Source organism: Silurus meridionalis, chromosome 7, assembly GCF_014805685.1.
Source record: "Silurus meridionalis isolate SWU-2019-XX chromosome 7, ASM1480568v1, whole genome shotgun sequence".
In the NCBI taxonomy this organism is placed as follows: domain Eukaryota; kingdom Metazoa; phylum Chordata; class Actinopteri; order Siluriformes; family Siluridae; genus Silurus; species Silurus meridionalis.
The window spans coordinates 4,783,473-4,848,154 of record NC_060890.1 but is presented as its reverse complement, the minus strand read 5'-3'; the positions used below and the strand labels follow the sequence as shown (position 1 = coordinate 4,848,154).

Sequence of the window (64,682 nt, the reverse complement as noted above, 5' to 3'; positions counted from 1 at the left end):
CTTAGATGGATTTCTATTGATCACATTTCCATTGATCAATTTTCCTTTTTTTTCTCCCCTTCAAAATAGCTTTTTTTACCTTATTCATTTACATTAACATTTATGGCATTTGGCATATCCAGAGCGACTTACAAATGATCTCATTCAAACTGAGCAGCTATGTGATTAAGGGGCCAGGGGTCCATTAGTGTGAGCTTGGTGTGGCTGCGATTTTCAACTCACAGTCTTTTGAATCTAAAGCCTAATGCCTTAACCACTAAGCAACCACACATATACATATATATGTTTATTTATCATATTAATGGGCAATAAACACTTGTTCTGATATTAAACATGTTTTAATGAATATTTAAAACAGGTAGTGTCAAATGAGAGGAGCCATTTTCAATATTGTGAAGGGAATATATGACTAAATACATAGTAATACATCAGTAATTAATAATGAACCTATTTTTACTACAGACTTGATCTCCATCACCTATTCAAAGCAAGACTCAGAGTCATGCAGCACTGACCTGCAGCACAGGACCTCAGTGGTTAAACTTCTGTGCTAGTCAGTGAAATGCTGTTAGTTCAGCAACCCTGAGTGCCAGAATGCTCCTCTACAAGGCCTTTCTGCTTAGTGCTTGGATTGGATTCAGATAAGCGTTCACCAAATAAATAAAAGTTTCTGTGCAAGACATTTGAAGGTCTGTAACATTTTCTATTGTGTTGCAGCTCAGTAACTAGGGGCAGAGTTTAAGAAAGCTATATGACTCTAGATTAAGTTTTAGAAATCGTAGTTTTATACAAGAAATTGCTTGTTTCTTCTTAAAAAGTTGTGCTTTTCCTTTCAAACTTTGCCTCACACACACAAAAAAAAAATCCAGGCACCTGGTCATGTTTAACATCCAAGCATAGCTTATTTCTGATTAATGTATCAGATGTGGCCCTCTGCCATCTTTTAATCATAATCTTCAGTGTAACTGTAAAGTATTATTTTGACCGTGTATGTAGACAGATCTGAATATGCTTCGTTCTGATATGGTCTGTTGTTTGGATTTACGGAAACACTTCCAGATGGCCTGCGCAGGAAGACTACACAATAGAATGCGGGAGGGAAAGAAATGACCAGGCGTAGGAGGCAGGAGGCGATAAAATGTTCTCCTTAACCTGGGAAGTTTCAGATTCGGGTACAGTGGGTCCACATTTTTCTGCAGGTCCGAGATATGGCCTTGGTTATTTTTGACAAATTCTGTCATCAGAAAGACTCAGTAGGAGTGTTTAGGATGTTATATGGCATTAGTGATGTTTTTGTACCAAGGATCAGATAAACTATAGTGTACCTTGGGAGGAAAACAGGGCAGGAAAAAGGGTACGATAGAGAAAAAATGAGACTATATTAAGAACTGGCTTTCTGGCAGATCAGGGATGTGAAGTGATCTTTCCAGAGAAACTGCTGGAAAGCAATACACAGAGGAGAAGCAGTGTACACATGAGCAAACACTGTAGTAAATCCCAATCTGTCATATGAATTCAGAGCTAGTTATTGAGGCAGTTATTGAGGGAAAGCAATTAGTATAGTTATAGGAAATGTATTAGCCATTTTGTATTGTATAAATGTAGAACCTTATTAAAGATTCCCACAATGTTCATGGATTAAAAGAAAAACTAAGTCAATAAGAAGAAAATCCCTTATATAAATACTCTTTCTACCTAAAAAATTATTTTCCCCAGTTATAAGCTTTTGCATCTGTGTTATCCTGCAGTACCGCTATAATTTATAATTAAGATCATATATCATTTTAGGGAAAATTAATGATATACCGGTAATGATTTTCCGATCCCAGATTTTCAGAAAGCCAACAACGTTTAACAAATACAGTATTTACATATATATATATTTATGTTTATATATATATATATATATATATATATATATATATATATATATATATATATATATATATATATATATATATATATATATATATATATATATATATATATATATATATATATATATATATATATATATATATATATATATATATATATATATATATATATATATATACACACACATGTAAAAATATCTATTAGCATATTAGGTCTGCAATGTGGCAGTGGCAGATGTATTCAAGAGTTTATTGCCATATTTACAGGAAACAGTCTGTTACACCATACAAAAGTCAAGTCAAGTCAAGTTTATTTCAATAGCGCTTTTCACAACAGACTTGTTTAAAAGCAGCTTTACAGAAATCAACAGTCAAGGTGAATGGTGTGTAAGGCAAGGAAAAACTCCCTTAGATGTTATGAGGAAGAAACCTTGAGAGGAACCAGACTCAAAAAGGGGAACCCATCCTCATTTAGGTGATATTAAAAGTGTGATCATAAAATAATACAAGAGTTGTAGAAAACTGTAAAATGTTTACAATAAAAAAAATCTGAAAATCATTAAACCTTTATTTTTTTTTACATTTTATATATATATATATATATATATATATATATATATATATATATATATATATATATATATATATATATATATAAATATAAAATATGTAAAAAATGGGCGTGTGTGTGTATATATCTTGAAGCATAGCACAGAACACAAAATTGACATATTCATTTTTCCACACAAATTTTTGTCTCATTCATAGTTGTTATATTTACATATTTACAAGTCTACAATGAACATGACACTTTTATATGTATTTAATAACCTGTAAAAAAAAAAAAAACGTTCACATGTGTGTGGTTGGGTCACTCCCTGTTTCTCCGTCCCGTCACTCCTCCCTTGCCCTCCATCTCGGATATAAATTTGGCTCCAGATCTAAAACATGTAGCGCTTCAACCAAAGGAACAAGGAGGGGATTTAATTGCAAGGACAAGTGATAATATCCTCCCTTCATTCCAAGCAGATTTTAAGAGCATTATGAGGAGCGGTGAGTGGTTTTTAGACCAGAAAAAGGTTTCAGGTCTACATTTTTCATCATTGGACCTAACTGCTATTATTTGTGATATAATAATTGATTATTATATATTTAAATTATTATATTCATTATGACACACATACTTGATCATGACTCGTCTTTTGGCTAGCAGTTTTCCATGTGAGGCGTGCCTGTTCAGGTTCAAATGTGTTTGTGTGTATGTAAAAGGTGTGTCTGAAATAAATTTGGTGTTTTATAACGTTTTCTAACTGTCTGCCTTTCAGTTTATTGTGTCATGGAGATGAGTGTGATGCTGTTGCTCTTAATGCCTCTGATAGCAGCTATGGCGCTCCGGGACGAGCACAGGTGTGTGATTTTTATTTGTGTAACGCTTGTAACATTAGGAATTCATATCTAGATGTGGTTGAGTTGACTGTGTTTTGCGGTGTTTGAGGTGACTGTAGATGGAAAATCTCTGTGGTTAAGTCATTATACTTTGAATAGGAAGATCACAAGCTCCAATCCAAGCACAACCAAGCTGCTAATGCTGGGCCCTTAAGCAAGGCCCTTACCCTCACCTGCTCAGTTGAATATAGATGTCTGCCAAATGCCGTAAATGTAAAACTTATGGCATAAGGAACAAACCCTAAAAAAGAGCCTGAACCTTATATTTTGATTTAAATGCGTTACTGTAATCAGCCAAATAGTACTAGAAATTGAATTGAGCCAACGATAGTATTTTGAATCCCACCAGTGTGAACAGAGCTTATTCTCTTTGTGCCTTGGGGATTTTCTCCAGGTACTCTGGTTTTCTCCACCAGTCCAAAGACATTGTGTTTGATATTGATTCAAATATTTGGACTGATTCAAATATGTGCCCCCAAGTTCACTGGCATATTTCCCAGCATCCCTTTCTAAACCCACCTTGGATAAGCACTGGTTGCTGAAAAGATGTAGAGTATATTACCCTGATCTGATTTCACCTTTTTTCTCTCTTTTTCAAATTAGCTTACTTATCTTCCTCTCATCGATGTCTCTCTGCCCTTTATGTTGGTTTATCTCAGAACACAGTGTTTAGGAAAGGTTGTGAGTCGGCTTCTTGCTGTATGATGATGTTCCTCCTAAATTAAGAGGGCTTTCTCTATAAATTGGCTTTTTTACCGCAGCATTAGTTTAAAGGTCACAGAGAAATGCTACATTGACACTGATGTTAATTTTTTCCAGGCCACATCCAGATACTGTTTCCCTGGAACACAGAATAAGGTTGCCAACTGAACGGCAGGCATCAAAAACAATACCACTTCGCAAGTCGACGTCGGATATGCTCTTGCAAAGCCTTCTCATGCAAGCCAGGAAGTATGTTGTACTTTCAAATATTTGCCAAATAATGCACATAGCAAGTACTATACTGATAAAGAGAAAATGTAGGGTTAAACAAACGATGTGCATTTTTGAGCGAAGCACTGCAAGAACTCGTTCAACCCTGTAAATGTTAAGTTGTAATAGGGGTCTAAAGGTACATCAGATTTAATTGGTCGGTACATACCTCGGTTTTTAAGTCACGGTTCAGTTTAATTGGTACAGTTGGGGGAAGAAATGCAAAACATAAAATGATTTTGTTTTTATTAACATAATTTATTATTACCATTTGTGAACATCATTTAAAATTGTTCAAACTATTTTAAACAAAATGCCTGCTTGGATAAATAATATATAAAATAATATTTATTAATATTTTATAATAATAAAATATATATAAATAAAATGAAATTAGTCAAAATAATGCAATACACTTTTATTATATTGATTAAATTGAGTAATTGATTAAAATGGCACAAATTTATTTGATCAAATTAAATATAATTAATGGAAAAATGTTATTAAATAGTTTACATTTGTTAGATTGGGTAATACAGATATGTATATAAGTGTATGTGTGTGTGTGTTTCACATTTAATATTTAATTTTTTAAAGATATGTGAAAGATACTTTCTACATTGTTCTACTTTCCTTTCATCCTTCATTCATTCACTCTCTTGATATGTGGATTTGTCAGGATTTTCTGCTTTTAAGTGAAATTCTTGAAACTAGACATAAAATGTATGTTTTTGAGTTTACAAATAATAATAAAAAACAAACAAAAAAACCCCAAAAAAAACAGTGAAAATGAGCTCAAAGTATTAGGTGGCGACCCCTTAATATGTTTGTGAGGGAACTCAGATTGTAACTATGTTACATAAAAAGGATCACATTTAGTACAAATGTGCACCGAATCGAAAGCCCTGTACTGAAAAAGTTTGATATGAATATGTGTGCTTTTAATCCTCTAAGCAGAAAACTTGAATTGACTGCATTGTTCTTCTGGACAAAATGTCAAGGTTTGTTATGTTTGTTTAACTTGCAGCGCTCAGGCTAGTTTGAGGAGAAGGCGTGCACCATCCAAAGGTTGCCAGTTTGGCACGTGTCAGATGCACAACCTGGCCAGCACGCTGTATAGAATGGGCCAGACCAACAACAAAGACCAGTCCAAAGGAGCAGGAGACCCCAATGGATACGGTCGCTAAGTGACCGTAGCGGCAAAGATTTCTCAGGGTTGCATTCAAGACCGTGAAAATAAGCTAACACATAACAATGTATAGGAATTCTAACAAACACACAATCTACAAGGGATATACAATGTTGGACTTCTTATTGGAAGGCCATGGGTTTAAATCCAAGAACCACCAAAGCAAAAAAAAAAGTGGACTGCTGTAAAAAATGGCAAAGAAAAATCCCTCTGAATTGCAGATATCACCATAGTTGAACATGCACATCCAGATAGCATAAAACATGGAGTGAAAATAAAGCCTGTGCTCTTTGTATATTCTCATGAGCGATGTAGGCTGTCCTCTAGCCGTGAGCCACAGAATTGTAAAAATGCCTCAAATTCAAAGGAATACATTTATGTCATTTGGTAGAAGCCCTTATACAACTGAGCAGATGATAGATAAGGGCCTTTGCTCACCTGGCAGCCTGCCATTATTGGGATTTGAACTAACAACCGCCCTTCAAAATAATTACATCTATGATTTTATTTTTAAAGTTCATGCAATAGAGAAGCTTACTCCTACAAAATTGCTATATAAGACAAGCAAAGACATTAAACCTGTTATTTCAAGTGTGTTTGTAAATGCCTTCCTTCACAGACAAGCCCCGGCACATTTCTGGGTCAAAGTTCCTCCACCACACCCATGTGCACCGCAGGTGTGTTCATTCCAAACTTTATTCAAAACACACCAAAGGAAATGACCAATATGTTAATATATTAGCATTAGACTAGCATTACTCCTACATGTGCCTGCAAGAAGATAAAATGCTGATTCAATTGATCGGTACGTTTTTTTCTGTAAAGGCTAGTGGACTGAACTTTTCCTAAAGGATGATATCAGTATTATAACCAAAAAACGTGTAATGTACACTCGTTGCCAATTCACAAATTGACTTGTGTGTGTATGTTGGTATATGCTGCTGTAATTGTACATCTGTATATGTATATATTTTGTATGTAGATGTACTGTATATCTATATTTGTATTATACCTATCAGGTATTTTATTATAAAGTGTAAAAGAAACCTGTCTAAAATATATATATATATAATATATATATATATATATATATATATATATATATATATATATATATATATATATATATATATATATATATATATATATATATATATATATATATATATATATATATATATATATATATATATATATATATATAAAGGCACTCTCTATAGACTTTTGTAAGTTAGTGTGTGTCTACATCATGCAAAGAAAGAGATTATTGATGCTCATAAATCTAAGAAGGGTTATAAGGCCATCACCAAACAATGGAAGAGTCTAGGTAGGTTACTAAATAAGGTTAGGTAATCATAAACAGTGTGACTATTCCTAGAGAAAGGCAGGACTTTTGGTAGGTTGGTGTTCTGGATCACTCAGGTGTGGTGTGTGTTGATGCTCAGGAATCTAAGGGTTATATGGCCAATTTAACATTCCTGATTAACAATATGAGAGTCTTCAAGACAGTTTCCAGACTTTCCAGGATGTTGGTTCGATCCCTGGTCAGGGAACCAACCCCAGCCACTTTCAGTGCCGGTTCCAAGCCCGGATAAATGGGGAGGGTTGCATGGGGAGGGTTGCGTTAGGAAGGACATCCAGCGTAAAAACGTGCCAAATCAAACGTGCGGAGGATCCGCTGTGGCGACCCCTAATGGGAGAAGCTGAAAGAAAGTTTATTATTGATATCTATTAGTTAGCAGTTATTAGTATTAACTTGTGCAATATTTCCTTATTCTCACAATCCTGTTTGCACTGTTTTGCACTCTGCTGTTTGCACTAAGATTCAAGTTCCACTGTATTTCATTGTACTTATTGTCATATTGTTATATTTAAGTTTAATTACTTTTGTATATTTTTTGTTTATTCTTACATTTACTTATTGCTGCTGGTCTCTGACAGCTAACAAGTTTCGTTGTATCACTACAATAACAATAAAGTATCTAAAGTCTCTTAAGTCTAAAGTCTAAAGTCTATTGTTGCTCATGAATCTGCGAAGGGTTATAAGGCCATCGCCACACAATAACAAATTCATGTCTGTTTGACATGACAAATGGAGATTCCCACCATATTCATTCCATTATATCAGACAGAAAGAAAAACTCAAACAGCATGTGACCTATCTATCTATCTATCTATCTATCTATCTATCTATCTATCTATCTATCTATCTATCTATCTATCTATCTATCTATCTATCTATCACAAATATCATCTGATATTATTTATAATATGATGGTAGGAGTGGTAAGCAGACTGAAGCTTGTAAGCTCATGCAACAACTAGAGGAACACACACACACACACACACACACACACACACACACACACACACACACACACACACACACACACACACACACACTATGCTGTAGGAAGTGGTGGTTTGGGACACAGCCGTGCGCAGTTAAAGTGCGCTTTTGACAGATTCCTCTGTCTTTTGTCTGCTTTGGCCACACCCAGAAACCGGAGTTTTAACCCGAGGAAGTGTCAGGTAAAGGTTTCCTGAGCTACAGAACTTCCTGACTTCCGACTAGGAAATGTAGGGCGACATGAGAAAGTTTTAAGATCTGGCGAACCCGAACCGTTTGGACATGATCGGGAAGGAGGCGGACGCAGGAGACGCGGTGACCAAATCGGAGAAAGACCTGGTAGGTGGGTGGACAGAAGACACCAAGAACGTAAGCATGCGGAAATGGCTTGGGAATATAATGTAGCTAGGTGTTGCTTAGAAGATGTAACAACATGGTGCAACATGCAGCTGTTGCGTCTTGGACGCGCACAGGGCTGGAGATCCCACCCCAGGTTTAGTAAGGGAAAATGCACTAAACCTGGTTTCTTCTGAATAATAAAGTCTGTAATGTGTAATTTCAGAGCTGGTTTCCGTCTGTGATCAAGAAGAGAGTGTGCACCACGTTTGTGGAGGATTCCTTCAGGTGAGCTGGTCCTGTTTTCTCCAACTCACTGACACTCATCCCCTATTCGTCTTCTGCAAACTGTCCTCCCTCTACACCAATACGCATTTTACTTTTATTTCCCATTTTTATTCATATGCAGTGCAGTCTTAAAGACCTTATATTGGCTAAGTTTTTGATTTATATACCCGATTTCTAAGTTTTCTTCTTTCACAATGAAACATGCAAAGAAAGAAAATATTGACGCTCAGGAATCGGAAAAAGGGTTATAAGGCCATCAACCAACAATTTTAAAAACGTTACTAAAGAAAATTAGGTAATCATCATGTCTGATTATCTCAAAAGAAAAGCAGGACTTCATGAACATATCATACAGAAAGCAATTATTGACGCACAGGAATCTGAGAAGGGTTATAAGGCCATTAACATACAATTAAACATCCATGATTTACAAATAGAGAGCCTTCAGAAAAGTTACCAATCTTCCCATGATTCGACGTCCCACCACATTCACTCCATGATCACACTATCCATCGGTCAGAGAGAATAATTAGCAGCCAGGGTTGACTAAAGAAATGCAAAAGGTTAGGTAATCATCATTAAGTCTGAGTATGTCTATAGAAAAGCATGACTTTTGGTAGGTTTGTGTTCTGGAGGACACATGTGTGGGTCTATTCCATCTAAGAAGGGTTATAAGGCCATTACCAAACCAGACAATAGAGAGTAAATAACAATTGTGTGGTCATCACCAGTTTCTCTCAACATACATAAAACCTCAGACAATTAAACACATGAGATTTCATGATTTAGTCATTTGTTCCTACAAAAATCTTACATTATGGAAATATTTTAGACCTTCTACTACTACTTTCTCATTAAGAGAGGTATTAGCAGCCAATAAAGAAAAACTTTTGGTGTTCTTTTGTACTCAGGTGTGGGACTACGTCAGTGGTCCCCAACCTTTTTTGCGCCATGGACCGGATTAACGTCAGACTATATTTTAACGGACCATTTTAATGTCGGACAATATTTTCACGGACTGGCCTTTAAGGTGTGGCGGAAAAATACAACAAAATAAAATGATTCGACCGGCAAAAAAATTATTTTCTAAATATAATAATAAACGTGAATCCACTGTGTTGTTTTTTTGTTCATTTTGCTTGCTTGGGGGTTTGAATTTAGCGGTAATGTATTATGTGTTAGAGGTCGGAGCAGCCCCTTTAAAAGGGTAGTGGATGGAGGTAAGACATGTGACCGAGGCATCTTGACATGCATCAAGAGTGAGTCATAGACAGATTTGGCAGAGAGAATCCGGTCATTTTCCAAAATAAAACATCATTCAGAATCAGATAATAAATGAAACAGAAATAATGTTAATTTATGTATTCTTTCTGTGTGGCCCGGTACCAATTGACCCCGGGGGTTGGGGACCACTGCACTACATGATGCAAAGAAAAGCGATTATTGGTGCTCTTGAATCTGAAAAGGGTTATAAAGCATACCATAGCAATTTAAAATTCATTACTGTTTACAAATGGATATTTACCAACCTTCTCTGCACATAATGTCCCACTATTTTCGCTCCATGATTGGACCATTTATTAGGGAAAGAAAAACTCAAAGGCTACAGCATGTGACCTACACATTATTTGTTTAGATGTGAAGTTTGAAAAACTATGGCTTGCATGTTTGGTGAAAACACAGCGGTTGGTTTTCACCAAACATGCAAGCCATAGTTTTTCAAACCGCACTGACTCAAGATAACCTCCTGAACTACTACAGAACTTCTCTAACAAGGAGACAATTGTGTTGACTTTCAGTAGTGCATTGCTTCACTTTTTCTCCCTCCACTTCCTGTCCTGATAAACCGACCGATATGTTTTAAAATGAAATCCTCTTTTAGTTCTACGTTTTTAGTTTTTCTTTTTGTTAGGGACTAACATCAACTTCTAGCAACATACACATAACACGAGATGACAATAAAACACACAAGAGATTTCATAATGTAGTCTTGACAATAATGAATTCTACATTATATAAATACATATGCGTGATACAGATATAAGGCAAACTGTCCAGCAGTCTAAGTGAAATGCAAAAAATTGATCCTGAGCACACCAGCAAATCGACATCTGAGTCAAATTTCCAGACCTCAAACCCCCAATGAGAGAACTGCACATAAACAAATGCCTTCAAACCCCAATGAACTGAAGCAATGTTGTCAAGATGTGTGGGAAAAAATTTGCTTACAAAAACTAGTACAGAACTTTTTTTTGGTTGTATGGTGTAGGGTGGCTAAATATGGAAATAAAGTGTTTAAACAAAAAAAAGATATAAGTCTAAATTTATGATAGAGTCCTTTCACAATCCGGTTCACATAAATACTAGTGAAGCTGCTCAACAATTTTTAAGTTGTAGCCACTTATCCATTTTATCTCATGAGCTTTGCTTTATTACCTCAGTGCTGTCATCAATTAAAGACACTTAAATGGATTGATTAGATGTCATGGATTTGATATCATATAGCACTTATATTTTGCTGTGTATATTCGATAGAGGGGACCATTTATATTTTGCTTGTGAGAAATACTTTATGGGTTTGGATGCAATAGAAGAGTATAATTATATTTATGGCGCATTTTAGGATTTTGGTCTCCTAACCCTTTTGTTACCTTGCGTACCCTTTTTGTCAATTTGCATTCCCCTTCTGTCACATCGCGTACATTTTCTGTCACCTCGCCTACCCATTTTGTTAACTCTAATACTTTTTATGTCACCTTGCATACCCCTTCAGTCACCTTGCATACCCCTTCAGTCACCTTGCATACCCCTTCAGTCACCTTGCTTACCCCTTCTGTCACCTCGTGTACCTCTTGCCACCTGGCGTAAACTTTGTCGTAAACTTTGTCACCTTGCATATCCCTTTTGACACCTTGCTTACCCCTTCTATCAACTTGCAAATCCCCTTCTGTCACCTCGTGTACCCCTTCTGTCACCTTGTGTACCCCTGCTGTCAACTAGTGTGTCCCTGCTGTCACTTCATATCCCTTCTGTCAACTGCCGTACCCCTTCTGCCACCTTGTGTACCCCTGCTGTCACCTCGCATTTTTATGCTGTCACTTCATGTACCCCGTCTATCAATTGCCAACCCCTTTCTGTCACCTTGTATACCACTTCTGTTGCAAAACATACCCATTCCCTCACCTGCCTTACCTTTCTGTCACTTGGTGTACCCTTTCTGTCAACTCTCATAGCTTTTCTGTCACCTCATGTACCCCTTCTGTCACCTTATATATCCCTTCTGTCACCTCTTTTGCCCCTTCTGTCACCTGGCATACCCTTTCTGTCAACTCTCATACCTCTTCTGTCTTCTGGCTTACCCCTTCTATCAACTAGCGTACCATTTCTGACACCTTGCATAACCCTTCTGTCACCTTGTGTATCATTTTGCATACCCCCTCTGACACCTCATGTACCACTTCTGTTAACTTGGAAATCTCCCTTTGTCACCTTGCCTACCCCTTCTTTAGCCTAGCATATCCCTTTTGTCACCTCATGTACCTCTTCTGTCACCTCGCATACCCTTTCTGTCACCTTGCACACCCTTTCTGTCACCCCACTTACCTCTTGTCACCTTGTGCACCCCTTTTGTCACCTTGCATACCCCTTCTGTTACCTGGCGTACTCCTCCTGTCACCTATCATTTAGTAATCTAGCATGGAGTTCGAATTGGGGCACAGCACTAAAGGTGATTTATGATAAATAGGGAATATATATAACTAAGCAAATAGGATGTATCTGGGCTAAGCCTTAGGTGCTTTAGACAAGTTTTTTAATATTTTTTTAAATTTTAATACAATTTTCAGACATTGTTGAAAGGGTTTTAATTTTTTCCTAATAGATTATTACATGTATTGGAATGGCCATTGGTGACCAGCCAAGAAATACGGCGTGTCTGAATGTAATGTCGAGATGGCAAGCTTAAAGACAAAGACAAGCTTACAAAAGTTACAAAAGTCCCAAAAATGGCTGATTCCATGAAATTGATCGGCAAATGTGCCAGTATGTAGCCCGTGGAAAGCCTGCTTTGCGATTGGATACTCTAGCCATGGGTATTGGCATGTTTTTTTACAATGAGATGGACAGCCTAATTGTTATTAAATCCAGATAAATTGCAGTTTATATATGACATGCCATATTAAAAGTGTTTTCAAATTAAAGCATTTTTCTTCTTCATAAGCCTTTCTCCAAAAGGTGCACTTTGATATTATATTCATATATTATATTCAGGACAATACGTTATGTGGAATATTTTAGTCAGCTTCCCCAGGTTTGAGCTCAGACTACTGTCTTCATGGGCTTCTTCTGGGTCTTCTGCTTTGTTTTGACCTACCAGAAAACAAGGCAGGGATGTGTATTGGCTAAGATGCATTGCCCTTAGGTATGAATGAGGATGTGAGTGTGTGTACATGGTACCCTGTGATGGACAAGGTGTTCTAAACTTCTGGTATAACCAGATCACCAGGGATTGTTCCACAGATAAGCTCTAGATCCACTATGACCCTCACTGACCCTCACAAACTGATCCATTTCAAATTTGGTCAAAAATGGTTTCATCAAATGGCTTTGACTTTAACCAACTGTTAATTTTTTTACTGTATTTTATTAATGGCAAATATTTGCACAGTACAACAACCGACAGCTGAAAAAACAAACCTTCAGAAAACTGGGCTGCCTAATCCTGCCTGCAATAAGCATACATCTCTTTAAACAGTCCCAGTGATTTTGTCTGGTCTTGTTGGCTGGAAGAATGAGTAATTCCTGGCTTTTTCTCCTGGGGTTCTGTCCTGATGGCACACTTTTAAAGTTCCAAAATAAAAACTATGCTATGTTCTCACTTTCTACAAGAACCACATGACAACTTTTTCTGTCTATTTATCTGTTTGTTCCTCTGTAGGCATCATCAGTTTGTTCAAAAAGAGTGCAAATCTAATAAAATGTTTTAAAACTTGAATAATTTGAAATAATGATAGAAGAGACACACAATTTATTAATAAAATAATAGAACTGAATCAAGCTTGAGGTGGTCTGTCTTCCACAAGTGTGAATGAGTGTGTGATTGTGTGTAAGCATGGCATACTGCAATAATGATTAATGTTTTGGAAGGTCCATGAGACAAGTTCTTGTTTGTTTAAGTTCAGTAGATGAAATAAGATGAAGAATTAAAAAAAGATAAATTATTTAATTCTTTTTTTTTTTTTTTTACATAAAGTGACATAATAACCAACAAAATTTAAGGTAAAAAAAAGAAAAAAAATATTATTGGGTTGCATAAGTGTACACACATTCTTGAACTTGTTAAAACAACTTTGGCATGTAATACAGAATCCACTGTACTGTTTGTTTTTAGGTCCGAATCCTTTTAACACAGTTTTATTTCTTTCCTTCTTGCAAAAAAATCTCTACATCTTTCAAATTGTAAATGTGTTTTGTCTGCAAGTTATTAATTAGCAATTTAATGTGATTTAGGCTTGGGATTTGACTAGGGCAATATGGAATATTGTTGATATTTTTCTGAATCCATTCCTTTGTGCTGGAAGGTGATATTTTATTGGCGCCTGCAGCTTTTGTGCAGAATTGGACAGAATATAAAGCTTCTCAAATATCCAGAGCAACTTGTCTCATTTATACAATTAAAAGGTTTAGAGTTAAGGTCCAGCAGTGACAGCTTGGTGCTGTTGAGATTTGAACTCATGACCAGAAGACAAACCATCTTGGGGCTACAACTTACCAAACATGACTGAATGGATAAGATTCCCATTAACAAATGAATAGATGCGGCCCATAGAATGATGCTGCCACCACCATGTTTCACTGCAAATACAATGTTCTTTGAGATGTATTATTTTTAGTGCAGAATATATTGGTCTTATCAGACTATAACATGTTGGGCAACATGATTCGGGGTTATTAATGTCAGAAGCTCTTTTGCATCCAGCTGTTGGAAGATAGACAGATTTTACGAATCAGAAACAGCCTGGTTCAGTCCCAATTACTTCATTGATAATTGTTGTATATTAACATGCCACTACCACCATGTTTTACTTTGTTCTTTGACATTTTCTACTGTCTGTTTTCTTTATTTTCTGCCAAACTTGTTTAACATTTTGCTTAATATCCATAAAATATAGATTGTTTAATCCCAATCTACATCTAAAACATTCAATAATCTTTTAATCCTGAAAAATCCTAAAATCCTGAATGAAGATATCACTGCTGATTTGTTGTTGTAATATCTGTCCTCCTGCAGCAATGGAGCCCTGTGTCAGTGCGGGAATGCTAGGGACAGCCATGCCTCAGTCACCCTGAACGATTACTTCAGCACGGCCATTGTCAGTCACTGGGAGCGTTCTCAGCACACATCTGAGTCTCCTACGGATGCTTTCGGTGAGGTGGAGTTCGAAGGAGCCAGCAAGAGGCACAGCTATGTAGGTGTTTCCCAACTGGAAATTATTTTTTATTTTTTATTTATTTATTTTTTTATACTTTATAACAGTCACTATTCAGTCTATTTTCTTAAGAGCATCTGCAAAGGTAATAATTTTAAAATGGAAACCTTTCTAGAATTTGTACTGACTTTAAAGTATATAATACATTTATTGGGTTTCAATAAACACTGGGTTCCCTGGTGGTCTAGTGATTAGGATGCGGTGCTCTCACCGCTGCGGCCCGGGTTTGATTCCCGGTCAGGAAACCAACCCCAGCCATTAGGGTTGCACAAGCCAGTGCACTCTTAGTGCCGGTCCCAAGCCCAGATAAATGGGTAGGGTTGCGTTAGGAAGGGCATCCAGCGTAAAAACGTGCCAAATCAAACATGCGGATCACGAATACGGATGATCCACTGTGGCAACCCCTAATGGGAGAAGCCAAAAGAAAGTATAATAAACACTGTAATGGTCACTGTGGGTCTCTACGAGCCTTCCAAGTCTAGTGAATACCATTAATGATCAGGAGAACACTTTGATGTACACAAACACACTAAGTAATAGAAACCATTACTTTGTGCTGGTTTTAATGAGAGCTTGATTTTACCGATAACAATAGCTAGGTTGAATCGTACTTGTCGATAACCGATTAATCAACTGATAATTTTTTTCAATGGATACTGTATATATACTGTATATAAAAAATCACTCCATGTAAAATATTACTGAACTTTATTACAAAAAACCAGAAAACAGCACTAAATCATGAAAATGTGCTAATGAATATATTCATATTTATTTTATTTAACTTAATGAATATTGAGGAAAATAAAAAAACATGCATTCAAACTGATAAATAAAATAAAACAACGTTTTATTGTCGATCTAAATGTATACAGTCGAAACAGTGATCCTCCAGGACCAAGGTGCTACAACAAAAAAAAGCAAATTTACAGTAGACAACACAAAACTACACACAGGACTACATAAAGTGCACAACAATTGTGTAAAACAAATTGTACAACACAGTCAGAACATAATCGCAGTGATAGTGTGTTGTCTCTCAAATTTTGGACTTTTGTTACAACAGGCCCCATTTATTTGGGAAGGTTTTATATTTGGAGATCATCCCAAGGGCTTTATTGAAGTCACTGAGTAAGGAGGTCTGGGGTGCAGCTGATGTTCCAGTTCCCTTATCAGTGTGGTTGAGGTCAGGGTTTTGTACAGGCCACTTAAGTTCTTCTAGTCCAGTCCAGCTTTGTGCACAGGAGTATTGACTTGCTGGAAGAGGATGGAGCCTCTAAGTTCCAGTAAATTGCATTTTGACAGCATATAAAATACATTCTTTGCACTTCCAGTTTTGTAACAATGGTTTGGGGAAGAATCACATATGAGTGTGGTGAACAGGTGTCCACAAACCAATATATGACTGTATATTTATTAAGTTTGAATTTGTTTGTCCCACAGTTTCTACGTCTTTCCTGGGATACTCCTCCTGCTACTGTTTATTCCATCTTGACCAGCCATTGGGGCCTGCCAACTCCAAACCTGGTGGTGTCAGTGAATGGTGGTGTGGGGAAGTGTAAAGTCAAAACCTGGGTGCGAGATGTTTTAAGCCAGGGATTGGTCAGAGCAGCCCAGAGCACAGGTACAAACACAAACAATGTATCTTTAGAAATAACACGAACTACAGCCACTAGGGTTTTCATGGCTGATGCATTACTCTAGTAAACTCAAGGATTGGACATATTGCTTGACATATATTTGGATATCTTAAAAAAATAAAAAAATAAATACAAAACAAACATGATGCTATGTGGATTGTCAATGAGTTTGTGCATGGTGACTTGCAATGGAAAGAAGATATACTTACATTTTTTTTTATTTATGTTTTTTATAAAGAGCCACATGTAGTATACAGTATACGTACATGCCTGGAAAAAGTTTGGTAAGTCTTTTAGAATGGAGTTATTCCAAGTTTCTGTTGCAAATATTGTGCAAAGATTATTGCTTTTGAAGTAAAAGGAACTTCTCCCTGCAAACTTGACATCATTTTTAATAAAACCATAAAATGGAAACTCTCCTAGAATCTGTAATGGTTTCAAACTATATAATAAATATATTGGGTTTTAATGGAAACTGTAATGGTCAACATGGGTCTGTAAATATCAGGAGAACACTGTTTATGTACACAAACACACTTTTTAACGGAAACTATTTGAATATGAATGGGTTAACAGCTGATGCTTTGCTAAGGAAACCATTATTATGTTTTTAAGGGGTTTATATGTTTTAGGTAATTTGAATTCTTGTATTATAGTCTATCTATATGGCAAAAGTGTGTGGACACCTGATCATCACATCCATATGTTTATTAGGAACCTCCAAAGACAAGTGGCATTTATTGTCTTTAAACCACATACAGTTGGTGCTGTACAGTACATTGTAAAATGAAACAGTGGTCCTCCAGTACTAAGGTGCTACAAAATAGAACAACAAATTTACACTAGACAACACAAAACTAAAAAAACATGCTGCTAGGTGGATTGGGAAGTCCACGGTAGTCAAATCTGGCGAATAGGGTGGGTGTGGAAGTGAGATCGTATGAATTGATCTCCCACGAACATCATGCGAAAATTACAGAAATGTTCAGCGGTCGACCTTGTTGAAGGCCTTCCTGATCTCTCGTCGTTTTCCAGTGATGCTCTTCCGCACTTGAAGCATACGTGACGATCAAAACACCTCAAACAGCTCTTTGCAGCATCGCCGTATGTCAAACGTCAGATTTTCCCAGTTTCACACAGAATTTTACATTTTCTCTTCGCACTAACTTGTCCATGATGGAATTGCAGACATGGTAAAGCATGTGGTTAGAATAGCACAAGTAAGCACCATTAGTCCTTTACCACCTCAAAAGTATATACAGAGTGAGACAGCTGCTATAGACACGTCCCATCATCCGTCTTGAGCTAAACGAAAGATTTGTGTGCGGTTTTTGATAAATGATTTTGACAAACTGGAGAAAATTTCTGTCTGTCTGTCTGTCTGTCTGTCTGTCTGTCTGTCTGTCTGTCTGTCTGTCTGTCTGTCTGTCTTTTCTATTAAAACACGTGGCATTTTCTTCTGCTAGAATCCTATTTCTGCATAGAAAATGACTAACGAATGCTTAAACATTAACGTTTAACTTGTCTGGAGAATTGCAATAAGTGGGATAAAGCTTGGCCAGGTTAGCATAAATTTAAAAAAGCAATAATCTACTTTTCATTATGGCATGTCATTCTCACGCCATTAAGAAAAGGCAATGCTGTTTGTTTAAGTTGTTTGGTTCTCAAACCTTTTCTGCCATTCACACTTTAGAGGGGGTGGGATTTCAAGCGCTATCTGTCCTCCATTATCCCCAAAAATGGTAATACATTAAATTACATTTTTTAAAAAAATATTAAGTTCTAAATCAATAACATCGATTAGCATCTGGTTCAAAAGTAGAGAAAATAAAATTTTGTTGTGTTCGGTACCCTCACTGATTTAATTTACTTGCCTTAATGAACTAATTGTTGGTGGTTGCTTTGAGTGTATGAACTTTATTTTTAATACAGAAATTCATAAATGAAGATTTATGAAGAACACAAAAAAATTATATAAATCCTGCTATTCATTGTGCCCCACCTGTCATGTCTTTATTCCTCACTAGAGGGCTGTGCCCCACACTTTGAGAAGCACTGATTTAATGCAATTTGATTGCTTTCCACTCTGTCTCACTGTTTGTCTCTAACTCACAGGGGCATGGATCTTATCAGGAGGACTGCGTGAGGGGGTTGGCAGGTGTCTAGGGGAGGCTGTGAGGGATCATTCTCTGGCAGCCTCCTCACTTGCCCTCTCTAAAGTAGTGGCCGTAGGCATAGCTCCCTGGGGTTTGGTGTGCAACCGAGAACAGCTCATCAATCCTGAGGTAGTATCCTGATCTCTTTTCCTTGCTGTATGCTCTCCTAACACATTCCTTCACGCTGTGTAAATGCATATGTAGGAGGTAGAGGTGTTGAAATCTACTCGATGAACCTGTTTTGAGTTTGCCTGCATGACTTTTGTCTTAATTATATACCTTTTTCTGGATTGTAAATAATAAGCACTCTAATAGACATGTGCAAGTTATAAAATACGCATGTTAATGTATAAGAGAAAATGACACGAAATCTCATTAACATTTTGACCTTGACCATAATAATAGACATTGATATTATACCCATCAGCTCCTTGTTGATTTCTCTGGGTGTTTCTCAGGGCAGTTTTCCGGCCGGTTACTATGTTCCGAACACGTCGCGAGACTCCTGCTTTCTGGATAACAACTACCAGGCGTTTCTCCTCGTGGATGATGGGAGCGTAGGCCATAATGGTGTGGAGGCGGATTTCAGAGCCCGTCTAGAGAATTTCATTTCCCATCAGCGCACAGGAAAATGGGGTGAGACCACATTGTCCCTACCGCATGTGCCCCAACACTATCACCAATGCCCAATGTTTCAACCATAGTTTATATCAATATCACCCCCAAATCTTTTACTACCTCTTATGCCCAACACTATCAGCACCCCGGTGTGTCTTTACCCCCGTGCGCCCCAACCATATCCTCAGCCCAATGTGCTGCAAATCTATGTGCCCCATCACTATCCCCATCCCACTTTGTCTTGACCCTGTCCACACTGGTGGCAGTAATAACGAGCAGTGCTTAATAATGAGCAGAAATCCAGATGATAACAAGAGGTTCAATGGGGACCTCTAGTGGCCAGACAAATCCAAACCTTGACAGAATTGAAGTGTAACAATTTACATTTAAAGTATTTTAAATGAGACTCGTGTTTGAAAGTGGATGCTAAAGATCTGTCATATGAGACGATTTTACATCGATTTCTCATCTTTTTTGCAATTTTCCTAGGAATGAAAATTCCTTTTTGGATCTTTTTAAATTTTGGTTTCTGTTTTAAAAACACTGTTCCCATTTCCATGCAACTCTATTAAAGAGTCTGTCTTTTAGATTTCATATTTCTTTAATTGAACTGTACGGATTCAAAAACTGAAAGTATATGTTGTGTCCAGGAAGCGGAAGTATGGAAATCCCAGTGCTGTGTATGCTGGTGTCAGGAGAGCCCTACATGCTAACGGTCAGTTTTGCAAACACATGAAACTGGTCCCGTTTTTTTTTTTTTTTTTCTTTGACTGACGGTGCTTGAAGATACCAGGGAGGTCTGATTGGTCAGGCAATTGAGGTAGTAGACCTCGTTTGTAACTTCTGAAAAAAAAAACTCCAGAAAAAGTTATGGTTATAATTGGGTCTAAAATTTGCTTGCATTCGAAATTTGTACTGTAGTGTTTTAAAGCTCCCTAATAGCGTCTTCATTTTTCAGAAAATATGATTTATAAAATAATTATAAGTCTAATCAACACAATAATCATGACAAATCTAAAACCTCACTGTGTGTGTATTTAATGTTTCTTCTCTTTATTAGCGACGTGTCTTTTAATGAACGATTCATTCATTTTGAACGTGTCTTTAATGTGACGTAAAAAAATGAGTGTATATATATATATATATATGTATATGTGTGTATATATATATATAATATAGTGGAGTTTATTTATTCATTTTCTTCTCTGAGGAAAGAAAGGACGTCAGGAATAAATGTGTTGCGCTGAAAGTTTTTATTTTACCTCTTTTTTATAATAATTAATATTTTTTATAAAAATGGTCAAACAGAAATGCACGCTGCATTAATCACTCTTTAATCAAATTAGCGCTGTTTAAAGGCATTTGCGTTAACGTGTTATTAACGCCTTCATTTTGACAGCCCTAATATAAATTTTTGGAACTATAATCAACGTTTGTGTATGTAGGCATGTTGAAAATGTCATATTTTATTTTATTTCTGATCAAAGGAACGAAATGAACTAAATGATGAATAAAAATTAACACATTTTTTTTATGAGGTTTAAATATCCAAGTCACTTAAATGATCCGATCTTCCCATCACTACTCCCTAAACATCTTAGAGAATGGATCTCTCCTTGAAGAAGTCTATCCCCTGGTTGGTCCTGGCAGGTTCAGGGGGACTGGCTGAATTGGTAAGCGACATCCTGGACAATGTATCGGCTGCACCGAATCTTCCTGGGCCGGGGTCTGAAACCGAGGGAGAGGCAGCAACTAAAACAGATTTCAGGGGGAGAGTGACTGAGAGAGTGCTGAAACACTTTCCCTCAGAGCCGGACACGGACAAACTAGTGGACAAGGTACATGGTTTTGTTTGGAATGGGATAAAAAATTCACAGTGTGGTAACATGGTGTACAGGGATTTCCATATCCCAGGAGTTCAGTCTCACTGTGTTAAATTTGGACAGGTTTTGAGCATTTGTCAGTGCAAAGATCTGATCTCCATCTACCATGAAGAGCATGAGGGCTTAGATGATTTCGACACTGTGCTGCTAAAGGCTCTTGTCAGGGGTAAGTGGCACTATACTCATATTATTCATTCCTCCTGCTTCAGTGAATAATCATTTTATGTACCCAACCCAATCAGTATCCCAGGGTGTACTTCCCCCCATGCACCCCATAACCCTGTCTTCACCCCAGTGCATCCCTACACCATGTGCTTCAATCCTATCCCCACACCAGTTGGTCTATACCCTAAGTGCCCCTTAACCCTATTTGCAGAACAGTTTGCCTATACCCTACTGTATGTGCCCCAACACTATCCCCAACCCAGTGTGTCCCTGCCCTATGTTCTCCAACCTTTTAATTTGTTTCTACCCTATGTCACCCTTATCCCTATCCCCAACCCAATGTGTCCCTACCCCAATGTGCCCCAACTCTATTCCCACTCCATTGTACCCATGCCCTATGTGCCTCAAAACAATCCCCTACCTAATATGCCACAACCCTCTCACCACCCCATTGTGTGCCTACACAATGTGCCCAAACCCTTTCCCTATCCCTATGCCATTGTGTCCATGCCCTATGTGCACCAATCCCCCAACACCGTGCCCCAATCCTATTCCCACCATATGTTTTTGTACTTCTGTGCTACTGCTTCTACTGGTGGAAATCATCAGGGGTACAGGAACAGAGTTTTTTCACATTGTCAATATATTTAAGTACATTTAAAAATTTTCAAATATCATTGTTTTTATTAATGTTTTTACTTTTTCACATTTTAGAAGAACATGCTGCTCCTCATTACTTGGTGCAGGTGGTAACTCGGTGTTTAAGATGTTAGACTTATGATCAAAAGGTTGTAAATTCAAATCCCAGCAACATAACACGGCAATTGCTGGGCCCTCGAGCAAGTCCCATAACCGCTGAGTTCTATAATGAGATAATTGTAAGTTTAATTACTTAAATAATTTTAGATCTTGTAGATCAGTACATTTCTTTACAGGAAAATGCTTGCTCAATGGTTAAGGCTATGGGTTACCGACCAGAAGGTTGTGGATTTAAGCCTCTGCATTGCTGAGCTGTAACTGTTGGGTCCTTGAGCAAGGCTCTTAACCCTCTGGGTGCTTACTGAAACCTCCTGATCAGCTGGGACATGTGAAGGAGAAATTTCACTGACCATTCATTGTGCTTTCCTTATTTAAAAATCCAACAGCCTTGACAGGTCTAAAGGAGTTTTGTGTGCTTCTGTGCTACAGCGAGTAAGCAACGTCTTTCGACTGACGCTGGCCCCAGTACTGAGGAGCTGAGGCTGGCTGTTACCTGGAACAGAGTAGACATCGCCAAGACTGAGCTATTTTCTGGAAACATCCAGTGGAAGGTAGGAAATGACTTCTCTAACAGGATTGAAGTTAATAAATTTCACACACATAAATGCTCAAATATCATCTTGAGTGCAGAACGAGGACTTGGAGAGCTTCATGACTGATGCTCTGGTAAACGATAAGCCCCAATTCGTTCGCCTCTTCACGGAAAACGGCCTGAATATTCTGGAGTATCTTACATACGGCCGCTTGGAGGATCTGTATCGCTCGATCTCCGATGGATGTCAGGCCCACACGCTGCTACAGCGCTACCTTGCAGAACGGCTGGGCGCTGTTAACATGGGCACATCTCGCTCTGTTGGCAATTTTGTAAACCTCACTTCCAGTCCGGTCAAACAACTGACACTTTTTGAGGTGAGAATGGGGGAAAAATATCTGGGTATTATTTGTAGTATTCATTAATTTGATGAATTATAGGAATCATGATTACCATGAGAAGGCTAGAAATTGGTTTTGGTCAAACTGATCTCCATCAGCAATCATATTGAGTCTTCTTCTTTTTTCGGCTGCTCCCATTCAGGGTTGCCACAGCAGATCATCTGTCTCCATACTACTCTGTCCTCTACATCTGCCTCTTTCAAACCAACTAGCTGCATGACTTCCTTCACCACATCCATGAACCTCCTTTTTGGCCTACCTCTTTTCCTCCTTTCTGGTGGCTCCATCCTCAGCATTATCCGATATACCCCATGTCCCACTTCTGCACGTGTCCAAACCATCTCAATCGAGCCTCTGTCACCATGGCCACAAAACGTCCTATATGTGCTGTCCCTCTAATAAACTTATTTCAAATCCTGTCCATCCTCGTCACTCCCAACGAAAATCTCAGCATCTTCAGCTCTGCTACCTCCAGCTCCACCTCCTGTCTTTTACTCAATGCCACTGTCTTTAAACCATACAACATCGCAGGTCTTTTACACTTTCCCATTCACCCTTGCAAATACCCTTCTATCACAAATCACTCCTGCCACTCTTCTCCACCCACTCTTTTCTTTACTTCTCTAACACACTCTCCATTACTTTGCACTGTTGAGCCCAGGTATCTAAACTCATCCACCTTCACCACCTCTTCTCCCTGCAACAGCACCACTTCACTGTCCTCCCTCTCACTCACACACATGTACTCTGTCTTACTCCTACTGACCTTCATTCCCTTCTCTCCAGCACGTACCTCCACCTCTCCAGGCTCATCTCAATCTGCTCCCTACTCTCACCACAATCAAAATATCATCCGCAAACATTATATTCCACAGAGACTCCTGTCTGACCTCGTCTGTCAACCTGTCCATTAACACTGCAAACGGAAAAGAGCTCAGAGCTGATCCTTGATGCAATCCAACCTCCACCTTGAACCAGTCTTTCTTTCCTACTGCACACTTTACTGCTATCAGACTGTCCTCATACATGTCCTGCACCACCCTCACATACTTCTCTGCCACACCAAGCAACCTCATACAATACCACAACTCCTCTCTTGGGACCCTGTCATACACTTTCTCTAAATCCACAAACACACAATGCAACAACTTCTGACCTTCTCTACACTTCTCCATCAACATTCTAAAAGCAAATAATGCATCTGTGGTGCTCTTCCTCGGCATGAAACCATACAGCTGCTCACAGATGGTCACCTCTTCTCTCAGCCTGGCTTTAACTACTTTTTCCTATAACTTCATGGTGTGACTGATAAACTTCCCTGTAGTTACTGCAGGTCTGAAAATCTTCCTTATTCTTAAAGATTGATACCAGCACACTCCTTCTCCATTCCTCAGGCATCCTCTCACCTTCCAAAATCTTGTTGAACAACCTGGTTGCAAACTGCCATCTCTCCTAAACATCTCCACGCTTCTACTGGTATGTCATCTTGTCCTACTGAATTTCCACTCTTCATCCTCTTAATTGCTGCTCTCACTTACTCCTTACTAATCCCATCCATTTCCTGCTTCACCATCTACACATCATCCAACCTTCTCTCTCTCTAATTTTCTTCATTCATCACAGCATTCATATAGAGTGTAGTGTCCTAAGTCTTGGTTCAGGGTCACAGTTTGTATGAACAGTTCTGTAGTTACATTCATGGCATTTAGAATATGCCCTTATCCAGAGCAACATGCATTTATCTGATTTATATCCCGAGCAGCTTAAGTGTCTTGCTTGGGGGGTCAGGGGCCCAGGAGCGGGAGCTAGGTGTGGCTGGGATTTTAACTCATGACCTTCAGATCCAACGTCAATGCCTTAAACACTAAGCTAAAATTTCCCCATTTCAGCACCAGTCACTAAACAGTTCACTGTAACAATGGTAGGACTGAATGAATGTATATTTGGTGGCACATCGATTGGGATGGGTTCCATTTTGAGCCTCATGAAGTCTCAGGGAGTTTAAACTTATACATTCCAATTACTTTTTCTCTGTGAATCTGCTTTGGGGCAATGTCCATTGTTAAAAGTGCTATTAAAACATGGATTTAAATAAATTAGTCTGCTGTACAAATACAGACCAAGAAAAATGAAGTTGTTCGACTACTGTTACGAACAAGTTCTCTCTGTACGGTCTACAAAATTATAACTTTTTTAAGTTCACTACTCTTATATCTACCTGAGGGAAGTGGTGGCTTAGGTATTATGTCATTGGATGTGAAGGTCATGAGTTTAAATCCCAGTCAAACCAAGCAGCCCCTCTTAGGCTCCCAAACAAGGCCATCAACCCCATAGCTGCTCAGTTGTATGAATACAATACGTGCTCTGGATAAGGGTGTGTGCCAAATGCAGTTAATGTACTGATAGCTCTATTCTTCCTACATAAAAACATTTTCAAAAGTTCTTCTGTAGTGTTTATTATTTCCACTTTGGTCAATGATTCCAGGTGTCCCAGGTCCTGCAGTACTTGCTAGGCGACGTGTGTCAGCCGTTCTATTATAGATGCCTGGATTTGGAGGTTATTGCATCCAAAAGGAGAACCATCAAGGTAAACCATTCTAGATAAAGCATGTTCAGGTCCTTTTCAGTATTCAAAACGAATTGATCGTGTTTTATTACTTTGTTGATGTGATTTTGTTTAACTTCGTTTCAGAAACTGGCTACGATTTTACAAGAAGATGCTGAATATCGGAAGCAGAGGTGCCCTTACCCATGGGCTTCGCTCCTCATCTGGGCCGTTCTTCAAAACCGCAGCGAGATGGCTGTCTACTTCTGGGAAATGGTAAAACAATGCCAGTGGGCCACATGTTTTACTTTTACATTTATTGAATTTGGACAAAATATGTAAAACAAAAGTGTACACCTTTTCGAACATCCAATTTCACACCGAGTCCCCGTTTTCTCTAATGAGAATTGCAACTCCTTTGGGAAGATGTTCGACTAGATTTTGGAGTGTGCTTGTAGAGATACGGCCAGTTAGTAATGTCTGGTACTGATGAAGGTGAGGAGGCCTGGGGTGCAGCCAGCGTTCACATTCATCCCAATGGGCTTGAGGTCAGAGCTCTATAGCAGGAGATTTGGTGCTTGCTGGCTTTGTACATTGTCATGCTGAAACAAGAAAATCATGCTATACCAACCAAAGAGGTCCTAAACAATTGTTTGGGTCCAAGTTCGGGGTAATACAAGGTGGTTTCAAGTTTTTGAGACTAGGTCTGTTTACAAGAAAATACTTTAATGATTTATGTTTACACACTATCACCTTTAAAATAGTCCCCTTGTGCAGCCATACAATGCTCCCAGCGTTCTTCTGGAATGTGTGCTGGAAGTCTTCCATTCAAAGCATTTCAAGCACCTTTTGTGATTCATGCGGATCTTCACAATGGTGCCAAAATGCCGACCTTTGAGCTGCATCTTTATCTTCAGGAAAAGGGGGAAGTCTGGAGGAGCCAAATCTGACGAATAGGGTGGGTGCGGAAGTGAGATTGTGCTGTTTCTGGCGAGAAACTCGCATGTGAGGAGAGCTCAGTGACAGGTGCACACGTGGTCAGAAAAGCAGAAGTGGTAATACACAGGGTCAGCATAGTACCATTTGCACAGCTCCTGATGTACACAGAGCGATGTCTTTTGGCACACTGACTTATGAAGGTCGGTGCTTCCTATGACTTTACATGCAGCAGTGTGCTGCCATATGTTGGCATGTTACAAAACTAGTCCCAAAACATTTTTGATTGCACCTTGTAGTTTGAGGAAGGACTACATATAAATGGAAAAGTCAGTTTTTCTAATGCCTTTGTCTGTATAGTGTAAAGTAATGTTTATTAGCAGTAATTGATATTAGTTTTTCTCTATTTCACTCCCTTGTCCAGGTGATCCATGAAGTTGAATTTGGAATATAAATATTGATAAAAACACTAAAGACCTTACCTTCTCTCCGTTTCTCTCTCCAGTCCACAGAGTCAGTGCTGAGTGCTCTGGGAGCTTGTAAGCTGTTGCGAGTTCTCTCCAAATTAGAGACAGAGACTGAGACGAAGCACTCCATGAAGGAACTGGCTCAGAGATTTGAGAACTTGGCCCATGGTACTGTATGTGCGCTTCATGTGTGACTCCGAAACGTTTAAACTAGTGTTATTTTTTTACTTCTGTTCTTCTGATTTGTGTAGATATGTTCAGTAAGTGCTACGAGAGCAGTGAGAGTCGCTCTTTCATTCTGCTGAAGAAAAAATCCTTAGTCTGGGGAGGAACGACATGTCTGAAGATGGCCATGGAGGCAGACGCTCGCCTCTTCTTTAGTCATGATGGTGTGCAGGTTTGGTGATTTTATTTTTTCACGTTTGAAAATATTGTGACCAAGATTCACTGTTTTAATTGTTGCTTTTCCATGAATACATGGCAGGGATCAGAAGACCACCAGTTTGGTTATGTGGTCATTTCGGTTCTTCTCATTGAGCCATTAATGTCATGAAATTTAAGTTCACCAAATTGATTTGCTTCCCTAACTTGGACAAAAGTATGTGGACACCTGAACATAAATATGTTTTATGGTTTGCAAAGTTTGTCCTTTTTCCACATCGAGTCCCCACTCTTCTGGGAAGATGTTCCACTAAATTTTGGAGTGTGCCTGTAGAGATTCGTTTAGCCACAAGGGTGTTAGTAAAGTCAGGTCCTGATGTAGTTGAGAAGATGAGGAGGCCTGGGGTACAGTCAGCATTTCCATTCATTGTTCAATAGGGTTGGAGAAGTAGATCTTCCACTCAAACCAATATCTTCATATAGTTGGGTTTGGGAAACAGGTTAGGTTCCAAATTCAAATTAAGGGAAAATTTCATGCCACTGCATTCAGAGATGTCAGATACAAATGTGTGGCTCTGACAAAATTGTTGCAGGAGTCATTTTTACACTTTCATGTATAATGGTATATCTATTTACAACAATTTAGCTTATAAATAATGTCGACTTGGACTTGATTAAGTCTTGGAGAAATTACAAAACAGGATCTGAGGAAGTGAATTTTTGGGTTTTTGTGTGCCTCTAAAATTTATGGATGGATGGATGTATGTGTGTGTCTCAGAGTCTATTGTCTCAGATCTGGTGGGGGGATATGGACAGGAGCACGGAGATATGGAAGCTCATCCTCACTCTGTTCGTCCCTCCTCTCTGCTACACCAACCTCATCTCTTTCAGGTAACAAATGCTCAAAATTCTGTCCTCTAAATCCGTTTCATCGATGCCATTTAGCATTGTAGATCTCATTCCGTCCTATGAACCTCCTGAGCGATCTCTTTGTTTTTTTGCATTATATTTATTCAGAAATAAATTGTGCATGTTGCAAAATTGAGTTTTTTGTTGTTTGTAATTCGAAACCTTCTCCATTAATTTGCTGCTCATTTTGCAATCCTTGTCCTGTTTTCAGGGTTGAGGACGAGGAGGTGGAGGGGACGTCTGAAGAAGTCTCGAAGCAAAAGGAAATAGACTGGCTCTACGCCGAAACCGTCTTCTCTTTCTCGGACATGAAACGCATGTAATCCCAATTAAATATGCACAGAGCGAGCAAAGGTTTAGGCATGTGTCGATGCATGAATTTAATTACGGAAGATGTAAAAATAAACAAAGTCTGTGTCTTTTAAATACTGTACAGTTACTGCATCTTTCTTCAATGCAGCTACAGATACCGATAAAGTCTATAGGTGTGTGTCTGTGTGTGTGTGTGTGTGTGTGTGTGTGTGTGTGTGTGTGTGTGTGTGTGTGTGTGTGTGTGTGTGAGTAAGAAGCTTTCTGTTTTTCTGTTTTAATGAAGCCTGCATCACTAGCATTTAATTAGCATGGGTGGTGGTTTTGAGAACAGTACTTGACACCACATGACTCTGACACAAACAGTGTCTCTGATTTCACACGCTTGCTGTTAGCATGCTAATGTTAGTAATGAAGTAATCATAGCTTTACTAAAAGGCTAAATCCAAAACTGAAACTTAAACCCCTACACCCTTCACCACATACCCAATACATTATACACTGCATTTTACACCCTACACCACATACCCTATACCCCACACCCTGTACACTACTCTATACCACACACCCTATACCCTACACACTATACACTATACCCTTCACCACATACCCTATACCCTACACCCTATACCCCACACCACATATCCTATACAATACACCCTTCACCTTAGGGTTTAGAGTAATACATGCCCTATACCCTAAACCCAGTTACACTATACCCTTCACCCTATAGACTATAATCTATACCCTATACATTACAACCTACACTACATACCCTATACCTTACATCCTCAATAATCTATATTGAATAATCTGTATAAATCTACTCACATGGGTTTCCTATGGGTTAATTTGGGGTCTTAATGAGAAAAAAAAAATGCTGTTAGTGCCTTGGTCCATAAAATCTGTTTGCAGGGGATTGCATGGGACGTTTTGACTTAAGGAAAAGCTAATATTTTTATAATATAATAGATCCAGTCCAGGTGCGAAGGTGTACTTCATCTTCCATTTTCATTTGTGCATTGCACAATCACTTATGTTGACCATGAGAAATAAAATGCAGAATGTTTTATTAGTCTGTGCATGACTTTTTTTTTTTTTTCTCTCTCTATGTCCAGTCCGAAAGCAGATGGGTCAACTCCTGTTCGACAAAGCATAAAAGGTCTGGTTATGAACAACCATGTCATTCACCATAACAAGTGATTTCTTCTCATTTACGGACCAGTTTTATATATTTATTCGTATATTTTTTAGGTTACTCAGTCGGAGCAGTCCGTCCCAAGTTGCCATACATATTTTCGCGCTGGAGACAGTTCTGGTACGCCCCGGTTACTGCCTTCCTTGGCAACGTGCTGATGTACTTCCTCTTCCTGCTTCTTTTTGCCTACGTGCTGTTGATGGACTTCAAGCCTCCTCCACCAGAGGGCCCAGCCTTCTGGGAGCTCCTGCTGTATTTTTGGGTGTTCACAATAATGTGTGAGGAAATTCGTGAGGTAAAACTCTAGCAGTATTCCACAACCAGTGATATATATGCAACAGTATACAAAGCAAAAGAAGATATAATTGTTTTATGTTTTTTTTATAATGGTTATGCAGAAACACATGCATGTTCCTTTTGTTTTAACTGTTTTCATGTATTCGTATGAAGATTTTCTTTGATCAAACAAATCTATCTTCTCTATCTTCTTCCTTTTGGACTCCAAAGGACTTTCCTTCACTCATTCACTGTCTAATTCTTGTATGTTCTTGCCTTTTACAAACAAAAGAAACATGCATGTGTCTGAAAAATCATGATTTCAGTATATTAACAAATAACTGGTTGCAATAATAAGTGCATGTTCACGTGCTCATAGGCATTTCGTTGTTGGTGTTATGAGCTCCTATATGTGTTTAAATGTCTGTAAAAGAGAGGAAAATTCCTTTTTTCTTCGCTCTCCTCTGTCTATCGCTCTCGCTCTTGCTCTTTTTCTCATTTAGACTTTCTTCGTGGGAAGCATGCCGTTCAAGCAGATGATACGACAGTATTCTCAGGACATGTGGCACAAGTTAGACCTCATTGCCATCACCCTCTTCCTTATTGGTATTGGCTGCAGGTAAAACCATCTCATTTGCATTTGCAGTGCATGAGATCTCACCTACAATCAAAAAGTCAGATTTTGCCACTACATACAGATGAGTTTACTAGTTTAACATCTTTAAGTGGCAATGTGATAGAAAACAATCTGCTTTAAAATCCAGCACTGGGTGCATTGAGTGTTATATATATGTTGTATGGCCGCTTCTGTTCATTTCAGTTGAAAACGAGATGATGGTCTTTTTGACAAGGACTTATTCAGTAGATCTAAATTTAAATGCAAAAGAAATTATGGCACATGTGACTGATGCATTCAAGTGACAAAGTACTGCCTCTGGATCTTTGGGTGGCAAATATCATAATCCATAAATCCACAAAAGCCCAATTAGTTTTGGATTAGTTTATCTGTTTTTTTTACTTCTTTTCATGCGCTCATTTGATGATGCGTGATTTACAACATTGTGTGACAAATTAAGGGAAAAAAGTGTGTTTTATGCTTTGGGGTGAAATTTTGCTGCCAGATGTTGGTTCTGATGACTTTTATTCCATAGTTAAAGTCCAAAAAGGAGTTTAGAGGAAATCCTAGCTTCTACACTAGCTGAATTTAAATCCTCGATTAAAACTCTTTTAATCATATAGAATTTGTGTTATTGGTTTACTTCTTGCCATTTACTATCATGTACAGGAATTTAGCCAACTAAGGTTGATTTTAAATGTGCTTAAAAGGAATTTCTGTCCATGTCATTCACACAATTGCTGGCTTCTTTGTCTCAGGATGTTCGCCGAGACGTTTTCCTTAGGCCGTGCAGCCTTGTGCTTTGACTTCATGGTGTTCAGCCTACGACTTATCCACATCTTCGCCATTCATAAGCAGCTTGGGCCAAAAATTATCATAGTGGGCAAGATGGTAAGCTATGGCAGGAAACAAATATATTTGTATTGCTGTAGATCTAAGGTTTTCAGTCAGGTAACAAAAAAATGGGGGGTGAATTGATGTTAAGGGCGCATTTGTATTTTTTTGATAGCCTGTGTCCTTTGGGTAGATTTAAGATTCAATACATTTTTACATTCATTTATATTATAACCCCATCAAGACTTGTGCCCAGAATTTGGCATTTTAACAAGTTGTTCCTGAGAACATTCCTTACTCCTTTAAGCTCTGACGTCCTTTTTTACTTTGGTTTAGACAATTCACATCCACTCACTAGCTAACGCTCCCCTGTCATCTGATAGATACAAACTGGAGAGGGTAGTGCAACCAAGTGCTTTTTCCAAGAAATACAAAGCCAAAGTTCTAAAGTTCTTGTCACTTAGTCAAACCATGCACAGGCATACCACCCATTTCCTCTGGCTGCGCCCTCCATTTACAAAACCGTATTCAACCATGGCACTGCTGCCCCACACATGGCCCCTGGATAAAATGTCTTTGTGTGGCAAATGGCAGAATCCTTTTAGCACAGCTCAACATGACACAAATGCCCAATGCATATTGGATTAGTTTATCCATTTATAATACTTTTTCTTACTCTTCAGTGGAACAATTCTAGACCTTGGACAGCAGCAAAATGTTCATGCAGTCATTAGATGATGCTTTGTTTACAACATTGTGTCCAAGACAGAAAATAAACTGGCTTTTATTTCTGTTTAAGGCAAACCAGAGTTCAAGCAACATTCTAAAAAAAAAGGCAGTAAAGCAGTAATCCCAAATTTTTTAAAGAAACCCTGCGGTTTTGCTTCATTATTCGGGCAGCGTTTGAATTCTGCTACTTGCTCTGTTCTAGAAATGTAGACTGTTCCTGTGGAACCATTTGCAGATGCACAGAGTGTCCAATTGGAGACAAAAACTCCATCCAACCCCTTCCCAAAATGACAGGAGATATGCATAGATAATCAAAGACTGGATCGAATAGCTCAGTCAAAAGCAAAATTGGAAAAAACCCACAGAGGCTCCTGGTACCAGTGTTGCTGTCCCTTTCTTCTTTTCAGATATTCCTGATTCATCCTGATGCCCCACCTCTGGAGTATTTGTCAGTTGGAGACTACTCTGAGAATGGTTCCACAGGAACAGTCTAAAGGTCTAAAGATCCATTAAGTTATCTAGCAACTGAGGAACCATGGACATGGATTTGGACTATAATTATTATCAACGGTCTTCTACAATAGCTTGAACAGTTGCTATGAACATTCAAGTGAGGATGGTTCCCTTTTGAGTCTGGATCTCCTTAAGGTTTCTTCCTCATGAAGTCTCAAGGAGATTTTCTTGCCACCCGGCATCACTGGCTTGGTCATTAGGGATAAACACATAATTTGAATTGAATGAATTGAAATGACTTGAGGAACCTTCATAAATGTAGTCTGATTTCAATAGGGCTTTTCCAAGCTAAATTGGAAACCCCCTTCCTTCTGGAGTATTTGGGACATGAAAATCAGGAAATACGTGATAATATCCAATAAATAGATCAGTTAGCCCAAATTCTGTTATCTTTAAATGTCCACATTTAATTCTCCTTCCTCGATTTCTTTCCAGATGAAGGACATCTTTTTCTTTCTGTTCTTCCTTGCTGTGTGGTTGTTGGCATACGGAGTTGCCAATCAGGCCCTGATCTATCCCTACGACTCCGACGCCGATAGGATACTGCGCCGTATATTCTACAGACCATATTTACACATTTTTGGACAAATTCCCGTGGAGGAGATAGACTGTATGTTCACACTCATTGCAATCCCATACACTATCGCAATTCGTTGTTCTGCATCCGGCTCATTAATGGTTCTAATCTTTGTGTGTTTTCAGCTGGATATAGATGGGATTTGGATTGCACAGACAATGCGACACTCATTGACGCAGGTATGGAACCATGTAGGGAAGCACACCATAATTGGCTTGTGGTCTTATTACTCATCATCTACCTTCTGGTCACCAACGTCCTGCTCATTAACCTTCTCATCGCTATGTTCAGGTAGTCACCCATCCATCCATCTGTCTGTCTGCCCGTCTGTCTGTCTGTCTGTCTGTCTGTCTGTCCGTCCGTCCATTCATCTATTTGTGTCTGCCTGTCTGTCCATCCATCTTAAAACTTCTGCTTATTGTACTTATCAAGGTGCATCTCTAAAACACAGATGTTGCTTCATGGGTCAAGTTTTTTATCCCCGGTCCTCTTCTCTCCTTTTCCTCCTTTTATTAAGTTACACCTTTAACAAGGTGCAGGATCGGAGTGACACATACTGGAAGTTCCAGCGCTACAATGTAATTGTAAGCTATCATTCTCGGCCATGTCTTGCTCCACCCTTCATCATCATCTCACACTTCCACCTCTTCATCAAGAGGAACATCCGCAAGGTGCCCTCGGAAAAGGTGCACCAGTTCGGTAGGCTTGTTTCGTTTCCATGTAGTAGAGGGCACACATAATTTATTTATTTATTTGTATTTTCTTTACAAATACAAAGCATCTACTTTCTTTCGCTAGCTGTGGACTTAAGGGAGAAAGCCAACAACCGGCTAATGACATGGGAGCGCATTCAAAAGGAGAACTTCTTGTCTGCTGAGGGAAAGAAGTTGAGAGGAAGTGACACGGAGAGACTAAAGCGCATGTCTGTTAAGTGAGTGCTCTCATCTGTTTTCCATACATTCTACACACAGTCATTATACTCTATAGAGTTTTTGAGAGATACATGTATGTTCATTTTGTTTCTATGCAAAAAACTCTGTAAAGTCTGTAAATGTCCAGATTTTCCAATTTATTTGCACTAGATAAACATGACCAATTTTACACACTTTCAGCATCAGAATAGTTTGTTTCTTTAAACTTTCTTTTGGCTTCTCTATTCATGATGCGCATGTTCGATTTGGCACGTTTTTTTAAACTGGATGCCCTTCCTAACGCAACCCTCCCCATTTATCCGGGCTTGGGACCAGCACTAAGAGTGCACTGGCTTGTGCAACCCTAATGGCTGGGGTTGGTTCCCTGATTGCTTACAGAGCTGGAATTGGAATGGAATGGAATGGAATTGCATAGCGTTGAAGTATGGACTAGTAGCAATGTTGGTTGTGGATTCCTTTTACTTACCAGAATAAGTCTCCAACCTTTTTAAAACCATTTTACAAGGTTTTAAATATACAGAATAATCAAGGGACTGAAATGGAAGCAGGCGAGCCTAATATAAGAAAAATGTGGGATAAAGGAAGACACCCACTTGGTGATTCTCCAAATCTATCAACCTGGAGCGATTTTAAGGTTAAATCAGCACAGTGATATCCATTGCCAAATCATTATCACCCACCAATTTCATTCCATTTCCATGAAAAAGTTCCTACCAAAGGAATGGTAGATTGATAGACTTTACACAAATTATGTTTAAATACAATGTATTATAGGCAAAAGCCGTTTTAAGTAAATAGTAGTAAAGGGGTTTGCGCTATAACTCCATAATTGAGGCCATTCATTGAAGATGCATATGAAGCAGCTACCGATGCGATACGATGGAAAGATAGATGCAGCTCTACTTCTGCCATGTTAATGTATATTCTATGTGACTCTCAGGAGACGCCTCGGCCTCCATATCGTTGTGACGTGTCATATTCACGTAGCAGCAGTGAAAAACGAGGAGAAATCAATCTACGTGGAAAATATCGGTCAAAAACCAATGCTACGTTTATAAATAAAAGTATAACGCTTCCACTAATAATGATGTGTAAATAAATCGTTTTTTTTGACGCAAATATGTCAACAACGATGCATCGCGATACAAATGCCAATAAATTTGCCATAATTTGACGCATCACATCGTTAACCTTTTTGATTTACCATCCCTTGTGTGCACACTCTGGCCTCAGTGTTCTTTTATTTCTTACAGAGTTTCCTGTTTATGGTTATTATTTTATTTCATTCATCCTTTTTTTATTTTTTATACCAGTGCATTTCATTGGCTTTGTACTTCTACTTTGCACAGTAAGTATAAAGATGAATCGAATCGAATTAAAGTTGAAAATGATCTAATTTGAGAATTTCTGGGTTTTAATTTTTACCTTACAAACTTCTGTAGTTTAATCATGGACTTGTTATATTATATATTATTATACTATATACACTATATTGGCAATAGTTTGCGGACACTTGGTCACAATTATGGTATGCACTTTGAGCATCGCATTCCATATTTAATCCCAATTTGCTCTTCTAATTCCCTCCACTCTTCTGGGAAGATGTTCAACTAGAATTTGGAGTGTGCTTCTGGAGATTTTTGCTCATTCAGACACAAGGGTGTTGGTAAAATCAGCTACTGATGTAGGTGAGGTGAGGAGGCCTGAAATGCAGTTAGTGTTCCAGTTCACCCCAGAGGTGTTCAATAGGGTTGGAGCTCTATAGCAGGAGATCTTCTATTAATCCCATGCAAAGCATATCTTCATGGATTTTGCTTTGTGCACAGGGGTATTGTCCTGCTGAAAGAGGTTTGGGGTCTCCTAGTTCAAGTAAAGGGAAACTTTCATGCTACTCATCCAAATACATAATATACAATTGTCATTTCAGCTTTGCGATAACTGTTTGGAAAGTCATAGTCAGGTCTTCCAATATTTTTGTCCATATAGTGTATTTACTGTATGTGTGTGTGTGTGTGTGTGTGTGTGTGTGTGTGTGTGTGTGTGTGTGTGTTTGTATGTGTAGAGTGGATAGTGTTCTCAAACAGACTACCGAAATCAGGGATTTGGACCGCATGGTGAGAGACCTCAAGTCTGAGGTTAGTGGTCTGATTGAATAAAACTCAACATGATGTCATTATTTGCGGCAATTGTTTTCTTATTTGCTCTTCTTCTCCTCCAGGTGGAGTTCTGTTCATCAACACTGCTATGGATGGCTGAAGCTCTATCTCAGAGTGGTGTGCTAAAATCGACCAAACCTCCTCCTACACGCAAAGGTGACTGTTCATCACAGATGACATCACTTGTTTGCATTTGTTCAGTGCCAAAGCCTGAAATTAGAGTGTAATATTTCTATGTAACTGTAATGGAATTTTCTTTTTTACATTTTCTTTTCTAGTAAACCCATCCACCCCGGAGATGTGAGAATGCTTCACTTATCTTCCGTTTTTACATAGCAGTGTAGATGATGATGCATTCCTGCTGTTCAGGCTATTTAATGAGAATGTGGTACTTCTGTCACTTTGGCAGTCTTTGTCTTCTTCTGTTTATCTTTTTTATTTTTAAAAAAAGAGGTAAGAGTGCAGAAAAAAGTGCTAGATAATGGGGGGTCAAGCTCTGATTGTATATATCCGTTTATTCTTGCTGCCTTTCCCATAACCTATATATATATATATATATATATATATATATATATATATATATATATATATATATATATATACACATAAATACAGAGGCCACTCTGTGCAGCATGGGACGGTTTCTCATCAACGCCTTGGGTGGTTCCATGAAATTCCAGAGTAAGAACGAGTGCTTTGACGATGGATTGGACTGTAGTTAATGTCAACAGTCTGCTACATTAACTCAGGACTACTTTTCACTTCTGATCATCATCACTGCACCCCGCAACATCGTATATCTGCTATGAATGGACATTCGGTGCAACCCAGATGAGGATGGGTTCCCTCTTGAGTCTGGTTCCTCTCAAGGTTTCTTCCTTATGCCATCTCGGGGAGTTTTTCCTTGCCACAGTCGCCACCGGCTCACTCATCAGGGACAAACTTACACTTATAAAGAACATCTTATTCATTTTTATCACCACATTATCTGTGTAAAGCTGCTTTGAGACAATGTTCATTGTGAAAAGCGCCATACAAATAAAAATGAATTGAATTGAATTAAATTTATACATTAATTTTATTATTTTATGTTTTTTATTTATTATTATTATTTTTGCCTGTAAAGACATTTTGGGTTCGAGATCAAAAGATGAATATGAGAGGAGAGGTTAAAATGTCATCTTTTATTTCCTGGTATTTATATCTAGATGTGTTACACAACATAGAACATAGAAACTTTAGTATCTGGTAACCTGATTTTGGGCTGAGCAAGTAAATAAATATAAATTACATGTAATGTAGGGGTGTAAATTTCTTGAGTGTAATAACCTGCGACACATTGACTTTTTGTGATGCTTTTTTAGACTTTTACCAAAGGTTCCTTTAGCTGTACTTTATTTATGTGTGGTGGGGTGGACGGGGTTCACGTTGCAATCCTCTTTCCAGGAGGTGAAATTCTACTTGAATAAAGTTAAGGTCTAGTCTAAAACCTACCACTGTTTCCACTCTTATTTGGCAGGGATAATTTTCCTGCTGCAGGATAACATTCCTCTTGATTAATTTGGATATATTTCTTTGTAAATTGCCAGACAGATTGCTTCTAAAGACTTCAGAATTCATTCTGCAGCTATGATTATTAGTTACTTTAACAAGATAGATTAGTGTTTCTGTTCCAGAAGCCATGACACTCTACCCCAAATGCTAACCTTCACCCTCCACTGTGCTGGACTGAGACTGTTCTTTCCTTTTCCATACTTTTGTTTTTCCATCACTTTGGTTGAGCTTAATGTTGGTTTCTCAAAATTTTCTGGTTTACCCACTATATTTCTGCTCTCAAAGTCTTCTTTGAACAGCCGATTGTGATACCTTCTCTCTTGCCTTCTTGCGGTTGTTACTGATGTCATGATGCTATTGATGCTATTTTTGGCTTTTTCACCATAGTTCTCGGTTTTCATTTTTTGGCCAACCATTCAGTGTTTAATTTCTCCTGTGATCGATTTTCCATCTTTTGTCAACTTCAAAACGGCTTGTCATCCCCCAATGATGGTTCTCTTTTGATCGTAGTTGCTTTTGTTAAAATCTTTTAATATAAAAAATATAATCTACATATAAAACCAGGAAATAAAAGCTAAACTTTAAAACTTTCCTTTTGTTTCTATGCAACATCATTCACTTTGTCCAAACAAATCTATAAATGTCCAGATGTTCCAATTTATTTGCATTGAAAAATCCTTCCTTAGAAGGAAGAACAGCTTACACAGTTTCAGCACCTGGACAGTTAGTTTTTATTATTGTGAAACTTCCAAAGGTGTTCTTCGCTAGTTGGAGATTTTTTTATGATGCAGTTTTTCCAAGAGCAGTTCAATAGGATTTAGTTGCTGTGACTGGACAGGCCATTCCATGATAGTAACTCTTACAGATCATGGACCTACTCTTTGGCTCGTCATCTTCTCATATGGTCAAGTCGGTTCCAATAAACCTCAGTCCAGTCGGAATTGCATGGTGTATGTTGAAGTATGGAATGGTGGCCATGCTGGTTCAGAATTTCTTTCATTTTCTGGAATAAGTCTCCAACCTTCCCTGCTTCCTCCACTATGTTTGAATGTGGGGGTGAGGTGGTCTGTTAACATCTCTCTGGTCTCTATCTTACACAAGTTTTTCTGTCAAGTCACATTTGGGCTCCATATAACTTTTTCCAAAAAATAACAAATATCCTATTTAAACATAAAAAAGATTGCACAGGGCCTCCCAAAAGTTTCTATAAATATGAGAATTAGAGAAATGTATTGGGATACCTGACCTTTCCAGTCGATATGTGGTTTCTCTGCAAACCATTACCACAAACACACACTTGTACAGGATGTATAATTTAGATGCACTAACATGAGGTAACAATTCATTAAAATATATTTAACACTGCAGCTTCCAAACAAAGACAAATCCTGTTAAATGAATGTCCACAAAATCTAGTGGAACATCTTGCTATAGGAGTGGAGGTTCTTATAAGAGCAAATGGAGACTGAATTTGGAATGAGATGTTCAATAAGTACATATAAAATGTTATGGGTAGGTCTCAACAATCTTTGTTTATAAATCACACTCTTGGAAATGAGGGTGGGTGTCTGGTTCCTCCTGAGGTTTCTTCCTCATACCATCTAAGAGAGTTTTTCCTTGCTTCAATTGTTTCAGGCTTGCTCATCAGATATAAATACCAGGTGGCATCAAAAGGTTTCGAGACTAATGGTTCTAACTGGTGCTGTTGTGACCACGTGCGTTACCATGTCTGTGATTTCATCATGGACAGCAAGTTAGAACAAAGAGCAAATTTGAAATTGTGTGTGAACTAGGCAAATCTGCCACACAGACGTGTGACATGACATACGTTTGACATACGCCGAGTCGCTCAAGGTGTTCTGTGTGGCATGCGTGCTTCAGGAGTGGAAGAAATTTACTGGACGACAAGAAATCAGGAAGACTTTTAACGAGCTCAAACCCCCAAAATGTCTAAACCATTCGACAACCCATGCAGGATGATCGTCGGAGAACAATCCACACAATCTCACTTTCACACCCACCTTACTGGCCAGATTTGGCTCCTACCCTCCTACCGAAGATAAAGATTCAGCTCAAAGGTCGCCGTTTTGACACCATCGCGTATATTGAGCTTCGAACATTTCTAAAAGAAAACTTCCTGGACACATTTCAGAAGAATGCTTGAGTGCTGTATTGCTGTGCAAGGGGACTATTTTGAAGGTGGTAGAGTGTAGACCTGTTTCAACCCCACATTTCCACATTAGATCTAAGAAGCTACTGCAGAGAAAGACTCAAGAACTTTGAGGATGGACTTGGACTGTAATTTCTTAGAAGCTGCTTTGGGAAGATATCTATTGCTAAAAGTGTTATACAATTAGAAATAGCATTGAATTGATTGGAACATTTTTTCCATTGTTTTTCTTCTGTTTAGTTCCAACCTGTTAGCTAGGTCATGCTCCTCCCTCCCTCTCTCCCTCCCTCCCTTCCTCCCTTAATAATGTTAGAAATAAACATGTTTAGCTTGAAGCATTAACCTCCTTAATCTGTACACATGAACAAACATGCTCACAATCAAATGGATTAGAGCTCAGAAGTGGTTGATGACAAAGATACAGAGATCGAGCTTTAATTATTTGGCTGGTAGAAGACTTTATGGCAAGAAATACACTTTTGTAAAACCAGTGGCCAACAAGGCTTTCTCTGCTGGCCTAAACTGTAACAGAATTAATAACTTACGTTTTAATATATTTTTGTCCATGAAGATGTATTCAATTATTCCCGATAGTCTACTCTCTTCATTTTATAGCGTTTCTCCTCGGTTGGAGTTTCTATCCAATCAGATTTTGAACAGTTTAAACTTTTGCGTTTTCTTTCGCTGAAAACACACAATTGGCCTTCATGTCACATCACCAGGAAAACCTTAACGCACATTTCTTTTTTAGGTTGATATGTCTGCTAGAGATGATGTATGTGGCTGGTGCAGCTGTGGCTCCAGTGAAAGGAGACTTGTTGAATTGTGCTCATTTGGTCTATTGCTTTAGTAATGGCAATCATTCTCGCTGTCTGTGATACAGCACTTTGTTATACTGCGTTTCTCTATAATATTGATGGTTTCTATAGCATTCGTGTCATAATGATGGCATTACGAGGTGGAATTTTATATATATATATATATATATATATATATATATATATATATATAAAATTCTATTCTCACTCTATTTTGTTCTTCTTACATGTCTTCCTTTTTTAGTTTTTTATTCAATTAGATTTCAATGGTCCCCTGGTGGTCTAGTGGTTAGGATGCAGCGCTCTCACCTTGCGGCCCAGGTTCGATCCCCGGTCAGGGAACCAACCCCAGCCACTCTTAGTGCCGGTCCCAAGCCCGGATAAATGGGGAGGGTTGTGTTAGGAAGGGCATCCAGCATAAAACATGTGCCAAATCAAACATGCTCAAGGTCCGCTGTGGCGACCCCTAATGGGAAAAGTCGAAAGAAAGTTTATTCAATTAGATTTCATAAAAAAAGAGTATCATTATCATTTTTATTATCAACACAGGTGACAAGGCACATGGGAAAAGGAGTTGTTGTTTTTTTACAGCCCTGGCAAGTGATTAAATAGAACAGATGCCATTTGAATAAGAAATAAAGCAGTAGATCAGAGAAACCTGGCTTCGGTTTCAGAGGTCAAGGTTAGATTGTGGCGTGTATCGAGAGCTGCTTTATATAGCGTCCCAATCACCTGTCAGGCTCACTGAAGCCTTGCGACAGGCTTTGGAGACTGGGTGGGGTGTGTGTGTGATTCTGTGTGTGTGTGTGTGTGTGTGTGTGTGTGTGCATGCCCTTTTCTCTTGTGCTAGCATGCACAACATTCCTATGTTTGCTATCATTCTCACTCAGGTTGAATAGAGGACAACAGACATGTGGTCTTGTCAGTCATCTCCATGTGCTTCCTTTCTCCATTTTGTTCTCAGAATTGTGCGCGCTAGTGTATTTGCATAAGCGCGCACGTGTACATGCGAATGATCTGCAGTGGTCACTGACTGCAAAGGAACCAGACTAAAAAAAAGCAGCGCTACCACAGGTTCTCAGCTGCCAGAACTTGTTTGCTTTCTGCTATCTAGTGCAAAGAAATAACGTTAGGGTGTGGGTGCAGACAAATATCCTGTTCTTTCCTGTGTAAAGGGTTGAAAATGGCAGCTCTGCGTCATGGCCTAGTGTGGCTGCTGCTGGCTCTGCTGAGTGCAGGAGTATGGACTCAGGACACAATGGAGGTAGAGGACGAGAACCCGGATAAAGCAGAGGAGCTGGGGGACTGGAGTACAGAAGAATCTGAGGAGGAACGTGGAGAAGCAGCGGACGAGGATGCACAGGATCTAGGAGGAGAGAGTGATGATGAGGGAAATGAAGAAACCGAGGGAGACGATGATGAGAAAGAAGAAGTATCAAAAGATGATAAAGATGAACAGGCAAAGGAGGAAGAATCTGCTAAGGAAGAGGACCGCGCAGAGGAGGGTGATGCTGATGTAGAGGAGGAAGAGGCTGAGGTTGAGGCCACTTCAGAACATGACGTTGAAGGTACAGAGGAGGATCCGACTGAAGATGTGGAGGAAGACGAAACTGAGGAGGAAGATGCAGTAAATGAAGCAGACGAAGAAGAAGCCGAGGAAGAAGAGGAGCAAGCTACCAAACCTGAGGACAACGAAGAAAGCGAGGAGGGTGTTGATGAACCACATTCTTCAGCGGAAGACACTGATGAGGATGAGGGCAAAGACGATGAAGACGAGCAAGAACAAACAGACACAGACGGTGAAGCTGAAGGTATCTATTTACAGTTTTACATTTTAGACCTCATGCTTATCCATAGTTTAGTAAGTAGCTCATATTTCAAAAGCAGTGTATGGATTTCAACTAAATTACCACCAGCCGGAAGATAAAATCTATTATAATCAGAAAACTTTTTTCCAGTTGGTGCTTTGGTTGTCTCATTATAGACATGCACGGTTTAAAAATAGCCTCCCATATCTGAACAAAAAACAAGCACTGAAACCGTTCGGGAACATTTTAGGAACCTCAGCGGGTGTTTCCACTCGACACAAACATAAAATGAAAAATTGCTAAAAGCTTTGTCATGGCTGCTGAGATGATTGGTGTGTTTTTGGTGTTTATATAGTGCAAATATTGCTTTTTACTGTACCTTTACGTGCCGATACAGAGAGCTGGGTGATAACACCTGACCTTCACCTCCATACACAAGCTCATTAACACCTATTATTGGTTAGAAATCAGCAGACAAACAACAATTATATAACTTTAACAATCAAAGGAAAATACTCCCATAACATTAAAACCACATGCCTAATATTGTGTCACAGCTTTGAACCGTCAAGGTCTGAAATCCACAAGACATTTGAAGGTATCTGGTGCAGTATCAGGTATCAATACCTTAATATTAGCTCCTGTAAGTTGTTGGGTGGTTCTAATGTTTGTTCAGAATGTTCCTAGAGATGCTTGATCAGATTTAAGATCCGGGAAATTTGAGGCCAAGTCAACAACTTTTTGTCATGTTCTTAAATAAAAACATTTTGGGAGGGTTCTCCTGCTGAAACAGGACAGCCTGAATTAGGGAATACTGCTTCAATAAAGAGGTGCACTTGGTCTGCGATGCTGATAAGGTCAAAATATCCAAAGGATTCCCAGGGCATCACAGTGCCTATTCTCAGATTAAGCAGCCTGTCATCCATATGATGTAAACAACAATAAAATGTGCTTTTGACTTGTCAAATGTACATTGCAGCAATGGAAAATAATTTCTTCATATATCCCAGCAAAGTTAGAAAACTGGGGTCAGCCATAATACAGCACCCCTTGTTAAATGTCACATGAGTGGCAGCTTAGAGATACTGGGGCTCCAACCTGTGACCAGCCGATCAGTAACCTCTGATCTACCACCTGTGATAAATTACACCAGGCCCCTTTGTTTCATTGCTCCTTGGTGCAGTTCTGATGCTCACATGCCATTGTATGCACATTTGACAGTGGACATTGGATCAGAATGGAGACTTTGCTCGGTCTGCAGCTTTGCAGTCCAATGCACAACAAGCTGCAATGCACTGTATGTTCTGACACCTTTTTATCTCTTTCCAGCATTAACACTGGGTAGCCTTTCAAATGCATATCAGTGAGCAATATTGCATATCAGACTCTGGTTCATCAGTTGTCCTTCCTTGGACCAATTTCGATAGATACCAACCAATGAACACCTAACAAGACTTGCCATTTTGGAGATGCTCTAATTCAGACATCCAAATTCCGCCCTTGTCAGAATCACCCAGACCCTTACACTTGCCCATTTTCCCTGCATCCAACACAACACATCAAGAAATGACTGTTCTTTTGCTGCCTAATGTATCTGACACCACCACTGTAAAAAGTTAATAATTTCACCGTTTATTATTTTAGAATTGAGTGATTTTAATGTGAAGGCTGTTTCTTACATATGTGGTCTTAGTAAAGTTCTATTTGTCCATGTGCTTCAGTGTTTCTGTGCTTTTACATTCATGCAAATTGCAACCTGGTGACTAGGATGTGATTTACATTGTTTTCTTTCTTATTAAACCATTCACTCAGCCCTTCTGCACTGTAGGTAAAGGTGGAGTCATCAAAGAATATTCTCTCATCAGGATATAAATGTTTGCTCTTAGAAATAGCACAGAATTTTCTCATTTGAGTTGACCTAGTTCTCTATGGTGACAAATTCAGTAGTATTATACGCTTCATAGCATAACCAAGTTTGGTTTTGTTGGATATTTCAGCGCAGAGTGAGTGCAGGCTAGTGGAAGCACTATTAGGGCTTGATACTAAATAAAGCAGATTCAGTGCTCTATTATAATAAAAAAAATGCAGATGATGATGCTAAAAAAGATCAAAAGATATATATTTACAGTATTTACAGATACAAGGTGTCTAGAAGGTATATTTTACCCTTATCCATGCTACATCTAGCACATGATCAGTGAATAGATTATATTTCAAAGACAGTGGATTGATTTCAACTAAATTTCCATAGGTGATTTCTAATACCTTCACATTTTTTAATCAACCATTAAAAAGCCTTTCATTATAAATCTGTAGTTTAGAACAGTGTGTGTTTGCATACAAGTTCTGAAATACCCTGCTCAATCTGATCATTAGCAAGATGGAGTAGATACTCGCAAGCCGTCTAAATGTATCTGGTGTAGTATCTGGGACCAAGATGTTAACAGCAGCTCCTTTAAGTTGTGCGGTGGTCTGATTATTTGTCCAGAAGGTTCTGCAGATTGTTAATCAGATTGAGATGTGGGAAATTTGGAAGCCAAGTCAACACCTTGAACTTTGCCATGATCCTTGTACAAATTGCTGCTGAAAGAAGGCACTGCCACGTGGGAATACTGGTTTCATGAATAGGTGCGGTCTGCAGTTATGTTTAGGTAGGTGAAAGGTAGCATCAATGTAACAATCGCATAAATGCCAGGATCCAAAAGGTTTTCCAGTAGAACATGGCCCAGAGCATTACCATGCATTCTTAAAGTGAATCCTAGTGTAGAAGTTTCCAGAAAAGCAGGATGTTTTGGATCAAATGTTGGAGGAAGGATTTGACGAAATGAAATAATATGTCACTGATAATGTTACAAAAATAAAAATAATAATAATAATAATAATAATAATAATAATAAAAATAAAATAACTACCTCCAATTGCACCAAATTATCATAAAGCTAAAATAAAATCAGGTTAATATGAAAAACAACTTGGTATATGTTACTGTTGTTACTGGATCAGTATCGGCTTCTCCTCCTGAACATCTTTATTCCTCAGCATTTGTCTGAAAGGTTTATTTTGAATGCACAGATCAGTTCTACAGAAGATCTTCTACAAAACAGATGAATGGACTGTAAATAGTTATGCTTAAATCAGTCAATCAATTAATAAATCTGTGTGGTTTTAACATTTCTACTGTGCCTGGCATAAATAAATATGTGCCCCATGGATATCCCATGATACTAAAAATAGAGGAAACCAAAAACCCCCCCCCCCTAAAAAAACCCTTCATCAAGGAAATCAGATAAGCGTTTATGACACCAGTGTCGCAATCTCCGTGTCGGGGTCTCCCGTTCTTTCCCGATCTGCACACTGAGGTGTCCAGATCATGGGCATCCTTTACCCCTTGTCTCGAATGTGTATTCTCACATGATGGGGCGGAAAGAACATGGGTACAGAGCGATACCACGGGTTGAGACGCTTGCCAGCTATCTCTCTGCTGAGATCGCCTCTTCCCTTAAAACCCTCTTAAGGGTCGCCTCTTAAGGGAAGACGCCTCTTCCCTTAAGGCTCGTGGGTAAAGCTTATGCTTTGGCAGGTCAAGCCGCTGTCACAACATGAGCGTTATAATCAAGTTTACTGGTTAGATTTCTGTTTATGGCTCGAAATCAATCATTAGCTTTCATGAATTAGCTTTTCATGTATGTCACTGATGAAAATCATGAAGTCTGTGGTGCTTCTTCCTATTCCTTACTGTCAAAGTTTCAAAATTATATCATTAATAAAGAATGCGGAATATAAATCATTTGCCACTGAATTTGGTTTGTGCAAATGAACAAAATTAGAGAAATGACAACAAAAATTCATTTGATAGCTAAATGGTGGGTCCTATCTGTTATTGACTGTAAAACAAACCAGCCATGCATCACCCTTTCCAGTGCATGTGCAGTTGTAAATGATGAATTGTTTGTTGTTTCCTCAGTAGAAGACGCTGATGATGATGAAAACCTTCAAGAAGCTGAGGCAGAAGCTGCCCCATTGTATTACAAGGGATCTTTGTGTGGCCTGTGTTCTATCTGTGAGGTATTGACATGAATTACACACACACCTCATGCATCCATCTATTGACCTATCTATCTATCCATTCATCTATCTATCTAAAGCCCAAAGCATCCCTGGTCCACCTCCACTCTATACAGGAGCAATCAGGGGTGTTTTCTTATGTAATATGTGGATGTGTAAGGTTTAAGTTGTCAGACCCATCATACTTTTAGATGCCCCAGGTGTTTGGCAAACAGGAAGTTCCTTATTGGTAGCAGTTGATGTCAGTAAATGATCTGAAGCCCTTGAATTTGCATAGGAATGTAAATTAAAATGCAAAGCAACTCCCAGAAGGGACTTTTATTTTTTTCCCTTTCTTTCTCAGCACTGCAGTAGTTGCGATATGTGCCCGTGTGAGGCAGGAGACTCGGCAGGACATTGCCAACATTGTGATGTAAGTCCATCTATACAAAGTGGTACACACGATATATTCTCATTCTCTCTCTCGCTCTCCCTCCTTCTTTCCACCTATTTTTTCCCCATCGTGCCCTTTTCCCATCCATCCATCCATCCATCCATCCATCCACCTGACCTGTCCATCTATCAACCCATTCATTTGATCACCCATTTTCCATTCTTCCATCTATTATAGATCAACTAATTCTTATATCCAGCTATTCTTCTAGACATCCATTTTTCCTTCCATCCAATTATCAACCCACCCATTCTACCATCCAGCAATTTTTCCATCCACCCTTTTTACCACCAACCGTCCATCTATTTATAATTGAGATCATTTATTTCCCAAGCAGGTTACAGACACGTTCATGGCCTCTATATAGAGCTTACAGCCTTTTACAAAATCACTGCTCTAATATTTTAGAACTACTCTTTTCATGAACAGTTCTGCATTCAAATGCCCATCACCACCATAACCTTATAGACATTAACTTATACATTTTAGTATACTGCTTAGGTACAATACCCATTGTTAGAAGTGCACTACAGATAAAACTGAATTGAATTTTGTTTTTTCTCTTAGCAATGCTCCTACTGCTACATATGCCCTGTGATCTGTGAGACAATATGCGAGCCAGGTATTTCATTTTCCATCTTACAAGCATTATTATCACTGTATTCATTCAATTATTCATTCATATTGTTGTAGTATGAAGCTCGTCTTATGGCACCCTGATTAGACATGTATTTTTAATGCTTGTAGCTGATAGTAAAACAAGAATTAATGAAGTAAATATTTGCCCAGTTTTAATAAAATTTTTATTTCTCATAGGTGGCTTTGTGGACGTAATATCAGGAACAGTGTATCAGTGAGTAATATTACCTATAGTCTGCTGAGTTCTACATCTTTACCAGCCACACAAACACACATCCAATTTATTCGTATTTCCTGCTTTGCTGTCCCTGCAGAAGGATCGCCTCCTATCTCTGAGGACATCTGACATCTCCTCCTAGACCATCCTGTGGTGGACAGCAGAAGTTCAGCTCTTCAGCAGAGCGAAGATTGCCGGCATAATGATGGAAACGAGGCCTTTAATCGTTTATAGTAGCAGAAGAAAGCAGGATAAATTTTTAGAAGTTTGTTTAAATGCTACCTTTTTTGTTTACAAAAATACATTTTATCACAAATTCAAGCAATCTGGACTATTTATTTTTTGGGTGCATTAGATTGTTTTATGACAAAATAAAAAATTATTTGAATAAAGGACACCTAAAATTCACCGTTGTGATGTGTGTATTTGCATAGATGAAGTTTAGATAAAACTGAAATCAAAATTAAAACTAATTCATGCAGTGATTGGTTCTCCTGATCCAGGTGCCATAGTTTATTAGGCTCGCTTGCGTACGACTTCAAAACAATCGGAAATTTTTTTTCTGCTTTTGCGATCGTGGTGATGATCTACAATTTACAGCATGTGAAATGAAAGCATTGTTATTTTCAACCACCAGTGTGCATTATTACAATGATACCCTGTCACGCTGTTAGGTTTCCGTCATCAACTTTCTTAATCTGCTGCACATGGGGCTTTCTACAGAATTCTACAGGTAATTATCAATGTCAGAATCTGATCTGATAGGTCACCAATGTTCTGCTTGGCACGCGTTTCTGACAATGTTTCCACCAACATGGTGATCGGAAATTTACTCAGATTACATCTACGTTTGCTAGGTTCACTGCCACACCACCAGAGGGTACTGTTTTTCATTTCTAGGCATATTCTAAGTTGCTTCAGTCACTTCCTCTACCATAATGAAGAAACATAATTTTAGTGACTTTAAAAAATTTTACAAAATTATTATTATTTTTTTTTGTTATTTAGACAGTTTTGTTTCTTTGTCCAGATCATATTTGCACCATAGATTTTTATAAAGCGGGGATCACTGTATACAGAATATTCAAAGAACCAATGTTTGTAGGAATCATGTATATTGTGCATTTATCAAATGCCCTTTCCCAGGGTGATGTATAAAGGTGCATTGAGTATCAATTAATAAATCTACACTGGTACACTGGATTACAAACTTGAGATAGATCAGCCTACAACTGTTGAAATTATTTTTTTTGTAAAAAACAAAGCAAACCTGGAAAAGTGCTAGTTTAAGTGTTTAAGGAGGAGGTTTTTCATGAAGGTCTTGAAGCCAGGGACACCGCTATTCAGACATCTAGTGGAATTTCATTCCACCACCACGGCAAGCTATTGCTCTTATCTGTATAATCAAAAAAGACAGATTAGGTTAGTTAGGTGTTATGAGGAAAAAATAGCACAAAGCGCGCCGGTGCGTTTGTCGACCCCAGAGGATTAATTGTGTTCATCATGAGGATTTTGGTGATGATTTCAGATCAATAAAACAAATAATTAAAATACATTTTTCTGTGGAGTTTTTTTTCACATCAGCGTGAAGAAGGGACGTCGTGAAAAAAACGTGTGTCGGGTTGAAGGTTTTAATTTCGCCTCTTATATACATTTAGATTGAACAGAAATGCCTGGGAATTGGGGACCACTGCCTTAACTGGCACTCTCGACGTAAATCAAGACTCCTCTGTTGACAAATCAACGGCTGGCCACTTCGTTAAAGATCACCTACCAGTCTCGCTGGGCTAGGCTTGCCATCTCGGTTCATTCAGACTTCCTAGTACTCAAAAAAACAAACATTCTGCACAAACAGTACAGACAATAACAATTCAGTTCTCTTTTCCTTTTCTTACATGAGACCTCATTGACTTCTTTTTTTAAAGTGCATGTAACCAATATGGAGGAACACACTTCAATCTATTAATTCAAGTCAACTATTCACACTTACAAATTACTTGTAATAATATTTCTGTTATTAGGAGTTTTTATCAGAAAGTTATACATTAATTCCTTTCCATCATACATTTAAAATTGCCCTGTTTAACATGGAAATTAATTAGCATAAGCAATAAGCAAAAATATGGGATTTAACACAAGCAAATACACTGATTATGTACCTTGGATTTAATAAACATTGTATTCGGTCATATTGCATAAACAGCAACTACAAAATAAATGACTTGTAATTTTACATGCTATCCAGAATTATTCTGTTCCACTTACAGGCTAGCGCTGATGCTAACGAGCTGCAGCCTTAGCCACCCTTTAGCATTGCAACACCATGAAGTATAAAGCTAAGCAGATCAACCTTATGTAATTATAAGACACATAGTTAATTTTAACTTTACACATAACTCTGCAAATACTCCAAATAGTTTTTAATTTCTTATTGGGGGCAATTCCCTAATAAACATTTTAGCACACATGATAAGTAGCATCATACTTACAAAAACGTGCTTCCACTCAATGGAGTTTCAATTGTTTGTTTCAATTGTACTTTGGCATTATTGCCTCGGGTTTTTGCTTTCTGCTGGTTTTATAATTTCCAAAGTTTTATTTCTGCTGGCATTCACGAGGAGAAGAAATAGCAAATGGGGGTAAAAATGCTGATAACCATAGGCTTTAATTGACTCAGTCCCACAGTGCCCCCTATGGCTGGGAGTGAAACTACAGTATTAGTAGCCCATATTTCTCTATGAGTTACAGATAGATTTGTAAACTAGCCTACATCTGTGGTGTGTGTGAGCCAGGAAATAATTCTTCTTCTTCTTCTTCTTCTTCTTCTTCTGGCTTTCTACCCCTCTATCCTCTACATCTGCCTCTTTCAACTCAACTACCTGCATGTCTTCCTTTACCACATCCATAAACTGCCTCCTTGGTCTTCCTTTTTTCCTCTTTTCTGGTGGCTCCATCCTCAGCATTCTTCTACCGATATACCCCATGTCCCTCTTCTGAACATGTCCAAATTATCTCAATCTCGCCTCCCCCACCTTGTCTCCAAAACATCCTCCATGCGCTGTCCCTCTAATAAACTCATTTCTAAACCTGTCCATCGTCGTCATTTGCAATGAAAACTTTAACATCTTCAGTTCTGCTACCTCCAGCTCCACCTCCTGTCTTTTACTCAATGCCACTATCTCTAAACCGTACAAAATCGCAGATCTCACCACAGTCCTATAAACTTTCCCTTTCACTCTTGCAGATACCCTTCTATCACAGTTCACTCCTGTTACTCTTCTCCACCCACTCCACCCTGCCTGCCCTCTTTTCTTCACTTCTATAACACACTCTCCATTACTTTGAGCCAGGTATACAGTGGTATACTGAAAAAGCCACTCAATCAAAGGAAATAAGTTGATAGGCTGAAAACGGTCCGCAGTGAGAAGAAAAAATATTGACACGTCACCAAATAGATTAAAACTAAAGTAACGAGTCTTTGAAAAATGTAAGAAGTAGAAAGTACAGATATTTGTGTAAAAATTGAGTAAAAGTAAAAGTTGTTCAAAATAAATAGAAGTAAAGTACTGATACCAGAAAAATCTACGCAAGCAGAGTAAAGTATTTGTACTTCGTTACTTGTTGACTTTGTCGATGTTCGATGGATCCAGAGCAGGTTTCTTCAAGATGGGAATAACCCTCACTCACTTCAAGGTAGTTGGCACATGACCAGATGCCAAGGACCCCTTTAATGATCATGTAGATGAACGTCAGAAGGTCTAACCACCTCATAGCGACTGATTATTTAGGCTGTTTTTACAACTACAGGATCTGGGCAACTTGAAGCCATTAAGATGGACATGATCTCCAATGTATCCCAATGTATCCCAGTTGTGATCAAGCATCAGCAGCAAGAAAAGAGGTAAAAGTTGAAACTAGCAGGTAGCATGTGATGTTTCTCACCTGTGTCTTATCACTGCTAATCTAGCTGTGTTGTTTTTTTTGTTGTGCTTTTAGTGACAGCTGTAACCTGAGACAGAAAAAGAGAGCTGGCAGAGCTTGCAAGACAAACACACACAAGTCAAATTATCATAAAGGGCTACTCCCATTTGAACAAAACTCACTTTAGAAACCTTGACATCAGCAACTAGACACTGGTATCAATTGTTTCCTTTGTTTCTATAATCCTCAAATGCACAATTATCGCTCAATCTCACCTTGAACATATTATTGAGTCTACAAACATCTTAGTGTGTCTAGTCTCAGGTGATGCAAGCAGAACACAACAGAACCCATTATTTATAGCACACACAGACTTGTTTTTTGGATTATTTATAGAAAACATAGTCAAACTACCCAGGCCTTAAGGTATCTCAAATTCCATTTAAAATACAAAATGCGTCACTATTATATATTCTGCATTCAACCAGTCAATACACCTACTCTTCACTGTTTTAGTAAAAACCTAACAGCATGGCCATCCAGTTCACAGCGGTCTATTGATTGACAATTACCACAAAATATGCATGAAATAAAAATGTATAGTTCCTAACAAAAACTCCTGAAGAAGAATGTCCAGTAATTAGTCCATTAACTGAAACTTATGCATAGTTGGGACACTACAAACACAAAACAAGTCCACTTCAAAATCAAAAGAACCAAAACATTTTAAACGAAAGGTTTTAGATCGCCTTAATTAAATCCCACTGACTAATATGAGCAGTTCATGGTTAAAAGTATTTCACTGTGTAGTCCAAAGGTCCTTCCCAGCTATAGTAAGCATTCATTTTGTCAGAAATGATTAGACTGCAAGTGCTTAAGAGTGGTGATCTCGGCAGATCAGGAGAGCTGGGCGACTCCCCAGGCAGGCAGGAAGGCTGAGGTTGGGCAGTCCCCCCAGCAGGGCTCAGGGGCCTGACATACAGCCTTTTGAAGATGTCATCCAGGGCCGACTGGCAGCCTATGTATTGGGCATGATGTGCCATAAACCACTCCATTCTCTGCTGGGGGGGTTGAACTTCAAAATATCGACCATCTTGAGTGTGTCTTCGACTTGCTAGTTTAGGGTGGGGCAAGTCCAGAGCTTTGGTGAAAACAGAAGAAAAAAAATTATGGAATGAAGTAAGCAGAGAAAACAGATCAAAAATAACTGACAGAACAATGGGGCAAAAGCAAAAAACACTTTCTCCTTATGCTCTCCTGCACTTTATCATTCCACCACCACGTCTATTTGTCTACCTTTCTCTTTCCAGATGTCACACCAAGTACCTTTCTAGCTGTCTCCCTTATCACTTCTGCAGTAGTTGCCCAATCATCCAGCACCTCTTCACCACCACCGAGCCCCTGTCTGACCTCTTGCCTGAATCTCACATTACAGTCTATTTCCTTCAGTTTCCACCATCTTATTCTTCTTTCAGTCCTCCTCTTCTACTTCACCTTCAAAATTATCCTACATGCCACTTCATCTAACTCACTCCAGAAAATGTATTTCTCCTACATCTCACAACCCACTTGTAGAGCATAAGCACTGATAACATTTATCATCACCCTTTCAACTTCCAGCTTTAAGTTCATAACCCTATTAGAAACTCTCTTCACCTCCACTACATTCTTACTTTACTCTTCATTCAGAATCACCCCTACACCATTTCTCTTTCCATCCACAACATGAAAGAACAGTTTAAAGCCCCCTCCAATGTGCCTGGCCTTGCTCCCTTTTCACTTGGTCTCCTGAACACACAGCATATCTACCTTTCTCCTCTCTATCATATCAGCTATCTCTATCCCTTTACCAGTCATAGTGCCTACATTTGAAGTACCAACCCAAACCTCCACTCTCCTACACTTCTTCTTTCCCTGCTGTCTGTGTAGACATCTTCCTCTCCCCTTTTGCCAACAGTAGCCCAATTTTCACTGGTACCCTGTTGGCTAACGATACCTGTGGCGGTCATTGGTTACCAGGGGCTCAAATGATCCGGTATGAATTTCTCTTTTGTGATCCGCATATTTGATTTGGCACGTTTTACCCTGGATGCCCTCCATAACACAACAATCCCTATTTATCTGGGCTTGGGACCAGCACTGGCTGGCACTGGCTTGTGCAACCCTGATGGCTGGGTTGCTCTCACAGCAGCTTCACTTTGTGATTTTGCTCTGGTGAAAAAACGTCTGCTGAAATGTCAGATTCTTCTTTAACTTTTAAAGTTTTTGTATCTTCTGCTCTGCATTCAGGTTTTTCAAATTCCTGATGTTTTGTCTCATTGTGCCATCTTAATTTAAATTCCTTAATGACAGACTCATTAACTCCACAAATAAGAGACATGGGTTTACCGGCAATGTCAGTAAACATATAGAATAGAATAGCCTACTCAGCCTCCCTTCAGGTTTAAAAGTCTCTGTTTTCAGAATCAACTATTCTCTCTTTACCATTGTGAGGGGCTAGCTTCGCAATAACTTTACAATAGGGTTGTAAACATTAACAGAAGCTTGACTTGATTGACACAGGAATGTTCCCATGTAGCCTTACGTTCGGCAAGGCAGCTGAAATGCTGCATTATGGAATCTGTAGTTTATCAGGAGTTATCAGTGCTTCATATCACCGGGCCTTTAATAACAATAATAATAGATCTATATAAAATTATCTCACGGGCCGGATATAATTGTACATCAGGCTAGATGTGGCCCGTGGGCCTTGAGTTTGTCACATATCCTAAAAGACCAATATCAGTTGTTGGAGAGAAGGGAATGAATTAGATGTTGTTTGACTGATCAGTTTGTAGAACAGAAAATTGGAAATGTTGACTCTTCTATGCATAGAAAAGTCAAATTTGGTCTCTCTTTTAGGACTGTGTCTCTTTTCTATCCACAGGCAGATATAAATTAGCGTTCTGAGTTTTGTATTAACTTGGAACACATTTTGGAAAGGAACACCCCCCAAATTTATGTATTTGTCAAACCAACCAATCAATTATATTAGAGCAGTGTAATTCATAAAATCATGCAGATACGAACCAGCAGTTTCAGGGAATGTTCACGTTGACCATTAGAATGGAGAATTTCTATAACCACTGATCTCTTGGGATTTTCACATGCAACAGTCTCTAAAGTTTAATCAGAATTGTGCAATAAATTTAGATCATCCAGCAATTCAATAGAAGAAAATGCCTTGTTGATGAGAGAGATTAATGAGAGCCAGAAAAGCTACAGCAACTCACATACAGTAACTAATCTGTACAATTATTATAATCAGAAAAGCATCTCTGAATGTACAAAGAATGATAATTATAGATAAACTACAGAAAGCTGAGGGTGCAGAGAGCACAATTGTGGCACTTTATGTGGTGAGGACACTTACTAGTCCTTAGCTCTGTGTTATCTGCTATGTAGCTTTATGTTGTTAATGTAGCACCAGGGTTCTGGAGGAACGTTGTCTCAGTTCGCTGTGTACTGCTTCAGCTGTATATGGTTGAAATGACAATTAAACATTCTTGACTTGATTCTTTGAATTTGATGCCAACAGCATGAAGCCAACCTGCCTTTACATTAATATCTCTCAATGTTCACTAGTTTACCACAGCCTATTGGGCATTGTTGTTGGCCATGTCCATCCTCAAATTGGTTTTGAGTTACATTTACTCCAGTGCTCTTTCCCAGTTGACAGATCGGAATCTAATAGATTCTCAATTGGTAGAATTCGAGAGCCACAGTATCAAAGTGCACCTAAATAATCTGTAGGAATATTTCCGGATACAAAAACGTGAAAAAGACTTAGAATCCAAGCTAAAAGATTTCAGTAACACATCTTGTTGAATCCAATACAAAGAAATTAGGTTGTTTTTACAAGAGGCCCAACCCAATATTAATACTAGTAATCATAATAAAGTGTTCTGTGAGGATATGATGCCGATTTTATGATGCAGAAAAACAAGTTCATGTTTTTCTTCCATCTAATTTATTCCTATAGTTTAAATGTTGTAGTTTTGTAGTTGTACAAACATGCTCCAATTAGTTTAGCATGCAGAATCTGTACTATAACCAAAAGATTTGATCACCTATTGTTTTCACTGGCTGCTGGTAGAAATTTTGCATTAGTAATAAAACACTATTAATTAACTTTAAAGCATTAATTCGGCAATTCAGACCTCACGTCTAAGTTGAAATAGACATCAAGGGTTCATGGGAATAGACAGTTTTGGTAAATTGGCATGTTTGGATTCATTGAATGCTTACACACAAACACACACATAAAATGTTCGAAGTGATCAAAGCGGCTTTGTAGCAATGGTCATTGTAACAAGCTTTATATAAATATAAAATGTAAAATTATATTGAAATTTCCAAATGTTTACAACCCTAATTCCCAAACAATTGGTATGCTGTACAAAGTGTAAATAAAAACAGGATGTAATGATTTTAAAATCTCGTAAACCCGTAATTTATTTACAGTAGAACATATATCAATGTAAAACTGAGGAAATAGAAAAATATAAGATCACACTGAATTTGACACCTCTCAAAAACGGACAGGGCAAAAAAGTCTGGAAAAAGTAAATGTTATTAATAACAAACAGTTTTAACATTTAGCAACTAATGACAATAATTGAGAACAGGTCAGTAAGATGACTGGGATTAATAATGTATCTTAGACAGGCAGAGTCTTTCAGAAGTAAAGATCGGCAGAGCTTCACTAATCTGCGAAAAACTACATCTACAAACTGTGGAACAAATTCAGAACAATGTTCCTCAACATCAAATTGCAAAGACTTTGAATATCTCATCATCTACAGTACATCACATGAACACAAGAATCTGAGATTCTCAAGAAATCTCTGTGCACAAGGAACAAGAGCAAAAATTTATATTGGATGGCCATGATCTTCAGGCCATCAGGCAGCACTGCATTTAAACGTCATGATTCTGTAATGAAAATCAATGTATGGGCACATTACCACCTCCAGAAATAATTGTCTGTATGTTTGTGATGTCATTCACAAATGCAGGTTAAATCTCTATCATGCAAAGAAGAAGAAATGCTGCCATCCTCTCTGTCCAAATGTTCTGAGGTAAGTGGAAAACTGGTCAGACAAATCAACATTTTTGTTTCTTTTTGGAAACCATCGACACCACATCCTCCAGACTAAAGAGGAGAGGGATTATCTGGCCTGTTATCAGTGCTTAGTTCAAGAAGCTTGCATCTCTGATTGTATGGGGTATATTAGTGCCTATGGAGTGGGCAGTTTCCATATCTGGAAAGGCAAACCAAACCAGATCAATGTAGTCCACACCTTTCACCAATTTACAACATTTAACGCATAATGAAGCGAAAAATACAAAGATGACCAAAAATGTTATACAGCTAGAATCAAACACAAATGGGACAACATCCAATTTTTATGCTGTATTTTGCTGTAACAAAAATAGTGAAATGGTGTAAATCCTTTTTGATGGTACTGTAGAGACCCATAAAGAATGACAACACCATGAAGTTGGATTTGGACTGTAACTAATATAAAGTTTGCTAAAATGCTTGGGGGCTGCAGTTGCTATGAACAGTTTTACACTTTACCTTCCATCAGTTCTCACCTTCCAAAATCTTGAACAACCTGGTTAAAAACTCCACTGCCATCTTTCCTAAACATCTCCACGCTTCTACCAGTATGTCATCTGGTCCAACCAACTTTCCACTCTTCATTCTCTTAATCACTACTCTCACTTCCTCCTTACAAATCATATCCACTTCCTGCTTCACCATCTCCACACTTTTGACCTTCTCTCTCAAATTTTTCTTGTTCATCATCTGCTCAAAATACTCCTCCATCTTCTCAACACACTCTCCTCACTAGTCAACACATTTCCATCTCCATCCTTTATTGCTCTAACTTGCAGCACATATTTCCCTGCTCGGTCTCTCCTCCTGGCCAATCGGTATATATCCTTTTCTCCTTCCTTAGTGTCCAACTTCTCAGACACCTGCTCATATGCCTTTTCCTTGGCTTTCGCCACATCCCTCTTTACCTGCTTCCACATCTCCTTGTACTCCTGCCTACTTTTTCATTTCTATGCCGATCCCAATTCTTTTTGCCAACCTCTTTCTCCTTATGCTCTCCTGCACTTCATCATTCCACCACCACGTCTCTTTGTCTTCCTTTCTCTTCCTTTCCTTTCTCTTTCCAGATGTCACACCAAGTACCTTTCTAGCTGTCTCCCTCATCACTTCTGCAGTAGTCGCTCAATCATCCAGCACCTTTTCACCACCACCTAGCCCCGGTCTGACCTCTTCCCTAAATCTCACATTACAGTCTTCCTCCTTCAGTTTCCACCATCTTATTCTTCTTTTAGTCCTCACTCTCCTCCTCTACTTCTTCACCTCCAAAACCATCCTACATACCACTTCATCTTACTCACTCCAGAATTTTTCCTTCTCCTACATCTCACAACCCCCTTGTAGAGCATAAGCACTGATGACATTTATCATCACCCTTTCAACTTTCATTTTTGAGGTTCATAATCCTATCAGAAACTCTCTTCACCTCCACTACATTCTTACTGTACTCTTCCTTTAGAATCATCCCTACACAATTTCTCTTTCTATCCACACCATGAAAGAACAGTTTAAAGCCCCCTCCAATGTTGAGACATGCAAGATGGCACCGCGGATGGCAGCCTCGGCATGACTCTCTCTAGTACTTTCTTTTTGTTTATTTATTGTCTGTATTGTCTTGTATAGTCTGTTTTTGTCTTGTCTTTTCTGTTTTGTCCTGTATAGGTTTTATTTATGTTTGTACTTTTGAGAGTCACAAACAGCTGGAATCAAATTTCTTGTGTGTGTCAACACACTTGGCCAATAAACCTGATTCCGATTCTGATTTTGATGTTCCTGACCTTGATCCCTTTTCACTTGGTCTCCTGAACACACAACATATCTACCTTTCTCCTCTCCATCATATTAGCTACCTCTCTCCCTTTACCAGTCATGGTACCAACATTTGAAGTATCCACCGATACCTCCACTCTCCTCCACTTCTTCTTTCCCTGCTGTTTGTGTAGACATCTTCCTCTCCCCTTTTGCCAACAGTAGCCCAATTTCCACTGGTACCCTGTTGGCTAACGATACCTGTGGCGGTCATTGGTAACCAGGGGCTCGAATGATCCGGTATGAATTTCTCTTTTGTGATCCGCATATTTGATTTGGCACATGTTTTAACCTGGATGCCCTCCATAACACAACCCTCCCTATTTATCTGGGCTTGGGACCGGCACTGGCTGGCACTGGCTTGTGCAACCCTAATGGCTGGGTTGCTCTCACAGCAGCTTCACTTTGTGATTTTGCTCTGGTGAAAAAACGTCTGCTGAAATGTCAGATTCTTCTTTAACTTTTAAAGTTTTTGTATCTTCTGCTCTGCATTTAGGTTTTTCAAATTCCTGATGTTTTGTCTCATTGTGCCATCTTAATTTAAATTCCTTAATGACAGACTCATTAACTCCACAAATAAGAGACATAGGTTTACCGGCAATGTCAGTAAACATATACTCAGCCTCCCTTCAGGTTTGAAAGTCTCTGTTTTCAGAATCAACTATTCTCTCTTTACCATTGTGAGGGGCTAGCTTCGCAATAACTTTACAATAGGGTTGTAAACATCAACAGAAGCTTGACTTGATTGACGCAGGAATGTTCCCATGTAGCCTTACGTTCGGCAAGGCAGCTGAAATGCTGCATTATGGAATCTGTAGTTTGTGTGTTATCAGTGCTTCATATCACCGGGCCATTAATAACAATAATAATAGATCTATATAAAATTATCTCACGGGCCGGATATAATTGTACATCAGGCTAGATGTGGCCCGTGGGCCTTGAGTTTGTCACATATCCTATAGAACAATATCAGTTGTTGGAGAGAAGGGAATGAATTAGATGTTGTTTGACTGATCAGTTTGTAGGACAGAAAATTGGAAATGTTGACTCTTCTATGCATAGAAAAGTCAAATTTGGTCTTTCTTTTAGGACTGTGTTTTTTTCTCTCTCTTTAAACAGTGTACTAGCTTCCATTGTTTTCATGAAATGTGTGAAGTGACTTTACACTAGATTGTGAATAAATTCTTCCTGGTCTGTTCTAACAAGAAGTACTCCAACTAAATCCACAGGCAGATAGAAATTAGCGTTCTGAGTTTTGTATTAACTTTGGAACATATTTTGTAAAGGAACACCCCCCAAATTTATGTATTTGTCAAACCAACCAATTATATTAGAGCAGTGTAATTCATAAAATCATGCAGATACGAACCAGCAGTTTCAGGGAATGTTCACGTTGACCATTAGAATGGAGAATTTCTATAACCACTGATCTCTTGGGATTTTCACATGCAACAGTCTCTAAGACAGAAATGGTGTAAATCCTTTTTGATGGTACTGCAGAGACCTGTAAAGAATGACAACACCATTAAGTTGGATTTGAACTGTAACTAATATTACTTTACCTTCCATCAGTTATCAGTTTATAAACTCAAACATTTTTGGTGCTATAATTAATTAATATTTGAGGCTACCTAGATGATGAAGGTTCCCATTTAAGTCTGGTTCCTCTAAAACAGGGGTGCCCAATACACTGATTGCGATCTACCGGTCGATCACATAGGTAGTGTGGGTAGGTCGCATGACATTGAAGAAATAGATATTAGTTTATGCATTTTTATAGTAGGTAGATCATTTTGACCTGGTTTTATAAGTAGCTTGCATGCTGAAAAAGTGTGTGCACCCCTGCTTTAAAGGTTTCTTCCTCAGACCTTGCTACTTTCATCATTTATGCCTGTAAAGCTGCTGTGGGACAATGTTCAAACCATATTTCTGATGATTGTTCATGTTGTGTTTTAATACTTACTTTCTCTCCTGGTATACTCTTTGGTTTGTCTGTTGGCATTGTCCCCTTTGTGTCTGGTTGCACAATGTTTTCAACTTACAATGGCTTACAATGATAATAATAAAGTGCACATGTCCTAAAACTATTTTAATACTTTTTTGCTTATACATGCATGTATATTCATCTATTTGCCTTCTTGGCCTGTTAACATTGCACCATTACCTGCCTTGCCTTGCTGCTGTCTTCTCCCTGCTGAATTCCACATTATTCAGTGCACATTAATCATCATTAAGCACTTGAGTGTCTTCTAAACGACTGTACTGTTTTTACTGAACTGGTCCTGCTTTAATTAATTAAAATATTTACATGCTAATTATGTCAAATTCAATCACTAAGCATACTGACAGTGGGTGTTGACAGATGGGTGTAGACGCTTCTAATGAAACTAACTATTCAAACCAGTACTATAACCAGACCAGCTAGTTTTTCCAAATGCAACCAGTATAAAAATAACTTATTGGAAGATTTCTGTTCTGTTAGGTAGCAATACATCTATACACTTTTATTAATGTATGCTCCTCAATTTGTTGTACTCTGGGAAATCTAATTTAAACTGGTCTCCAACTTTTCCTTTTCTCTTGAGAGCTTACAAGAGCTAACAACATTTAATATCACAGCACTGTGTTTCATTCATCAAGCTAGGATGCTAGTCAAAATTAGTACATACTGTACCTTGTTTTCTTTACACTTCTGATATTATGAAGCTGTATCATTTTATTAATTCCCTTGTTTATATGTATGAGATGTGTTCAGGTATTTGTTCCTGAACAGCTTTTAAACTCAAATGACCCTGATTGCCTAAAGACAATCTGACTTCACTTTTAATTTCATAGCCGTAACATAATGAGCTTTTTATATAAATATGCATAAATAAAGCTTTCATTTATTTGTGTGTAATATGTTTTATATTTTTTATATTGATTGTCATGGGCTTGTCCTGTATAATGCCTAATGGGAAACTCAACACCTCAAATATGTAAATTTCATACATAAGTACTGCAATCAAAATTTGCTTAATCTATGGCTGTAGAATTGAAATGGGTTCATTGTGTTCTATTTGAATACAATATACAACATATACACACACACACACACACACACACACACACACACACACATATATATATATAAACATACGAACGTGGGATGAGCAGCAAAAGCATAGAATGAACACCGGCAGGATGGGGGGGGAATCCGCGGTGCACTTTGGGAAGAAAAGAGCAGCCGTTGAGAGAGTGCCGGTGGGAAGACACGTACCGGGATACGCATGAGCGATAACAACGACCGCCGTGAACCAACATATACCAACAATAACGGACAGTGAGAGTGTGGAAGTTTAAATAGGAGCTGTTGATGATGCTAAACGAGCACCATATGTGCGCGATTGAAGCCTGGAGCTTCAGAGAAAGCGGCCGAGAAAGCACCTGACATGCTGAAGGGGGCCGAAGGGGGCGTGGCAGGTGGATTCCTGACAGATAAACATGTACTGTATGTATTTTTATAGCATGCCTTCATCAAACAAATCGCTGCAACGCTGTTGTGTAAAAACCCTCAAAAACATGTGCATGCACATTCTCATTTATTAACGCAGATCATGTACATAAAGAAATTTCAAGCACATAAAAAAAAAAAAAATCCCCTTCTCCTTGGTTTTTCTTTGATTACAGCTTCACAAGGTAGTCACCTGGAACGGAATTTAATTCACAGGTGTGTCTTTTGTAAGAGTTTATTTGTGACATTTCTTGACTTACTTTAGAGCATCACTTGTCTTCTTCTAAGGAAAGGGTGAGTAGACCAAAATTACCCCAAGAGCACAGCGACGACTCATCCAAGAGGTCACAAAAGACCCCACAACAACATCCAAAGAACTGCAGGCCTCACTTGCCTCAGTTAAGGTCAGTGTTCATGACTCCACCATATAAAAGAGACGGGGCAAAAATGATCTGCATGGCAGAATTCCATAATGAAAACTGCTGCTAAGCAAAAAGAACATAAAGGCTCGTCTCAGTTTTGCCAGAAAACATCTTGATGATCCCCAAGACTTTTGGGAAAATACTCTGTGGACTGATGAGACAAAAGTTGAACTTTTTGGAAGGTGTGTGTCCCATTACGTCTGGCGTAAAAGTAACAACGCATTTCAGAAAAGAGGTTAAAGGACATGCCACAGGTGATTCGGAGGAAATTCGGGGAACATGTTAGCGGCTAAAGTAGCTAAGGAAGCAGCAAAACAACCAGTAGATTTGGACACAGTACATACAAATCCTGAGATCCCAATGATGGCACATATCTTCAATATACCAGATATTGGCCTAAAAAATACTTCAGAGTCAGCCTACTGAGGAGGACATAAAGTATTGGGCTTCTAAACTATGTAAATCAGATTCTGCTGGTATCATTAGAGATGTAGATGGAAAATTGCTCTGCCTAAACTAGCTTTAATAGTGTTGGTGAAGCATTACCATGGGATGTTACACATTAGCATAGCTAAAGTCATACAGGCTATAAACTAATTATACTGTCTTGCTGAAGTAGCTTAAACATCCAAGCTAGTGTTAGATTTATGTTTGACTTGTGCCAAAACTAACATACACTGACCTGTACGACATGATGTGCTTACTTTTCCTGAGCAACAATTCCAACACCTACAGATAGATTTTACACATTTGCCACCTGTAGGAAATTTGAGATACCTGTTGGTTATAGTTGGCAGATTCAGTAAGTGGCCAGAAGCATTTGCATGCGTGACAGAGAACGCTAAAACAGTTGTACAAATATTAATGAAAGAGATCATCTCTAGGTTTGGTATTCCTAGTGTGATTGAAAGTGATAACAGCACAACTTTTGCTTCTTAAGTAACACAACTTTTGCCTAAAAGCTTAGCAATTGATTGCTATTTTTATATTCCCTATCACCCACAGTCAGCTGGAGTGGGATACCAACAGTAAAATGGTTGGTGGTAGTGTGATGGTCTGGGGCTGTTTTGCTGCTTCAGGTCCTGGAAGACTTGCTGTAATAAATGGAACCATGAATTCTGCTGTTAACCAAAAAATCCTGAAGGAGAATGTCCGGCCATCTGTTAGTGACCTCAAACTGAAGCGAACTTGGGTTCTACAACAGGACAATGATCCAAAACACACCAGCAAGTCCACCTCTGAATGGCTAAAGAAAAACAAAATGATGACTTTAGAGTGGCCTAGTCAATGTGGATAAGTTTATTAGAATAAGCAGCTTCAGACCCAGCTTTCTGCTCCTTTCTTACCACTGCTTTACATAATTGCTTCTTGGAGTTCAAGTGGCAGACTATCCAACATCCACTATTTAGAGGAGATTGTGTGAGTCAGACCTTCATGGTCAAATTGTGGCAAATAAACTATTACTTTAGCAGAACAACAAGCAGAAGAGACTAGTTCATGCCAAGAAACAAAGAATGGACATTAGATAATTGAAAAACTGTCATTTGGTCTGATGTTGTTTAAATCTGAGATTTTTCTTTCTAATTGCCATGTCTTTGTTAGATGTACAACTGCAGCTAGATGTAAGCTGCATTTGTTCTTTTGCACAATATTCTGTCCACATTTTTTTTGCCACTCTTCACTTTATCTTGATT

The 64,682-nt window shown here is 38.6% G+C and overlaps 2 protein-coding genes and 1 long non-coding RNA gene across 6 annotated transcripts; 2 read left to right on the top strand and 1 right to left on the bottom strand.

Annotated features, from left to right (window-relative positions):
• Positions 1 to 7,907: 7,907 nt before the first annotated feature.
• Positions 7,908 to 37,090, top strand: LOC124388985 (transient receptor potential cation channel subfamily M member 4-like). 3 transcript variants are annotated; one of them, XM_046854158.1, is made up of 28 exons: positions 7,909 to 8,173; positions 8,397 to 8,458; positions 14,748 to 14,925; positions 16,390 to 16,570; positions 18,702 to 18,871; positions 19,201 to 19,378; positions 20,011 to 20,075; positions 20,962 to 21,198; positions 21,307 to 21,409; positions 22,597 to 22,718; positions 22,798 to 23,076; positions 25,586 to 25,687; positions 25,793 to 25,921; positions 27,087 to 27,216; positions 27,300 to 27,445; positions 28,208 to 28,320; positions 28,550 to 28,657; positions 29,766 to 29,809; positions 29,902 to 30,140; positions 30,625 to 30,740; positions 31,496 to 31,628; positions 33,249 to 33,423; positions 33,516 to 33,681; positions 33,908 to 34,089; positions 34,189 to 34,321; positions 36,385 to 36,457; positions 36,541 to 36,634; positions 36,757 to 37,090. In XM_046854158.1, exons 1-28 carry the CDS (start codon positions 8,117 to 8,119, stop codon positions 36,780 to 36,782), a joined length of 3,741 nt encoding a protein of 1,246 aa, XP_046710114.1. In that variant the 5' UTR covers positions 7,909 to 8,116; the 3' UTR covers positions 36,783 to 37,090. The 3 variants fall into 3 exon arrangements, 2 of the variants coding, with proteins under 2 accessions (XP_046710114.1, XP_046710113.1); XM_046854157.1 differs by having other exon boundaries at positions 7,909 to 8,203; XR_006926495.1 differs by lacking the exons at positions 36,385 to 36,457; positions 36,541 to 36,634; positions 36,757 to 37,090 and having other exon boundaries at positions 7,908 to 8,203; positions 33,516 to 33,569.
• A 4,807-nt stretch (positions 37,091 to 41,897) lies between these two features.
• On the top strand, positions 41,898 to 48,574 carry LOC124388407 (sarcoplasmic reticulum histidine-rich calcium-binding protein). Of its 2 annotated transcripts, none has more exons than XM_046852986.1 (6): positions 41,898 to 42,831; positions 46,796 to 46,893; positions 47,237 to 47,305; positions 47,894 to 47,948; positions 48,143 to 48,179; positions 48,280 to 48,574. In XM_046852986.1, the coding sequence occupies exons 1-6, from the start codon at positions 42,204 to 42,206 to the stop codon at positions 48,299 to 48,301; spliced, it is 909 nt and encodes a 302-aa protein (XP_046708942.1). In that variant the 5' UTR covers positions 41,898 to 42,203; the 3' UTR covers positions 48,302 to 48,574. The 2 variants fall into 2 exon arrangements, with proteins under 2 accessions (XP_046708942.1, XP_046708941.1); XM_046852985.1 differs by having other exon boundaries at positions 41,899 to 42,831; positions 46,793 to 46,893; positions 48,280 to 48,572.
• LOC124388408 lies at positions 48,264 to 50,974 on the bottom strand. The gene is made up of 3 exons (XR_006926409.1): positions 50,672 to 50,974; positions 49,453 to 49,578; positions 48,264 to 48,400 (listed from the first exon to the last, which is right to left on the bottom strand). It is a non-coding gene; the product is annotated as an uncharacterized LOC124388408 (long non-coding RNA).
• Between the last annotated feature and the right edge of the window lie 13,708 nt (positions 50,975 to 64,682).

Excerpts from the sequence above, each read along its gene's own strand:
- LOC124388985 (XM_046854157.1), top strand. The coding sequence starts at position 8,117 with ATGATCGGGAAGGAGGCGGACGCAGGAGACGCGGTGACCAAATCGGAG. Across the intron at positions 25,922-27,086 it reads CTGTCTACTTCTGGGAAATG|TCCACAGAGTCAGTGCTGAG; the intron begins GTAAAACAATGC and ends TTCTCTCTCCAG. Across the intron at positions 36,458-36,540 it reads TGAGAGACCTCAAGTCTGAG|GTGGAGTTCTGTTCATCAAC; the intron begins GTTAGTGGTCTG and ends CTTCTCCTCCAG.
- LOC124388407 (XM_046852985.1), top strand. The coding sequence starts at position 42,204 with ATGGCAGCTCTGCGTCATGGCCTAGTGTGGCTGCTGCTGGCTCTGCTG. Across the intron at positions 42,832-46,792 it reads CACAGACGGTGAAGCTGAAG|TAGAAGACGCTGATGATGAT; the intron begins GTATCTATTTAC and ends TTGTTTCCTCAG. Across the intron at positions 47,949-48,142 it reads TGAGACAATATGCGAGCCAG|GTGGCTTTGTGGACGTAATA; the intron begins GTATTTCATTTT and ends TATTTCTCATAG.